General features: G+C 38.5%; 1 protein-coding gene and 1 non-coding gene across 3 annotated transcripts; both read left to right on the top strand.

Moving 5' to 3' along the window:
- The first annotated feature begins 6,078 nt into the window (after nucleotides 1-6,078).
- cth (cystathionase (cystathionine gamma-lyase)) lies at nucleotides 6,079-34,715 on the top strand. Of its 2 annotated transcripts, XR_003935254.1 has the most exons (13): nucleotides 6,145-6,333; nucleotides 13,831-13,912; nucleotides 15,623-15,718; nucleotides 15,846-15,955; nucleotides 19,630-19,764; nucleotides 19,872-19,929; nucleotides 20,056-20,133; nucleotides 20,478-20,630; nucleotides 26,699-26,820; nucleotides 26,925-26,977; nucleotides 29,369-29,507; nucleotides 33,446-34,208; nucleotides 34,562-34,715. XR_003935254.1 is itself a non-coding variant. In XM_030132400.1 (12 exons), exons 1-12 carry the CDS (start codon nucleotides 6,145-6,147, stop codon nucleotides 33,461-33,463), a joined length of 1,233 nt encoding a protein of 410 aa, XP_029988260.1. In that variant the 5' UTR covers nucleotides 6,079-6,144; the 3' UTR covers nucleotides 33,464-34,715. The 2 variants fall into 2 exon arrangements, 1 of the variants encoding a protein (XP_029988260.1); XM_030132400.1 differs by having other exon boundaries at nucleotides 6,079-6,333; nucleotides 33,446-34,715.
- On the top strand, nucleotides 17,259-17,330 carry trnaa-cgc (transfer RNA alanine (anticodon CGC)). The gene has a single exon. It is a non-coding gene; the product is annotated as a tRNA-Ala (tRNA).
- Nucleotides 34,716-60,948: the final 26,233 nt, after the last annotated feature.

Below are 60,948 nucleotides of genomic sequence, written 5' to 3'. Positions count from 1 at the left end.
CTTAAAGTAAAGTTCCATTTCTTTTTAAAAAATAACAAAGCACAGGGTTTTCTTTATAAACTGACTTTCATGAATACAAAATTTTGCTGAAACCAAAATCAAATTTATTTTAAAAAATTACATTTTCCTTCTATTTTGGTATAATTATGTAAACCAAAATCAACATTTTCCCAGAGTCAAATCAAATCTTTGGTAGATGAACCTGATGAGGTTTAACAGCAATGAAAAAAACAAATGAACTACTGTTTCTGGAGGCCAATTACAGAAAGAGCAGCTAATATTAATTAGAGCTGCAACCAATTAATCGATTAGGTGCTTAAAGCCAATGCAAAAATTCCCAATTCGATTAATCGACTCAAATTGATTTAAGGGAGAAATTCTGTTGCAGTTTTCCTGAAATGAAGCTTCTTTGTGCGTCACAATAAGCGTCCGTGTGAAACACAACAGTGGAACCAATGTTTAACAGCAGAGAAATGAAGGAAACTAAGCTTTGATTCAGGAGAATAGTGGTTGAATGATTTTTTTGGATCACTTTGAGTCGATTAATCGGTTGCAGCTCTAATATTAATGTCCTTTTTGAACTTTTGCATGTAATGATTAGCTGGGTAATATTTGGGTATGATTTTATAAGAGACTACCTTAACCATATTTGTGATTAAAAACTTGTGAAGGAACATCCACTATTGTTTCCAGTTGATTTTTATTGGTGAAGCGACTCCAATAAACAGTGATATAAGAGATAGGAACAAAGTTTTATTTTGTTTTTTTAATAAAGCATATATATATATATATATATATATATATATATATATATATATATATATATATATATATATATATATATATATATATATATATGTGTGTGTGTGTGTGTGTGTGTGTGTGTGTGTGTGTATATATATATACATAGATAGATATAGATATAGATATAGATATAGATATATATGTCTTATCATTATTCTTTGTGAATGATGACAAACCTATTTTTCCTTGTGGAGACTCAGTTGAATATAGGGCAGATACATGTGGAGCTGACGGAGGTGGTGTTAGTGGTGAGTGAACAGAAGGGGAAGCTGCTGTGCATTTATTTGGGGTTGACATTAACATTTGGATAAAACAACAGATCCCAGCATTCCCAAATTCAATATCAACCAATGACATAACATTTGGTTTGATCCTCCATAACGAAAACAACAAATTCTGCTGCAGTGTTATTTTGTGTCAAATTTTTTTATTCACAAATATAGAATTATAAAGTCATGCCCCAAGTTGATTGTTTTTATGAACAAATTCAAACTCTACTTAAAGTCCCTGAAATGAATTGAAGACCTCAAAGCTACAAAATTATAGGAAATGTTGAACAAATTTCCCATAGAAATCAATACTTGAATTTCAGCCTTGTGCAATGGTTTGCTTTTTTTTTTTTTCATTTGTATTATTCTTTTTTCTTTTCTTTCTTTTTTTTTTTTTTTTTTTACATTATTTTTATTTTTATTTTTTTTATTTCAAGACTTCTTTTCCCTGATTTGTTTCTTAATTTCATATTTATCAACTCTTACTGATATTCTGTTCCCTCTGTAAATGTACGCCACACTGACACAGAATGTGAGGTTGCTGTGTTTGTTACGTACAAAGCTGCTGGTTTGCTTGTTGCGTTCACTGTAACCGAAAACTCTGTCCTCAACAAGGCCTAAGGCTTATAATAAATCTAAATTATGACTTTTTATTGCACTATTGCAAATTTATTTCCAAAATATTACAACTTTAATCTAATAAAAATACTATATTATTTTCACTAAATGAGTTTTCTTTTCTAAACTACGACTTTATTCTCATAATATTTTGTCTTTATTGTCATAGACACGTGTTTTTATTTGTCTTATATGATCCTAAATACACCGTTGTACATTTTCATAAGACTGACCCCTGATTCAATTTTTTTTAATTATTTTTTTTTATCAAAATCTGGTCATACATTCAAATGAATTTTATAGAGAAAGACTTTTTTTTTCAGACTGAGCAACAACATTAAACTTGTCTGAATCTTAACTTATATATATATATATATATATATATATATATATATATATATATATATATATATATATATATATATATATATATATATATGTGTGTGTGTGTGTGTGTGTGTGTGTGTGCAAAAAAGTAACTTGAATTTCTTTCCCCATCTCGCCCTTGAACGTATAAAGACTCCTTTAGCTGCTTCTATGTACAAGTTATCTACTTCTCAGACCCTTGTTTTTTTTTTTATCTTTAGCATTTTTTTTTTCAACTTTACTGAGAACATTTGAGTATACAATACAAAAATTTTAATAAACAACAAGATGTCAAAAAGGAAAAAGCATTTGAACATATAAGTTTAAGAAAATAATGCATAGATTTAAAGACACAAAGCATAAAATACAAATAAGAGTATAAAAAAGTAAATAAATAAATAAAAATAACAAATCTAACAAAAATGAATAAATAAATACAACAGAGATTTCTGTCAATATTAAAGAATTGCTTATAAATAGCCAGGGCATTAGAGCTTTTTTTTTATTATTATTATTATTATAGATAAATTCTAAAGATTTAATATAATTTTCAAATTCCAATAGGAAGATCTTAAAATGTGGGTGTGTTTTAGTATATTTATTTTTATGTCTATGAAATTTTCCAAATAAAATGAACAAATTTACAACAAATTCTAAATTGTGCATGTCATGTTTAAAATATGTAATTACATTTTGGGAAGTCATAGTTATCTTTTCATTACTTTTAGATATGATAGATTTTTCAATTTTGGACAAGAAATTAGAAGAGTGTTCACATAAAAAGAATAAGGCCTTCTTAGAACCCTTTTTTAAATTATTTTTTTATCAATGTACATTGAACAGTATATATACATAATAGTATACAACAAACAAGGATAGAAAGTTTCATAATTCACAGAAAATTTTACATTTCAAATATGTATAGCAATACATGTAATTAAAAAAAAAAAATTTGCTCGAGGTATGAATAGAAATTATACAAATTAAATAAGATTATACACTTGACAAATTTATTTTTGTTTTATTTGCTTTAGAATTTATGATGTTCCTCAAATTGTCTACATAATCGGAAAAAAGGGCTTTAAAAACAGTAATGTTTGGACGGTGGTGTGCAAATCTGGAGCAATGAGTGTGAAATTTGGCAAAAACAATCAAAAGGTTGATAATATATCTTTTTTCTGGAGTTTTTTTTTTATCAATTTGTGAAAGGCCAAACAAAATGTGTTGAAAGTTCAATTTACATGAAGGGTCAATTTTTGTGTTTAAAAAATTATTCAAATCAATCCAAAATATATATGTGTGTAGGTGCAATCCCAAAATAAATGGCATATTGTTTCCTCTGCGTTGCTATCTTTTTTTTTTTTTTTTCATACTTTATTCACATAATACCATATACCAATAGAACAGAACATGGCATGGAGAAAACATAATGCTCGAGGTGAGGCAGGAAGAATTTAAATATAAATACACATATGGGTAAGTAAATTAAATAAATAAAAGTAAAGGAATAAACAAGAAGAGAAAATAATAATAATAATAATAATAATAATAATAATAATAATAATAATAATAATAATAATAATAATGGCAAAATTACTTATATCCATATATATTCATATATATTTTCATATATTTTATATATCATATAGGCTTCTAACTCTGTTTCAGAAATATTCATGTCACTGTGTATTATAGAGCAGTTTGGACCTCTTTTGTGTTGTGTCCACAGTAGAAGGCCAAACCAACATTTCTCGCAGGGGTCTTATCTCTAAGTTCCTGACACTAACCAAAACACTTTTCACACTTCATAATTTTCTCATGGAGGACAGAAGACTACAGTATGATTTGTATTTTTGGGCTGAGACCGTCTCAGTCTTTTGTCTGAGTGATATCTCTTTCTATGGAGCGCCAAATAAAGGGATTTCTTTGACACTGAACGTTTGAACTTATCCTTCTTTATTGAAGACGAATTAGTAGAGTAATATTTTTTCCATAAAATAATAATAATAATAATAATAATAATAATAATAATAATAATAAATAAATAAAAATATGTAATAAAAATAAAAATTGCTCGAGGAATAAATAGAAATTATACAAACTGAATAAGATGATACATTTGACATATTTTTTTGCTTTATTGAGGGGACTGCTTTTATCACTCCTTCTCAGAAGCTTTTTTTTTTTTAAGAACTTTATTAACAACATTTGAGTATACAGTACAAAATTTTAAACAAACATCAAGATGTCAAAAAAGAAAAAGCATTTGAACATATAATTTTAAGAATATAATGCATAGATTTAAAAATACAAGGCATAAAATACAAATAATAATAATAAAAAAGTAAACAAATAAATTATAAATCTGACAAATATAAATACATAAATGCAACAGAGAGTTCAGTCAGTCTTGAAAAATTGTTTATAAATAGCCAATGTGTGAGTGTTTTTTTGTTGTTGTTTTTTTTAATAAATGAATTCTAAAGATTTAATAAAATTTTCAAATTCTAATAGGAAGATTTTAAAATTTTGGTGTGTTTTATTATATTTGTTTTTATGTATATGAAATTTTCCAAATAATATGAATAAATTTACAATAAATTCTAGATTGTTCGTATCATGTTTAAAATAAGTAATTACAGTTTGGGATGTTATATTTATTTTATTGTTACTTTTAGATATGATATCATTTTCAATTTTGGACCAAAAATTAGAAGAATGTTCACGTAAAAAGAATAAGTGTAAAGTAGATTCAGATTCAGATTAACAAAAGTTACATACTTCTTCCACATCATAAAATCGACACAAAATAGCGTTGGAGGGATATATGTTATGTAAAATTTTGAGATGTAAAATTCTAATTTTGTTTGTAACACAGTATTTATATGGTAATGACCATGCTTTTGACCACTCAATTTTAGAAAAAGTTGAATTCCATACTGCTTTACCTCTGGGGGAGATTTTCTTCTTTTCATTCAGTGCATTATGTATATGTCTGTTATTACAACTCGAACTAAAAATAATAATGCCATCAATCAATAAACAAGGTTTATTTGTCTGTGATGTTAGATAACTAAGATGATTTTTCATAAGTCAGACAATACCATTAGGGATCGCTTTGAATACATAGTTATATTCTTTATTTGGAATTGGAAACAAATATATTGTCATGAATCTTAATAAGTTCCCATCTTTGTCAAAGAGGTCACTAATGAAAATAATGTCTTTGTCAATCCAGCTCTGTAAAAAAAAATTGATTTCTTTCTAACAATAATGTTTTCATTATTCCAAATAATAGCTTTGTGTGGAGAAAAATTGTGTGTATAGCAAAGTTTCCAAGAAAGTAGAGCTTGTTGATAGAATTTAGAAAGTTTCAAAGGGAGTCTGGTGATATTGTAATTACAAGACAATAAAAAATGTAAACCTCCAACATTTTTAAAAATGTAGTGTGGAATAAAAAAACAAATATATTGAGGAGCCATTCAGTCCTTCTTTTATTTATTTATTTATTTATTTATTTATTTGAACAATTAACATTGAACAGTAAATATACATAATAGTATACAACAACAAGGGTAGAAAGTTCCATAATTCACAAAATCTTTTACATTATATAGAGAAATACATGTAAGTAAAAGCATTAGGAAAGAATAATAAATAAATAAATAAATTAATTAATTAATTAATTAATAAAAATTAAAATATGTAATAGAAAATTTTTAAAAAAAAATTGCTCGAGGAATAAAAAGAAATTATACAAACTGAATAAGAGTATACATTTTCCATTCAGTCCTTCTCAGAAGCCCTGATTCAAATTAGCCGTGTCATTGCATCAGAGCCACATCCGCTCACAACAGGCGGAAAACGCAAACAATGTGGGCGGTCATGTGGCTTTGACGCCCCTATGTCTCAGCCAATCAGCGCGAGCCATCACGCGGAGGCTCACGCTGATTGGTCAACGTTGAGGCCCGCCCCGCCCAGCCCCGTTAAATGTCTCCTCCCCTTCACCGGAGAACGGGATGTCACAGAGCAGACTGCGGGTCCGTTCACTGGAGGTCCGAACGCACAGACGGAAGTAGAACCAACCATGGAACAAAAGACGCGCTCTGAGGCGGACCGCACTGACCTGTTCGCCGGTTTTCGGACCGTGTTCAAGTCGTTCGCCACGGACGCCATTCACGTGGGTCAGGAACCGGAACAGTGGAAGTCCATGGCCGTGGTTCCGCCGATCTCACTGTCCACCACATTCAAGCAGGACGGGCCCGGGAAGCATGCCGTAAGTAGCCCGATATGAGAGGGGTATTTAAAGGAGGGAGGGGGGGCGGGGGGCACGTGCGGGGAAAACAGACCCTAAATACACCAGTGACATGAGGACGGTGTGGATGTGGAAATATGAGATGGACACACATTTAAGAGAAGAAGAAGAAAAGAGGAGATTTAGTACACATGGACAGAAGAATGAGAGCACTGAGATTAACCCTTAAAGAACCACACATTAATATGTAACCCTTAAAGAAACACACATTAATATGTAACCCTTAAAGAACCACACATTAATATGTAACCCTTAAAGAACCACACATTAATATGTAACCCTTAAAGAACCACACATTAATATGTAACCCTTAAAGAACCACACATTAACATTTAACCCTTAAAGATCCAAACATCCACATTTAACCCTTAAGGAACTACATATTAACATTTAACCCTTAAAAAAACCACATATTAATATGTAACCCTTAAAGACCTTAACTTTCACATTTAACCCTTAAAGAACCACACATTAATATGTAACCCTTAAAGAACCACACATTAACATTTAACCCTTAAAGATCCAAACATTAACATTTAACCCTTAAGGAACTACATATTAACATTTAACCCTTAAAAAAACCACATATTAATATGTAACCCTTAAAGACCTTAACTTTCACATTTAACCCTTAAAGACCCACACGTTAATATTCAACCCTTAAAGAACCACATATTAATATTTAACCCTTAAAGATCCAGATCTCCACCTTTAACCCTTAAAGATCCAAACATCTACATCTAACCCTTAAAGACCCAAACGTCCACCTTTAACCCTTAAAGACCCACATATTAATATTTAACCCTTACAGACCCACATATTAATATTTAACCCTTACAGACCCAAGCGTCCACCTTTAACCTAAACCATCTCCTGATCTAAACTGTTTAATTCCTGTTGATCCACTAATCTTATCAATCCATGTCAATAATTGTTTTAAAATACAGTTCTTCATCTTTTCATGGTCATCAGTTAAGGACAGATTGGACTGATTTTTTTTTGATTTTTTTTTTTTATTAAATAACCTTTGACTTTAGTCTGAGTTTTCATGAACATCTGAATTAAATATGGAATTTAAATGTAGGAAAACACATGGTTTACAGTGAAAAATGTAAAATATAGAGGATAACAGTATAGAATAAATGGTCATAAATTGCTTAAAAAAGGTTAAATAGAGAGAAAACTTAACTTGGTATCTGCCACAAAAGTAGCACTGGGTCTTCATCAGGGTTCAGTCAGGGTTGGTACGGTGCTTGAAATCCTTGAAAATGCTTGAATTTTCAATGTTGTGTTTTCAAGGTCTGGAAAGTGCTTGAATTTAAGTGCTTGCAGTTCTCTTATGTGATCTTATTTATTTTTAATACTAACTGCTGCATTAGATGTCAAACTAAAGGTACTTACACAGAGGTAATACATGTAGAAAAATCGGACCAATGGCCCTGTAGCTGACCGGCCAAATTCAAAACTTTGGGAAATGTATCCAGATGTCATTTATTCTCACCCAGTTCTGTGTATTTATTCTATTACAGAAATAGCCCATGTTTTGGTCATATTCCAATCAGATCTGTAAAAAATTCAAATTCCAACTTGATATCATTGATACTGATTTATTGGATCAATCCACTTCCTATCTGTTATAATGGGAAAATTTTTCAAAGTCGCACCAAATCCAGAATCAGATCTGGATCGAAATAATTTCAATCCCTTGTGTTGACATCATCATACAGAAGCTGTATACCAAGTTTGAAGTCAATCAGAACTGGAGTTTGGGAGAAAAAGACGATTGAAATGTTTTCCCCATAACAGCCCATGTTAAATTTTCCATAAGTTCCTGGATCCAGAAGAAGATCCTGATCAGCATGTGGACATTATGTTTTGGTCATCTCCCCATCAGGTCTGGACTGGAGACATTTACACTGGATATCATTTATATTTACTGAGTTATTGCATCCATCCACTTCCTATCTCTTATAATGGAGAAATTCTTCAAAGTGGCACCAAATCCAGAATCAGATCCAGATCCAAATAATTTCAGTACCTTGTGTTGACATCATCATACAGAAGCTGTATACCAAGTTTGAAGTCAATCAGAATTGTAGTTTCGGAGAAGAAGACGATTGAAATTTTTGTAACGGATGACAGACGCCGACAGACGCTGCATGACGACAATAGCTAACAGCCTGTCGGCCGGTAAGCTAAGAATAAAACTTAACATTATATAGTAAATTCCAGGTGTTCTCAGGTGGACTTCAGGTACGTTTGTATCTTCATCTTTGTCTTGGTGTGAGTGTGTCTGAAGAACATCAAGTGGCTTCCCTTTATTGGATAAAACTCTTTGTTCTTCTTTAATTTCTAAACTTTTTGCTATTATGAAACATAATTTTACATTTTTATACGTAATACAATGTACGTCATTGGGATAAGAAATGGAAAAAAAACCAACAAAAAAAATCTGAGTATCTGTCTTCCTGTAGATGTATTTGACCCCAGTGCTAAGGTGAAGATAACCCTTAAAAGTGCTTGGATTTGACCTGGACCTTTGGCTCCTTCTTGAATGTCTCTTGAAATAGAACTGAGCCCTAGGCCATGTGTAGGAACCTCCAAACTAAAACCAGGCTGTGGACATGATAAAGTATACTATATTATTATTATTATTATTATTATTATTATTATTATTATATTTTCAAACTATGGTCTTTGTAATCTTTGAGGTTTTTGGCTGCACACATGCTGACTTTCTCTGGTGAATACTTTTGACAAGTTTTTAAAAAAATGTGAATAACACAAACAACCATGAGTGCAATTTGACCAACATAGAGGGTATGCGGAAGTCACGCCAACGTTACTTCTTAGTGCAGCTCTTGGTTTCCTGATCAGATCTTTCATGGTTTTTGTCTTCATTTTGTGATTCTGAACCTTGTGCTCCTACATGATTAGTAAACTAACTGAAACTGAGGCTAACCCAGTTTTTCAAATACAGGGAACTGGAGAATAAAGCTACGACGGAGTATTAGGACCACATAAGGAAATAAAAACACTTGTCACTATGAGAATAAAGTCATAAAATATCAATATAAAACCCGTAATTTTATGAGAAGAAAGTCGAATACAAAAAGAATCACAATGTTATGAGAATAAAGTCATAGTTATAAAAAAAACCTCATAAAAATTTCATTTGTTTATGAGGTTAAAGTCGTCATAATTCCACCAGTAAAACCATAATATTATAAGAATAATGTCATCATTTAAAAACAGGTGGAAAAATCTCCTAATTTCCCAGAATCCAGTGGTGCCCTGCTGGTCCACAGCAGTAGTATCTGTGTTGGATAAAGTACTGGATCTGAACTAGACTCAGTAAACCTCCTCAGTCCCAGTAGATCATGCACATATTCACTGGGGTCAGTCCACGGTCTACTGGAAATGCACTTTGGATCAGCTGGCTCTGGGCCCTAGTTTTGGACCCTGGTTGTCAGTGATGATGAAACCATGTATATTTGTTTCAGGTAAAACAGCGCTGAGCCCCTCCACCCTGGATGTCAGGATCCTCCATTTGTGTCCACATGTCAGTGTTCATGGACCACTTGTTCTTTGGTAGCTCGTACAGATCCATGTCCAGTCCAACTGTCCTTCATTTAATTTCATATTTCACATTTTCCTGCTCTGGCTGTGTTTACTGCTGTACTCCGTCATGTTACGCAGGTTGGTTTTTGACACTCAGTCTGACTTAGAGGGGCGTGGCCTGGGGAGGGAGTGACATACATGCATACCCTCTATTCTGCCACAGTTTATCATTTACACATGTTCATTACAGATCACAGTGGATCTACAAATACAACAAAACATTTAGTAACAGGCAGAATATTGGTAAAATTGCACTTAATTCTCTTTAGACATTTCAGGTTGTTAAAATTTGTTCAGGTTATTCACATTTTTTTGTGATAGGAGAGTTTGTAAATGTAAATATTTCCATGTAATTTACATTTTTTATACTAAAGCAAAGAGGGGAAAAAAATTGAGCTGTCATTATTTGTAGGTTATTATGAGGCCTCTGAACTAAAGTGATTGATTGTAAATACCTTCAGTGTAATTTTTGCATTTCTTAAATTCATCCTATTGGCCGGTTTTGGCCCCTGGGCCATATGTTTGACACCCCTGGTCAGGGTGTAAAATTAACTTTTTACCTCATCTGCCATTGGTTAGTGACCTCCAAAAATTTACCAGCCAAAAATATTTTTCACTGGCCAAAAAAAAATAAATCATGCCTTATTTGAGTTAAGTTAATTATCATATGTATTTGTTATGAAAATCTAACTTAAGCATAATTTAAAGAATACAGTTATGTGTAGGGGTGTGTATTGGCAAGAGGAGGGGTTTTCCTCACCCTTCCTCCACGTCTTTTCTGTGTCAGAACCGTCGTGAGTGAGACCAAGTCTTCTCCAGGGGTTCGCAAGATGGAGCCGCCCGCGGCTCCGCGTACTCCCGGTCCTGCTCTGAAAAATTGATCTCATCCACTATTAATCGATTCTGCAAAATTAAAATGAGATCGATCTAAGATTGATTAAATCGATTTTTTTTTTTTTTTTTTTACCCAGCCCTAATACTAATTGTTGGGAATTTTACCACGGTTTATCGTTACACTGGTAATCGTTACTTCCTTACTGCGCACACATAAATATAATCTCCCCGGCTGCCACTGGTGACATCATTCAATAAGGATCCGCCCCCTCTGATGGCAGAAGTCTGTCATGTCCTTCTGATGGTGCATGTTTGCAGATGGTGGTGTTCACACAGACAGTACACAAACGTCCTGTTCTAGATCACTCCAGCTCTGATCTTACCCTGGCAGTTAGCTGCATGTGGCCACATTCACACAGCGTACGTTAGATTAGATTAGCCTACATGTGGAAGAGAAAAAAACACCCTGAGACAATATTTTTCCAAATAAAAACAGGAAATGTCCAATTATCTCCAACTATGACAGTGAAGTTCCTTTTTTAGTCCAACAAACACATGTTGGTTCCACAGATGAACATGTGACCAGTATCAGTGGGTCAGTGAGCCTGTTTCCATTGGACATCTGAGAACATTCAAGTCCAAACTGGTCCAAAACACAAACCTGTGTGTCCATGTGTCTTTTCCAGTCCAGTCCTTGTCCACTGTCCAAAGCTAAACGTCCATAAAATGAGTCCAGGGTGCTCCAACCATCAAACACTAGTTCCACCTGATTCATGTTTGAACCTGAAGAACAAAAAAACATCCAGGACTGATCCCATGACTAGGGATGTAAGGATATGAAAATTTCATATCATGGTTATTGTGACCAAAATTATCACAGTATTGTTGAAATTGTGCTCAAAATGTTCACAAAGTACTTATACACACACTGAAATAATTTAACCAAGTTGTATTTAAAAAAAAAAAATAAATAAAATAAAATAAATAAATAAAATAATAGGCACAATGTCCCTTCTGTTGCAGAAACATTCAAATATTAACCCTTAGTGGTCTGAGCCTATTTTGTCTGTTTTTCAGTCCTTTTGATATTATCTTCATATACTATATAAACAAATGTTTACTATACCCATGTTTAGTATCTTTTTTTTTTTCAGCACAACTTCATCTATCTCATCTGTCTATTTTTTTCACTTTAACCTACTATATCAACATAAAAGGACAAAAAACACAAAAAATATCAAATCTGAGTTGAAAAATGTATATAATTTATTGCATAAATAACACAAAGATGCTTAACGAACCTTTTCAAAGACTTTAAAAGTGAATATTGGTTCCAAATATTAGGTATAGAAAATTTAATTGTAATAAATTAAAACTACAGGGTGGGGAAGCAAAATTTACAGTGAACATTTAATTGTTTTTTCTCAGCAGGCACTACGTCAGTTGTTTTGAAACCAAACATATATTGATGTCATAATCATACCTAACACTATTATCCATACCTTTTCAGAAACTTTTGCCCATATGAGTAATCAGGAAAGCAAACGTCAAAGAGTGTGTGATTTGCTGAATGCACTCGTCACACCAAAGGAGATTTCAAAAATAGTTGGAGTGTCCATAAAGACTGTTTATAATGGAAAGAAGAGAATGACTATGAGCAAAACTATTACGAGAAAGTCTGGAAGATACTATTAAAGAAGAATGGGAGAAGTTGTCACCTGAATATTTGAGGAACACTTGCGCAAGTTTCAGGAAGCGTGTGAAGGCAGTTATTGAGAAAGAAGGAGGACACATAGAATAAAAACATTTTCTATTATGTACATTTTCTTGTGGCAAATAAATTGTGGGCTGTATGTGGTCCCCGGGCCACATGTTTGACACCCCTGGTTTATAGCGTCAGAAGCCTGGCTAAGATGTAAACACACCACACCACCTTTGTCCAGGAATGAGTTTCTGTGTTCTGTACAAATCAGTTGTCAGCCTCAGTGGAATATTTGGCTGTAAAGCCAAACTGCATTGGGTGACTGTTCAGATGGTTTATTGTGCTGTTAGTTTCTCTGCATCTTTTGACCCTGTAGGTCAGAGGTTTGAGACCTCTGACCTACATGTGGCTCGCCAAAGGTTCCAATCCAGTCTGTGGTATGAATTTGCCAAGTGCAAAAATTCCACAGTCTTGAATTGAATTAAACAAAAAAAAAATTAGCTTGAATTAAGGAGAAAATTTTAAATTAAGCAAAAAAAAAAAAAAAAAAAAAATTAAGTGAAAAATATCTTGAATTAAGCCAAAAAAAAATTCAATTAAGTTAAAAATTTCGAATTAAGCCAAAAAAAAAAAAAATCTTCAATTAAGTAAAAAAAAAATCTTCAATTAAGCAAAAAAAAAAATCTTCAGTTAAGTAAAAAAAAATATTCAATTAAGCAAAAAAAATCTCAAATTTAGCAAAAAATTGTGCAACTTCAATTTTTTTTCTTTGTTTTAGTGCAAAAAATAGCATTAAATTATGAAAATATTTACATTTACAAACTATCCTGTAACAATTAAATATGAATAACCTGAACAAATATGAACAACCTGAAATGACTAAAGAAAATTCTGCCCAGTTTGAACTCTTTTCTTCCTGTTCCTCAGTGTTTAGTGTCTTTGTAGATCTGATCCATAATGCACATGTAGAAATGATAAGTTGAGGCAGAATATTATTAAAATTGCACTTATTTTTCTTAAGAAATTTCAGTTTTTTCAGGTTATTCACATCTTTTTTGTTTGGATAGTTTTATAAAAGTAAGTATTTTCATAATTTAATGGGGTTTTTTTGCACTAAAACAAAGACAAAAATTTGGAGTTGTCATTATTTATAGGTTGTTATGCTATGATTTTTCTGGTTCGGCCCACTGGAGCTCAAATCGGCCTGAATGTGGCCCCTGAAAGAAAATGAGTTTGAGAGCCCTGCTGTAGGTAAAATACTGATTGGCCTCTGTTGTTTTTTTTTTTTTTTTTATATGAAGGGGTTTGAGTACAGCCGGAGTGGAAACCCTACAAGAAACTGTTTAGAGAAAGCTGTGGCAGCTCTGGATGGAGCCAAGTACTGTAAGTACAACTGCATTTTATACATACTGTGTTCTACATTTACAGAAATATGGACATTAAATCTCCCTAGGTGTCAGTGCATTAGATGTGAAAACGTGTGTAAATGGTCTTCTATAGACTCTAAATAAAGACACTGTGTTCAATGTTTAGATCCTAGTGGTTTTTCTAATCCACACATGTGGGTTTTTCATCACTCTCAGTCTCATTCCAGGTTTGATGTGGAACCCATCGTGTCCACTGGTGTTACATACAGAACCTGAACATTTAAACACATATAAATTCCGCATGATTTTGCGACAGTGGTCATTTTTGTCAAACACTCTGCCTTGAATAATTAGTTCAAATCCCAAAATGTACCTGTGAGAGAATAAGGAGATATTAAAAAAAATAGTAATGCGTAATTTCCGTGTCCTTTTGACAGTGTTGCATATGGATTTTTATATACACGCGCCAAATAAAAATGTGTTGTATCTGGAAAAATAGTTTCTCTTTTATCTCAGTAAATATTTAGTTTTTAGAATAGACTCAAAGTGCTTCCAAACCTGCTTCGTAACATTCGTCTACATCTGGTTTGAATGATTAGCCCCATGTCCTGTTTTTAGGACCAGTTTCAGAGAAACACCCTTATGTATAAAATACTCTGACCAATTTGCACTACAATAATATACACATAAACATATTTTTAATAGACCGGATCCCTGTACACATCCACTCACTGTATAAAACTCCAATTTGCACTCTGTACATATTACAAATCCACTGTAAATCTCATCCTGTTGTTGTCCTTGTCTGTAGTCCAGTGTTTGTCTATATTAAGTCGATCTTCAAGTCTGACTGTTCATGTTGAAATGTGCACAGAAAAACCAAAGCCAAATTCCTTGTATGTGTTCACATTCTTGGCCAATAAAGCTGATTCTGATTGTATCGATAGTAGCGTAGACGTAGTAATTACTTGACAAGTTTGAATTTCAAACAAACTGATTGTGGTTGTAGGATTGTCATGTTGAATTTCTACATAAAAATCCCAGTCAATGGGCCGATCTCTAATGGACTGAACTAATGGAGGCTTTAAAATGGTCTGAGGTAGGGGTGTAAGAAAATATCGGTTCTGCAGTATATCGCAATATTTTATTCCACAATACTGTATCAATATTAAAAAGTACTGTATCGATATTTTTAGGTATTTATTCAATTGCAGATATTGTGGAGGTTCATTTTTGTTTTTGTTTTTGTTTTTTTTTTGTTTATATTTTATGTATTATTATTTAACACTCTTTTATTAAGTAATGTTAGTTCCTTTGTTGGGATTGCACAAAAATAATATGATGTTAGTTATAAACTAATAGAATACGAACATTTGAACAGGATTTTAAACTGTAATGCCTTTGAAACATAATTTCAGTTTGAACACAGGAACATTTTGTGATATAGCATTAGATCCTGTTGTGATCAAATAAAAATGTGTTTAGTATTTGTGCAGATTTCTGGTGTAATTCAATTCTTCAAGGAAATAATCAATTTACAAAAAAGAAACAAACAAAAAATTGCCTTTTTAACAGTATCATCATATATCGTGACATGTCGTATCGTGATCCTAGTATTGTGACTTGTATCGTATTGCCAGATTCTTGCCGATACACAGCCCTAGTCTGAGGTGGAGCCAGTGCAGGGTCCTCTTGTATTAATGTGTGTGTTGCTTTGGTCGTGCAGGCCTTGCTCTCGCCTCTGGACTGGCAGCCACAGTGACCATCACTCACATGCTTAAGGCCGGTGATGGAATCGTCTGCATGGATGACGTATACGGAGGTGAGACTCATTCTACTGACGTTTTCCATTACGAGCCGTTTCCATGTGTTGTAAGACCTGTTTGTGTGTGATGGTGTTTGAGTCAGCAGTGTTTTCGTCTGTAACGCCTGCACTGCGTTAATTACAGGAACAAACCGCTACTTCCAAAGAATTGCAGCTCAGGTTGGTCTGGAGGTGTCTTTTGCTGACTGCACAAAACCAGAGTGCCTTAAGGCTACGCTCAAGCCCAACACAAAAGTAAGTTGTAACAGTGTTCAGAGAACGCAAACCTCCGCCAAGCACCCCAAACAGTCTGCATGTGTGGCTCGACTATTTCTTTTTAAATTAAACAGTTTCCAGGTTGTTCCGTACAGCAGAAAAAGTTGAAGCTTGGTACCAGTCATGTGTATGTCAAATTATATTCAATTCCAATCAATATTTGTTTAGTTATAATGAAAAATGTGTGGTAAATGGGATTTTCAATGTTAAATGTAAATGTCCACAGAGTCCACATTCCACAGTGGATGTGGACAATTTTGTGCCAGATACAAGATATTGTTCTAAGCTACGGGTGGATCAAATTGGAGGCTAATCAGAGTCGTTTTGAATTTTTTATGAATTTTCAAAAATTGCTCAGTGATGACAGATAGGAAAATTGTAGATGTTGTGACCTTGCTGTGACCTTGAACTTTGGCCTAGTTGGCCCAAAACGTAATGGGTTGGTCCCAGGGCCTAGGCCTATCTGTGGGGAAGATTTGGTAAAGGTGGTTGGAATAGTTTTCCCGTAAAGTTGCAAACAAACAAACAAACAAACACACAAAGCAAAGTGATCCCAGTACCTCCTGGCAGAGGTAAAGATGGCCTCCCTGTGGACTGTTTACATACTTTTGATTATTATGGTGACGCACATCGATGTTAGGACACAACTTGTACACCTCGAGGTCAGACACGAGTTGCTAACTGTACAATATGCTGCTTTTGTTTTATGCGTTGGGACTCTCAAAACCCTTTTTCTTTTTCCACAACAAAAATGTGCTTTTGCAACATGTGAAGAATGTCTGAGCTTCCCTGCAAACATTAAATGTGCAGTGTGACGGTAACGAGCTGTTTCGAGTCAGTATTTTCATGTCTTATGACTCGTGAAGGCTTCCCTGACCACTACAAAGTCCCAGTGTTTTTGGGTTGTTTGGTCACAGTTCAGACCTAGGGTAGAGTTTAGATCCAGTCATGAATAGTTGGATGGGGTCTGATATGCCCCCCCAGTCTGTATGCAAATAAACAAGCTCAGTGACAGCCTGAAGCAAACCCCACAGGTCCATTCCCAGTTGAACCGTCTGCCTTCGGAATGTTTCTTTACAAACTGAATGAATTGTGCTGATCCAGTGGAACCGGTGGACTGTCTTGTGCATGTTACTCATACATGAAATTAAACTGTAAATCAGTCATTACACCTTTAAACTATGAGGACAACTGGGCCACATCCAGCGGTGCCACGGGGACACATGTCCTGTTCAATAGTCTTTGGTCGTTTCTCAATATCAAGAATGCATAGAACAATCAAGGGGATGTAGCTCAGTGGCAGAGCGCCTGCTTCGCATGTATGAGGTCCTGGGTTCCATCCCCAGCATCTCCATCTTAGCCCTCAATTTCCTGAGGGCTCTTTCCAAAGGATCAATGAAGTCCTATCTAATTTATTTTCACAAATTGTGTAAGAAATGCCTTAATGATGTCAATGATATGGAAAAATGATAAACTAGAAAAGCACTAGGAGAGCGCAGACCTCCGCCAAGGCAGATCAGTGCACCCCCCACCCCTGATCACCACCAAAATTTAATCATTTGTTCCTTGTGCCAGTATCAACATTTCTTGAAATTTTCATCCAAATCCATCCATAACTTTTTCAGTTATCTGACAGACAGACAGAGGCAGGCGGGCGGGCAGGCAGGAACATAACCTCCTTGGCGGTGGTAATAAAGTTGTTAAAAAATAAAATGCAGAGTACGGTCTTGGTCAGAACGGTCCCAGAGAAAGGACTTTCCAAGAACGCCAGTCTGTCTGTAATTGAACAGCTGGTTGTTGTGACCTTTAACCCTGTCTCTGCTGGATTTACTCCATCTGTCCCAGAACATATTCCCTCAAATCACCACAATGTCACTGATTCAATTTCAGTACATTTGTACTAGTATTTACATGTTATTTATACACTTTGTATATTTTTCAAAACTGTCATACATTCGGTCAGGCAGGCACAGCATCTTGGGAATTATTTGCCAGCCAAGTCTGCACGAGTCACCAACCAGTGCATCCTTAGTTTAAACTGGCTGACAGCAACAACATCTGGGTGTTCCATGCGTTCTTGGTTTATGTGAACTTGCAACTGGAACAGAACTTGGGACTGACGACGTTTCATGAGAACGGAAGAATAGACAAGAACGCACATTGAGAAACGGCCTCTGTGTTTAAAGTCAAAACTGATCTCCATGTTTAATACATGTATGAATAGGTCTCTTTTATCAGTTCATGACATTGGCTAGAGAAATGATTGAATCCTCCATTTCTGTTAATTCAGTTTTAGATCTGGATACTGTATATCCTCATGGGGCATCATTCAGACGCTCCAGTGACACAACATGTGAACCACTAGTAATACATGTTTGTGGGCTTTAGAAATTGAACATGACACCATTGTTCATGTTCAGTCCACCTGGAGAATGTGAACGTTTGTGTTTCTACCTCACACGATCCTTTGTTACCTTGTTTGCCCTCTGTTATGTAACTAGGTCTGCCCTTTCCAGTTGTGCAACATGAACTGATCCTGATAACTATATTATAGGGATGGGAAGATTATATGATACACATTGAAACACTGACACGCACATCCATGATCCCAGTGCACCGGTAGAGAAGCTGTGAGTGAATGAAAAGTTTGGAATGATATTGCGATGCATTGGTTATTGAATGTTTGTATCGATAAAATTCGATCCGTTCAATACAATATATTTTTACTGGCATTTAAAAGTGTTACTGTTTATTTGGGTAAAGTTCTTCTTTCCTTCAGACCCACGTTAACATGTGTCGTGGATGTGTACACTGTACACTAACAGTCTGAGCTCTGTGGATAGACTGTGGCACAAGCCCCGCCCATGAATACTGTAACGTCTGTATGTGAATCTGACAGACGTAGAAGGAGGTGATGACATGTGGTTTCTACACATGTACTTTTTACTATATGAACTGTACTGTATACTGCAGTACATACCACAGATTCTTCCTTAAACAGTGTCATACATATCCAACAGCACATCCCAGAATACCTTGCACAGGTGTCTCTTAAAGTGACAGAACTTTTTTCTGTTTTACCTTCATTACAAATACATTTCATTACAAATCGATTCAGTGAGGGAGCAAGAAGTTGAGTGTCAGAAACATGCAGAGACATGACTTTGGACACAAAGTCCAAACTTTTTCACCTGACTGAATGTGAGGCACGTGTTCTGAAACTGAACTAGAACCACCTGGTAAAAAGTCTTGGTCTTATTTGATCAATAATTATTCAAGCTCATTGAATTGCACTGCGTATTTTTTTTTAACCAGAATGAATGTGTTCAATCAGAATGTTCTTAATTGCTTTGTATTGTGATTTGGGTGTGAATCGCATCACATTGAGATGCCATACACGTATCTTTAATATATTGGGTCGGAGAAGCTGTATTAAGATGCGTATCGTATCAGCCTTACAACTAAGATTCCCAGCCCTAGTGTATTACTGTTTGGGGATCATATGAAACTACCTTTATTGTGGTGAAACAGTATAAACAGATTATGTCTCCTTGTATTTGCCCACATGCACTACTGTGTTATTATGAATCGGTTTAACTGGAACATTTAAATATTGACACTAAATCTAGCACCTGTTTGGTCTCCACTCGTAGCTGGTGTGGATTGAGACGCCTACCAACCCCACGATGAAGGTGGTTGACATCCGGGCCTGTTCGGACATAGTCCATGAACACAACAAAGACATCGTGGTGGTCGTGGACAACACCTTCATGTCTTCCTATTTCCAGGTGAAATTACAGAGGTTTTCACCCAGCCATTGAACCGTTTCCTTCAGTACCACCCATGGTGTTCCTGGTTGTTGATTTCCAAACCTGTTTGTCATGTGCTTTAACAGCGTCCCTTGGCCCTCGGAGCAGATATCTGTATGTACTCAGCCACGAAATACATGAACGGTACGTGCCTTTTTATTATGTCAATCAAACCTTTATCCTGAAATTTTAAGACTGAAAATTGTGAATGATTGTCCAGTTTTTCAAATATTAACTTCCCTTTATCGAACTCTGCTCGTTGATGTTCAGGTCACAGTGACGTGGTCATGGGTCTGGTCTCAGTCAACCGGGATGATCTGTATGAGCGACTCAAATTTCTGCAGAATGGTGAGTAAAAACACACCAACAATAGTCATCTCTCAGACACGGTGTGGGAATGCTCCATCTGTGTTGTGTTCTGTCTTCATAACACAGTTGTTCATACTGTAGTATCTGTTTCAGTCTTTGCAGGTGAAATTGGACAGATTCTGAAGGTTCTACCACCCTTCAGTATTTGGCTAACCTTCCCTGATTAAACGGCCAAAACATGCATGTGACGCCAGAGTTCTGAACCACTTTAAAGCCTTTTTAAACAGACTTGTTTGTTTGGACTTGTGCTGTTTCTCCTGATCTGGGTTTTGGGAAGCTTTGTAACCTCTTTGTTTCTTTCATGTGACCTCGCCTCGGTCCAGCCCTGGGCGGTGTGCCGTCTCCGTTTGACTGCTACCTGTGCAACCGTGGCCTGAAGACGCTGCACCTGCGAATGGAGAGACACTTCAAAAACGCTTTGGCCGCTGCCAAGTTTTTGGAGGCGGACCCTCGGGTGGAGCGTGTCATCTTCCCAGGTAATGTCCTAGTCCCACTTTAACATATCAGTCATGTTTAAAAAAGACCTGTTGATGCCAAATGGAACCAAAGGCTGTGTGTCCGTCCTGTCCCTACCTGTCCCACTGTCCTAGACTTCCTCGTACATAGCTGACTGTTTGATTTCTAGTTGGACCCATCTTCTGATTCCATATATTGATCTTGTCCAACTCTAAACCAGGGGTGTCAAACTCATTTTACTTCAGGGGTCCACATTCAGCTAAATTTGATCTGCAGTGGGCCGAACCAGTAAAATAATAACATAATAATATATAAATAATGTCAACTCCAAAAATTTCTCTATGTTTTAGAGTAATAAAAGTAGAATAAACAATGAAAATGTTTACATCTACAAACTCTCATTTCAAACAATGTGAATAACATGAACAAACTGAAACAATAAGTGTAATTTTAACACTATTCTGCTTCAGTTTATCGTTTCCACATGTTCATTATAACTTACAGATCACAGCGGGTCTACAAATACACAAAAACATTTACCATCAGGCAGAATATTGGTAACATTGTACTTACTTCTCTTTAAACATTTCAGGATGTTCATATTTGTTCAGGTTATTCACATTTTTTTTTGAAATTATATTTTGTTTTAGTGTAAGTACATGAAAATATTTACATTTACTAAAAGAAAAAATTTGGGTTTGTAAGTATTTATAGATTATTATGATAGTATTTTACTGGTCCTGCCCACTAGATATTGAATTGGTCTGAATGTGGAACCTGAACTAAAAGGATTGCTAATATCTTCAGTGTAATTTTTGCATTTCACAAATTCATCCGAAGGGCCGAACTGGACCCTTTGGATTTGGCCCCCGGGCCACATGTTTGGCACCTGTGGTCTCCAAACCTCCAGATGTTGAACTCAGCTCCATCTGACATCACCTTCAACCACCAATATTTCCTCCAAATCCCATCAAAGCTCTGATGCAGTTGGATCCACTTCTATATCATTCATACATATAATAGTGAAATAGTGCCTTTAATCCGTCTCCAGCTCCACAGAATGACCAAACATGACCTTTGACCTGAACTCATTTGAATATCATGGTGGAAAATCCAGTCCAATCATTAGGTTGGACTTTTCAAATCTAAAAGAACGTTCTTGTCCACCTTGGAGATTCTGTGGGTGTAAATCTGTTCAACACACTATATTTATCCATCAAATATATCAGCTGTAGAATCTACGAGGAGGGACAGATGTTCAATTTGATGGACAACTAAGAAGGTTGAACACTGATCCATTCCATGTAGAAGTGAATGAAACATCCAACTGATCACCTAAACATGTCTGATTTACTCATGTTTGTTGTTCTTCTGATCAGAAGGATTAGTTGGGAACCTTTTGTTCCCATCCATGATCATCCACCTATTTATAAAATAAATCTGATGTGGGTCAAACAGATAGGAGCCCAGAACATGTCCTATGTCCAAATAGAAAAGCATCTGAAACCAATGGGTTATTTTCATGGTTTTATGTGCATTTCACATGTTTCATATCAGAAAATATTTATAGAAAACAGCAAAAATTCAGCAACTTTCAATTTTGAAAAAGTTTTTCTACTCACCGTTAGTTATTTTTGTTCCTTTGGGAAAAGAGTGAGCATTTAACTTGTGTGATTGACCAGCTGTTTGTGGGATCTTCTCAGATATTCTGATGAAGGCAGTTTTAAATGGACAAGAGCAGCAGAATGCTTTCATAAACAGAAGTAGAAGTAGAACAATGTGCTTCAGACTGAAACCACTGGATGGATTTCCAGTGAATCTGGGACATTTGTGGCTCCTCGAGTCCTTCTGTTGTAATGTTGATCCTATGACTTTTCTTCTGGTGCCCTCTGGAGGTCAAACTGTGTAAAATGATGATTTTAAAACCAAACTACAAGCACTCGGAGAGCGCAGACCTCCGCCAAGGCAGATGAGTGCCCCCCCACTCCTGATCACCACCAAAATTTAATTATTTGTTCCTTGTGCCAGTATCAACATTTCCTGAAATTTTCATCCAAATCTGTCCCTAACTTTTTGAGTGATCTTGCACACAGACAAACAGACAAACCAACGCTGACGAAAACAGAACCTCCTTGGCGGAGGTAATAAATATGGCAGTAGGTCAACCTCAGCAGTACTCTGTAAACAAATGTGCGTACTAGAGGCTAAACTCAGTAAATAATAATAAATATGTAAATAATAGCTGTCGATTCCAACACCATTCGATGGGGGTGGGACCTTTCGGTGTGGAGTTTACATGTTCTCCCCGTGTCTGCGTGGGTTCTCTCTGGCTCCTCCCACCATCCAAACACATGCACTGATAGGTTAATTGGTTAATGTAAATCACCCATAGGTGTGAATGTGACAGTGGTGGTTTGTCTCTATATCAGTGGTTCCCAGCCTTTTATGGCTCATGACCCCATTTTAACATCACAAATTTCTGGTGACCCCAGACATTCAAAACAGAGACTTTTTTTTTGGCTAAAATTAATTTGTTTTTGATCATGTAATAGTTTGCTATACTATGTTGCAAATAAATGTTAATTTCAACATTTAGACTATTTAATGTAAATTTTTATTTGTAAGTTTTAATTTTTTAATTTCCTTTTTTTTTTTTTTATAAGTTATTACAAATTTCAGGTTACCCCAGACATTCAAAACAGAGCCTTTTTTTTTGGCTAAAATTAATTTGTTTTTGATCATTTACTATAATATGTTGCAAATAAACATTAATTTTAGATGATATTCGGGCTATATAATGTACATTTTTATTAGTAAGTTTTTATTTTTTAAATTTTTTATCAATTACTAGAAATTTCAGGCAACCCCATTTAAATTCCAGGTGACCCCACGTGAGGTCCCGACCCCAGGGTTGAAAAACACTGCATTAAAGCTCTACCTACCGATGTGGCATTTCTCACAGCACTTAGTAAAAGTTTGAACATGAACAACCCGCCTCCCTCCAAAGCCCCGCCCGCTCATCCCAAGTCGTCAGAAATGGACGCATGGTCAGAGCCCCGTTCGGCACTGTTTGACGCAGGGGGTACCCCTTCTGCGTCGGATTTGGACGCGGAGGGCAGCCTGATAGAACTGCATGTAAATCCCCCAGTGTCATTGAGCTCTGACGCTTTCCTCTTACCTGATGCGCGTGACGGAAGCGGAGGTGGAAGTGGAGGTTCGGTCCACTTCAGCGTGTCCGTAGACCCCTCCCTCAGTAATCAGATCCATCATCCACCTGCCGCGGCCCCTGTTCCATCAGTAGACCCTGAATTTAAGGGTCTGGTCTGTGCAGCGCTGGGTCAGTGTCTTCAGCTGATGAGGTGCCCAGCACGCGCACTGTGAACGCGCGGCCTCCGCGAATTTTCCGTGGACATTTGAGGTTTCATAGTCCATACATTTATCATCTTACATAATCGTACATTGTGTGACACCAAGTACATGTACCTGAATCAGTACTGCGGTCATAAAAGCTGAGCTTCCTGCAGACCTGTCTGTTTAGTCCAGTACATCCGACTTCCGGACTTTTATCTCCATCCTTCATTCATCAGACTCCTGTTTGTTCCCCTTAGTTGTTGTTTCTGTTCATAAATCCGTTTTTTTTCCTTCCACATGTGCATTTGAGTTTTATCCATACACATCATAGACAGTAGACTGTGGTCAGTGACAGGAGGAGCAGCGTGAGTGAAGCGTCAGATTCAGAGGGACACATATCAGATGCGGAGCGCAATAATGGATCAGATGCTGGACGGCCGTAATGGATGATTGACAGGAGGCTCAGCCAGGTTCGACCAATTATTTCATTCGGACCGACTAAAATGATTGGTCAGGCTTTTATCAGAACTATATGAGAATTAAACATTTTTGAGTTTCAAAACCTGGTGGAATTCTTTTATATTTTAGTTTGACACACATTTATTAGGAGCATTTTAAGATGACAAAAGAAAAGTGTAAAAATGCCACATCATACGGTATAGCTTTAACAGCTCCCAGTCCCCTTTTTAAGTTGGTTGGTACAGTCTGTTCTTTCTCAAACTGATAAAATCTTTTGCCACAAACATCTTAAACCAGTGTACACATCAGAATGAAAGGGTTAACCCAGTGGTTCCCAACCTTTTTTGGCTCACGACTCCATTTTAACATCACAAATTTCTGGTGACCCCAGACATTCAAAACGGAGACTTTTTTTTTTGTTTACTGGGGTCAGTCCACGGTCTACTGTAAATGCACTGTGGATCAGCTGGTTCTGGGCCCTAGTTTTGGACCCTGGTTGTCAGTGATGATGAAACCATGTGTATTTGTTTCAGGTAAAACAGCGCTGATCCCCTCCACCCTGGATGTCAGGATCCTCCATTTGTGTCCACATGTCAGTGTTCATGGACCACTTGTTCTTTGGTAGCTCGTACAGATCCATGTCCAGTCCAACTGTCCTTCATTTAATTTCATATTTCACATTTTCCTGCTCTGGCTGTGTTTACTGCTATACTCCGTCATGTTGAGCAGGTTGGTTTAAGACACTCAGTCTGACTTAAAGGGGCGTGGCCTGGGGGGAAGTGACATACATGCATACCCTCTGTTGGACACACTGATTAATCCAGGTGTGTCTACTACTTCTTGCTGTGACTACTGATTAATTAGGCACACCTGGATTAATCAGTGTGTCCAATAATGAAAGACAGGAAATAAAGGACCCACCTGAAGTTCAGGAAGTAGTGGGGCTGTGCATAGAACCCACTGCAGTGAATTCAGTTCCACTTCCTGTGGGGTGGAGTCAATTCAAATTAATTTATTGTTTTGAATTAAATTCAGAGTTTTATTCAACCCTGTTTCACAGAGCTCCCTCACCTGCCACCTGGCCCCACCCACAGAGGGCGGGGCTTTCTCCTTCCCACTCTCACATCTAGTTGACCTTTAGATGTGTTTTCACTTGTGTTGGTGTCCAGCTCTTTGGGTTTGTGACCTCCACCAGGAGGTATTGTGATCAGTTTGCTTTGTGTGTTTGCATGTGTGTTTGTTAGCAAGATAACTCAAAAAGTTATGGATGGATTTTCATGAAATTTTCAGGAAATGTTGATACTGGCACAAGGAAGAGATGATTACATTTTGGTGGTGATCGGGGGGGAACTGTCTTGGTGGAGGTCTGCGCTCTCCGAGTGCTTTTCTTGTTTTAAATGTGCTCTAGGCTTAAACCTGACCTTGGCCTTCAGTCTGTTTGGTTCATAGTCCTATGTTTGTAGGGTGGGTAAATGTTTGTTTTGTTTTTTTTATTTGAACAATGAGTAATCGAACAGTATATATACATAATAGTATACATCAATAAAGAATAGAAGAAATTTCACAATATATTTTCCATTTCAAATATACAGAAACACATGTAAGTAAAGAATAAATAAATAAATAAATAAAAATATATGTTTTTTTTTTTTTTTTTTAAATGCTTGAATAATTAAATAGAAATTAGATAAATTAAATAAGATTATACACTTGACGTAGTTTTTTGATTTTATTTGCTTTAGAATTTATAACTTTCTTTAAATTGTATAAATAATTGGAGAAAAGGGCTTTAAAAACAATGTTTGGATGCTGGTGTGCAAATTTAGTGCAATGAATGTGAAATCTGGCAAAAAGTAACTAAAAGGTTGATAATATATTTTTTTCTGGATTTATTTTTATCAATTTGTGAAGGGCCAAATAAAATATGTTGAAAGTTCAATTTACATGAAGGGTCAATTGTGGTGTTTTATCAAATTATTTAAATCAATCCAAAATACATGTGTGTAGGTGCAATCCCAAAAATAAATGACATAATTTTTTTCCTCTGCGTAGCTGCAAAAAGAACAAAGAGTATCAATATTTTTCTTATATTTTACCAGATAGGTCTTCACCGGATAACATCTATGGATCAATTTAAAAGTAACCTCTCGTACCTTATTAGTAATAATAAATCTCTTTGGCAACATCCAAGTGTTTTTGCAATGGATGGGTAAATGTTTGGAAGTTCCCTGTAGGTGCATCGACAGGTCATTATTGTGTTTTTTTTGTTCCAATGTAGGCCTGCCCTCTCACCCTCAACATGAGCTGATGAAGAGACAATGCACTGGATGTCCTGGAATGATCACCTTCTACATTAAAGGGAAGTTGGAGCACGCCTCCGCTTTCCTCAAAGGCCTCAAAGTAATTTGAAACAGCTGATACACTAATGGCCTTATTTTTCCATTTCTTTTGCTGCGGAAACTGAATTTCCATCTTTTTTTTTTTTTTTTCCGTTTGAATTTCAGATGTTTGCAGTAGCAGAGAGTCTGGGTGGTTATGAAAGTTTAGCAGAACATCCGTAAGTATCCCTGCAGAACTCGTCTGTAACTTCAACCCTCAAAGACCTGGACGGTAGTTCTAAAATACATGTTCAACCTCGGATCCTGTCGATATAGATAAATAAATCAGGGTGAATTCAGTTTATCTGTGAAAAACCAGATAGAACTTCAGTCACTGAAAAAGTCGATGTACTTTGACAAATGGCCGTGGTTTTAGTCACATGTTCTAAAGTTAAATTAATGATATATTTAAATGGGAAAGAGTCCGGTTTATATCTGTGTTCTCTGTTTGGAACCTTTGACTGAGCTTTGAACGTCCACATAGTAAAGTGAATGTAGGAATGTACCTCGAGTTTCCTTCAAAATTCAGATGATGAGATGATAAATGGGTGGAATTCAGTTAATGTAGATTCAATACAAGGTTCTAATAGTTTTAGATTTTTCATTCTAGTTTAGTTTTATTTAGTTTTGACTCTTTTTTTTTTTTCCTCTAATTCAGTTAGTTTTAATTCATTTTTAGAGCAGGTTTGCTAGTTTTTATTAGTTTAAATTTTTTTCTAAATGCTTAGTTTTAGTTTAGTTCTAGTATTAGTTTTAGTTTTGTCCTATCTTTTGTCTTCGTCTCCATCATATTCAAATAAATCCCAGACAGGACTCTGCTGCTTTCTCCCAACTTTAGTCTCCATGTTTCCAGGTAGAGTGGGGACCAGAAGACGACTGGAAACCACAAGTGACAGACTGTTAAATATCATATGGTGCCAGCAGATAAAATTGCTAGAGCAAAATAAATCACTTTCGTATCAGTCTGACGTTGACAAAGATGAAAGCGAAGGGAATTTTATCCATAATTTTTTTCAGTTTTAGTTAGTTTTGTAAACACACAATACAATTTCAGTTAGTCATCGTTTTTTTCTTTTATAGTTTTTATTTATTTCAGTTAACAAAAATGTTTTTTCAGTTCTAGTTTTCATCATTTCGTTAACGATAATAACCTTGATTCAATATAGAGGAAAATTCATTTGGACGTCAGAAACAGCAAAGTAATGTTTAACTGGTTAACACGTCATAGGTCAGTCACCGACCTGCTGTCTGAACGTAGCCGTAGATGTCTGCGAGGGTTAATGTACTACAGGGTGTATCAGAAAAAAGTAGACTCTCAGAACCAAACAACATAAAACCAAAATGCAAAGACATTTAGTAAATCTGCTCATATGTGTTTTTTTTCCATGGAATTGTCCTTTGACACCAGTGTCCTGGGTCCGTTTTCCTGCTTCAGTGAACAGCGCTCATTTGAATTGTGCAAAATAAAAGACTTCTGCGCATGGAAGTGGAAGGGTTTATAGGAGATCTGGACCATGGAGGACAAGTTCCATTGGTCTTAAAACAGGACAAAAATAGTGACATGAACCCCCTACCATCCATACAGATTTCTTTTTTTTTTTTTAAGTTTTTATTGAAATTTTATGAACACATAATTGACAAAAACAACAAAAATCAAACAAACAAACCTTGCTAGGGTTCACCATATGACACTACATTCACATTATTCAGTCCTTCCTCCATTCCGGGTTCTGTAATTAGTCCATTTATTCCATTTTTTTTGTCCATTTGTGCTTCTTGTAGTCGCAGTTTGAGTTATTTTTTCCATGGTATATATTCCTTCAATAATTGCGATCCACTGGTCCTGTGTTGGTGCTTCTGTCCTTCCCCAGTTCCTTGTAACAGCTTTTTTGCAGCCACTAAAAGTACCTTAACCAAGTATATGTGGTTTCCCACCACATTTCCATCAGATAAGTTACACAAAAGCAGAACATCAACGCACAGTGGAATCTCATCCCCCATTATTTGTTGTAACACTCCACACACCATTTCCCAAAACACAGTTATTTTATCACATTTTGAAAGACGTGTGTGAGCTACATCATATTCTCCACATTCCCTCTCTATATTATTATTATTATTATTATTATTATTATTATTATTATTAGAAGACCAGTGGGACTTGTCCTCCATGGTCCAGATCTCCTATAAACCCTTACACTTCCATGCACACAAGACTTTTATTTTGCACAATTCAAATAAGCGTTGTTCACTGAAGCATGGTAACTGACCCAGGACACTGGTGTCAATCAAAGGACAATTCCATGGAAAATAAACACATATGAGCAGATTTACTTAATGTTTTCATGTTTTGTTTTTTTGTTTTTTTTCTGAGAGTCTACTTTTTTTCTGATACACCCTGTATAAGTGAAGCTGTTCCATTAAATGACCACATGGGGTCAGCAGTTCTTAAGGAGACGTTCTTCATGTTCTCCCAGCATGCACCTTGTTTCCATCATGCCTCAGGTTTTCAAACACCAGGGTATTTTTCCTGATGTCTTCTTGTCCACTGGGCTGTGTCATGATCCTAGGGCGATAATGACCCATGCATCAGTGCCAGAGCAGGAGAGGAAGGCCCTGGGGATCAGCGACACACTGATCCGTCTGTCTGTGGGACTGGAGGACGAGGAGGACGTCATCCAGGACCTGGACCAGGCCCTGGCGGCTGCAGTGAGTATCAGCCCCAATGAAAAGACTGGGAGAAGCCATACAAGTGAATTTAGATCACTGGTGTTAAACATGCGGCTCACCAAAGGGTCCAATCTGGCCCGTAGGATGAATTTGTCAAATGCAAAAATTACACTGAAGCTGTTAACAATCATTAGTGTAAAAATCATGTTATTTCAGTTTAGAGATGAACAACCAGCCACTGTCACATTCACACCTATGGGCGATTTAACCCTTTCATGCACAGTGGTCACTCCAGTGGACAGCTATTCTACAGCTGTTCTCTTGTTACCTCCGCCAAGGAGGTTATGTTTTTGCCAGGGTTTGTTTGTTTGTTTGTCTGTTTGTTTGTCTGTCCGTTAGTGTGCAACATAACTCAAAAAGTTATGGACAGATTTGGATGAAATTTTCAGGGTTTGTTGGAAATGGGATAAGGAAGAAATTATTAAATTTTGGTGGTGATCGGGGGTGGGGGGGCCCACGGGGGGGCCCACTGATCAGCCTTGGCGGAGGTCTGCGCTCTCCGAGTGCTTCTAGTATATTCATGGATTTTTGTTGTTCTTTTCATTGTTGTTTTTTTTGTTTGTTTTTTTAGACGTATCTTTTCTAAAGTTTTAAGACACTCCATATCTTTTCTGACATGAATTGGTATCATTTTGTAGCTCTCCTGAGCATAAACCCCCAGAATCACAAATCCTCCCCATAGTTTTCACACAATTTATCAGTAAATACATGTTTCTGTGCATCAAAAATTAAATGTGTGGTGTCCAGCTGAGTGCACATTTTTGCCACTTTATAAAAAAATAGGTTCATAAGAAATTGTTTTCATTATTATTATTTTTTTAATGTATTTTTTTACATTTTTAAAATTATTTTTATTTTATTTATTTATCTTTTTTTTTTTTTTTTCAGAAGAAAATCTTTAATCGCATTGTTCTTTTCATGCCTAAAGAGGAATAAAAACACTCAGGAAAAAAAATTTGATTAAGGTTCTCATAATTCGTGCATGAAAGGCTTAAATTAACCAGTGAACCTATTAGTGCATGTGATACAAGAGAAACTATTTTTCAGATAAAACACATTTTATATCATTTTGCATTATATTTAATACATAAATCAACATGTAACACGATCAAAAGGACACAAAAATTACACACTATTTATTTATTTTTTTTAATATCTCTTTATTCTCTCACAGGTGCATTTTGGGAATTGAACTAATTATTGAAGGCAGAGTGTTTGACAAAAATGACCACTGTTGCAAAATCATTCATGATTTATATGTGTTTAACTGGGCAGGTTCTGTATGTAACACCAGTGGACACGATGGGTTCCACACCAAACCTGGAATGAGACTGAGATTGATGAAAAACCCACATGTGTGGATTAGAAAAACCACTAGGATCTAAACATTGAACACAGTGTCTTTATTTAGAGTCTATAGAAGACCATTTACACACGTTTTCACATCTAATGCACTGACACCTAGAGAGATTTAATGTCCATATTTGGGTCCTATTTTTGGACCCAATATTTGATTATAAATTCATTAATTATGAGATGGCTCAGAGCAAGAGGATAATTTTTGTGCATTTATGTGAGGTCCTCATTCGGTCCATCCTGGGGGGAAATATGTCTACATTTACCTTTTTATTATTGGGTCTAAAAAGATGGAAAAGTGACAGATACTAAAATAAACCCAGTTTCAGAGAAGAACCCACAGATAAATACAGCTCTGTGTCATCTGCTATGCTGTATATACTATACATTTGTATATAAAATTTAGTATATTTTGTAAAGTGTATATAAACCCGTGGGGAACCCTGGGTTCTAGATCCTCTAATCCAGTTCATTCCTTTCCTTTCTTGGTAAATTCCACTTGTATTTTCAGTTGAATAACCTCTCAGCTGACATGTCTGTTTCTGCACAGGAAATCTGACACCATGGCAACGTGGTCCTACTGTTGATCTGTTGCTAGGTAACCCACCTCTATGATTCTGGGCAAGGCTGTTGTATTACAAAATGACTAATATGTCCCAAAATACTGGTCCTATCAACTTACTGTTTTCACTAGTCTGTTTGTTGACCATAAATACATAAATATGCCAAAACTGCAGCAGTCAGCTCTGTACGGAGTTAGTGTGATACCTGAGAGACACACACACACACACACACACACACACACACACACACACACAGTCCACTTCCCTTTTCGAATATAGATTCCATTATTTTTGCTTCCCATTCCTTTATTAGACATTTGCGTATGTTGTTATTCCAGCCTTTGTCCAAACCTCCAGTCACAGAGGCGATTATTTACAGCCAGAGTCCAGAGAAAAGGGGAAAATTCCTGTTTCCTCATTTAATTCAAATATGTTAAAAGGTGATGAATGGAATCTGTGCCCTATAGTAAAAAACCCCATTGTGTTCTGCAGCTTTAATACGAATGCACCAGGCTTTGGTTTATCGCTCTAAGCCTTGGAGGGGGCGTTTGATGGGGTTCAGTGTGCATTAACCAAATACAGTGTTCTGCTTTTGGATGACTCACCACTAATTCCCCACCACTTGGAATTTGAGTTTCCAAAAAGCCTTTTAGGCCATCATACTGGGGCAGTATCCTGTCCACCACACCTCCACTCTAGGATTCATGTTTCTATGGAACCCTCTGCTGTCCATCTGGAGCAAATGGAAATGAAATGGAGACACATCTGTCTAATGAGTCCATGTGGTTCTGGGAAAAGGCCCGTCTGATCGCTGAGCTGTGGAAGTGTCTGGGACAGCAGGTTAAACTGGGGCAGGCGCTCCAGTCTTTACTGGAGTCCAGACCTGACTGAGGATGAAGCGGTGGAACCTGCATCTGTGTGTGGATGATGGGGTTGTGTCGTGTCATTGACCTGCGGGGAATATTTGTTTTAACAAAGACCTTTGGCTTTCTGCAAGTGAGAATGATAATGTGTATATGAGTGCTTCTCTGAAACTGGGTTTATTTTAGTATCTGTCACTGTTCCATCTTTTTAGACCCAATAATAAAAGGTAAATGTAGACATATTTCCCCTCATGATAGATCTAATGATGACCTCAGAGAAATGTAAAAAACATTGTTCTTGCTCTGATCCATCCCATAATTAATGAATTTTGAATCAAATACTGGGTCCAAAAATAGGACCTAAATATGGACATTAAATCTCCCTAGGTGTCAGTGCATTAGATGTGAAAACGTGTGTGAATGGTCTTCTATAGACTCTAAATAAAGACACTGTGTTAAATGTGTGGATCCTAGTGGTTTTTCTAATCCACACATGTGGGTTTTTCATCAATCTCAGTCTCATTCCAGGTTTGGTGTGGGACCCATCGTGTCCACTGGTGTTACATACAGAACCTGCCCAGTTAAACGCATTTAAATCGCGAATGATTTTGCAACAGTGGCCATTTTTGTCAAACAATATATTAGTCAAACAAATAATTAGTTCAATTCACAAAATGCACCTGTGAGAGAATAGATACTCAAAAAAACAGCGTGTCATTTTCGTGTCCTTTTGACCGTGTTACATGTGGATTTATGTATTAAATATAACGTAAAATGATATAAAAATGTGTTTTATCTGAAAAATAGTTTCTCTTTTATCTCAGCAAGTATTTATTTTTAAAATGGACCCAAAGTGCTTCCAAACCTGCTTCAGAACATCAGTCTACATCTGGTTTGAATTTTAGCCCCATGTCGTGTTTTTAGGACCAGTTTCAGAGAAGAACCTAATTGTCTGATTTGAAGCGCTTTGACGTTCCTCTGTTGTCTCCAAGCTGTAGGTTTGACAAAAAGCTGTCAATAAAACGATAATAGTAATGATTGTATTAAAAATATCAAATCACAAAGTATTTTTGTATCATATTGTGTCTTATATATATTTTTTTCTCCTTTTGCTTCTTTTTTTTCCTATCAATAGCATCCAAAGAAGAACTGAAATGTCTTCATGTCTCGTCCCGGAGGCTGAGGTCAGATCAGTGGAATTGGAAATGAAGAACGGAGACATTTGGTACCTCAGTTCAGTGAATGAACAGCAAAGAGTCACCTATCAGGGAACAAGTCTTCAATTAAAGAGTTTTGATAATCTTTTTTGCATATTTTACTAGAGCATCGGTTGTAATTTATCTTTTTTTTTTTTTTTTTTTTGATTTGTTTTTTATGTTTCTATGTTTTGTTTTAATTTAGTTTGGTTTGAAGGGCTTCAGTAAAGGCAAATGAAACACTGTCCTATTCACACAGCTGAAGTACTGCAGGAAAAAACAAAAATAATCACAACATCATCACTCAATGTTCTGTATTCTCGCTTTAAATACTTACGCCGCATTTTAGTTTAACGCACAGAATCTGCATTCCGGATCGGAAAAAAAGTACTGATCACTGAATCGACAAAAGGTTTCGTCTGGAAACTGTATCGACCATTTGCCCCATTGCCTTCTTCTAACATATGGATGTACTGAGTCATGCTCTTTCGAATATTCTGTAGACTACCGAAACTCAGGCTGAGTTTTTGGCGCCACCTGCTGTACAAAAGTCGGCAGTTTTCTGTCTCGGGGCCGTCGACATCTGATACTATTTTAAGAATATAATTATACCGCAAAGAACACATTGTACACTGTTCAAATCTCATGAACTGAAATGGTTTTATTTAGCTGCAAAAGCACAAGAAAAAAACCCCAAAATATGTGTAGAAGCCAATAATGTAATAACGGCCGATAACATAATGAATTTGCTAATTTTATAATGTAGTAAGCCAATAATGTAATATCTGGCCAACAATGTATTAAAAGTCCTGAACCGATAACGAAATAGTTTTTGGTCAATAATGTTATAACTTATTGACTGGTTGTTACGTTATTGGCCGGGTTAAAAAAATTCTTTGCAAATGTAATAACTGAGCCAATAATGTAATAAGTTAAAACGTTATCGGTTCAGGACTTTTATTACGTTATTGGCTTATTACATTTTAAAAATGGCAAATTAATTACGCTATCAGCTGTTATTACGTTATCAGTTATTTCATTATTGGCTTCTGCAGTATGGATTAAAGGATGGTCTGTTTGTCTGAGTCTGGAGATTTTAAAGCCCGAAAAAGAAAAAGTTTCAATGGTATTAAAAATGCAAATTAAAAAAAAGTTAACTGTGATATTAAAATATGTGTTGCAATTAAAAGTTCTTGTAAAAACTTGTTTAAAATGGATCAAGTTTGTCATATTTACACTGTTTAACCCTTAAAAACCCAAACATCCACTGTTGACCAAAAGCATCTGCTGACGTTGATCCTCTAATCCTATCAATCCATGTCAATAACTGGTGTAAAATACAGTTCTTCATCTTTTCATGGTCATCAGATACGACCATATTTGGACGTTCAGAGGCTCCGTAGTTACCGTAGAAACGCTGTCATCTTCTCCAACATTGATTCACCAGTAAAACCCATGGAGTTGGATCAGTGACAGTGGATGGACACACTGGGTTTATGTTCAGTTAATGATAGACTGGACTGAAAAAGACACTTTTTTTCTGTTTTGATATAACCTTTGACTTTTCTCTGAGCTTTAAGGACCGTTTACATGATCAGTAAAATAAACAGGAAAGTAAACAATTTTCACTGGGAAAAAATGGAAAATTCAGAGGATAAAATTATAATAAATTGTGATAAGTCACTTAGGAAAGGTTGAATATAGAGAAAAATTCATTTGGAAATTGCCACAAAAGTCACCCTGGGTCCTTATGAGTTAACTGAAAGTGCAGAAGTTAAATGGTGTATTATAATATTAAAAACTTGAGGTTCGTTTGATTTCAGTCATTTCAGGGTCAGATGAAGTCAAACCAGATGCACTTTTTTTTCCAACAGTTTTACTTATTTGGTACAAAGTTTGTACAGTTGTACTGACATCTTTGCAGTATTTCAGTTTTCTCAATAATAAATAAAACCACAGGATTTCCGAAGAAAAGAACATGAAAGTAATCTGTAAGTGGACTTAAATAACTATAAGGACACAGAAATATTAATGTCACACATCCATTCCTGACGTTCAACAACCATGTCACACAGAACCAAACATAAAATCATTCAATGTCAGACTTTCAAACCCTGTAATTTCAGTTTGTTTTCCAGCTGTGAAATGTCACAGTGAAGGTTCAAATGGAAGCACTGTCCATTTCTATGATTAGACAAAGACATTAAATCTACCTTGAACAACGCTTCAGTGTCTGACACAAACACAACTGGTGAAAAAAGGAAAATGTCTTTGGACTTCTTTATTAGAAATGATATTTCATATATTTTAGATTATATTTTGATTATTTACAGACACAGTTTTCAGAAAAGCAGAAAGAATTTTAAAATGACACTGATTAATAATCTGTGCATATGTGGACGAATGAACAAATGCACATTTTTGTTTCATTTTAGTAAAATATGCTTTAAAATGTTTTTTAATAAGTACAAAAATGGAGTTCATATATAGTTCCAAGTACTTGTTTTACTGGACGATAAAACATGAATTATCTTGATATACTTTTCTTTTGTTTTTAGAGTTTGAACAAATATTTTATTCACATTATAATAAAATGAAATGTTCGGCGCATAAATGGAGTTTAACCCTTATGTTCTCCTCTGGCATTTTTACACATTTTTCTCAACTTTTTCATTTTAGGGTGTTCCAACTTTTCCTTTTAGTTCTACTTTTGAAACCCAGTGTGTTTTACTCTTACATATCAGTTTTACTCACAGTGTGAATCATCCCTCCATAACTGGTGGTACTCCCTTCACTTCTTCTATGACCATCATGCTCCACCGCCACATCAATACGAAAAGTCGCACTCACCACCACGGTTAGTGTTAAAGTAAAGGATACATGTGTTCTCTGCCCTCATCATGTTCTATGGACCTGCAGAACGTCCTCCTGCTGAACGTCCTCTAGGGCGTCCAATTTTTGGGACTTCTTTTCGGATCAAACTCTTAATTTGACCAGTTAATCTCTTATATATTAGTTACTCCCCTAAAAAATTTTGGCCCAATTCATAAAGTTTTAGACCCCCCCCACCACCACCACCGCCATCTTTAGGGTGCCCGTCAGCTGAGTGCAGAAAACCCATTTTTCAATGGAAAATCATGCATTTGTGGGTTAGTTCTGCCAAATTTGCTCATGCAAATGTCATCTTAGAGGTTTTGGGGGATGCTACTGTCGTTTATGAAGGTCTCAAATCATGTACAGGTCAAGGTCATTTGACACTGAAAAATGGGTCAAATCCCATGTTTTTGCTGATTTCTTTATTGCCTAGTCTTATTTCACAGATCTGCACTCAGGGCTTTGACTGGAGAACATTAGATCCTAGAGTACCCATCTGGTACCCTCCCTTTTCTTCAGTTCAGCAGGTACCAGATTTCTTTTTCCACAGAAGGGTAACACATTTTCAGTGTAAATATGCCCAGTCATCCTAAAGGCGAAACACCCAAGAGTTGTGAAGAGAACACGGCCATGGCGTAGCCATGGCTCAGACAGTAGAGCAAGTCGTCCAATAACCGAAGGGTTGGCGGTTTGAATCCCGCTCTGTCCCAGTCATGTCAGGTCAAGACACTTCACCCTCCCTGCTGGTGTCACTCACACTGGTGTATGAATGTTCAGTGGTAGCGTGGGCGGGGAATGGCAGCCACACTTCCACCAGAGAAAAGGTGGTCCTGCAGATGAATGGGAGGAGGTGATTGGCCCTTCACTGAATGCTGTTCCTGCCACTCAGCTTCCTTTGGTAAGAACAGGCCTTCAAATGTACAGATCACTGCAAATAGAAAAGCCATTAGAAGACAGCAAAACCATAGCAAAAGAAATATCCCTAGAAGCTGAGACAATATGGAATAAAGCCAGAGTTCCACCAGAACTGTGTTCTAGCTGTGTGTGATGGGATCAGCCTCTGGAGAGACTGTCATAACCCTGGAGGTCTGACTGATATAAAATCTAAATTACACTCACTGTTAGATCTTAAACCCAAGCTCAGAGGGAGGAGTATTAGTGAGGATGACCATCTTCAGAACCTCAGGTCTTTGATGAGGAACATCTCAGAGGTGAAAATGAAGTCTGAGGCACAGAAGTACAACTGGGAGACTGATTATGAATTCTCTATTCAATTTCAAGTTGAAATTGATCAATATAGAATTCATAATCAGTCTCCCAGTTGTACTTCCTCCCATGCATCTGCAGGACCACCTTTTCTCTTTCCCTTCCCCAGGGTGCGTCACCCTCTTCTCTTCACTACTCTTGGGTGTTTCGCCTTTAGGATGATGGGGCATATTTACACTGAAAATGTGTTACCCTTCTGTGGAAAAAGAAATCTGGTACCTGCTGAACTGAAGAAAAGGGAGGGTACCAGATGGGTACTCTAGGATCAGATGTTCTCCAGTCAAAGCCCTGAGTGCAGATCTGTGAAATAAAACTAGGCAATAAAGAAATCAGCAAAAATGTGTGATTTTACCCATTTTTCAGTGTCAAATGACGTTGACCTTGTCTAAAATCATGTGACTTTTACCTGTACATGATTTGAGACCTTCATAAACGACAGTAGCATCCCCCAAAACCTCTAAAAATTCAAATTTAGAGCTTGATTGGAAAAGAAGTCCCAAAAATGGGACGCCCTATTGTCGTATTCAAATAAATCCCAGACAGGACTCTGCTGCTTTCTCCCAACTTTAGTCTCCATGTTTCCAGGTAGAGTGGGGACCAGAAGACGACTGGAAACCACAAGTGAACACAAGTGACGGACCATGAAGTGTTGTATGGTGCCGCTAGCTAAAATTGCTAGAGCGAAGTAAATTACCGTTGTATCAATCCAACATTGAAAAAGACGAAAACAAAGGAAATTTTATCCATAATTTTTATCCGTTTTAGTTAGTTTTGTAAGCACACAATACAGTTTCAGTTAGTTATTGTTTTTTTTCTTTTAATTTTAGTTTTTATTTATTTCAGTTAACGTAAATGTTTTTTCAATTCTAGTTTTCGTCATTTCATTAGTTTTCGTTAACGATAATAACCTTGCTCCACAGGTCCATCTTCAACCCTATTTCTGAGTAATGACACTAGAAAGGTGGTTTGGAGCGCTGGCCCTTTAAATGCACATGAGCCACTTCAGGCCCCGCCCCCTCCAGGTTGTTGGCTGTGCTGCTCTGTCCCGTTCATTTGACCTAATGGGCTCCAAGTTTGGACATATTTTCAGTCTGGACTACAACCGCTGCTGCTGACAAACAATTATGGAGAAATACTGGAGAAATGTTGGTCTGAAGTCTGGACCTGATGTGAGCAAATGTGGAGACGGAACGAGTTATAGACGGAACTAATTAAGAAGGAATTCAAACAGGTTGGAGAAATCCACTGGATTTAATATACAAATGAATGTAAAGATAGTTCTGCAGCAGCTGGAGGGTTCAAATTCAAACTGTCTGAACTATTAGGGTCCAAATACACAAAGAAATGAACCACAGACTAAGAAAAGTGGGTTTAGACAAATATGAACATTTAAACAACAGCAGAGATGTGAACATTAATGATCACAGCTCATTATCAAAATACACACCATTAGACCATGTTAAAATCTAATTAATTAGTGTTTTAATCTTTACATTGTGTTCAGCTGTCTGATATGAGTCACTGTATTTATTTATCACATTTATTCATTGTATACATTCTATTTTTACTGTACTTGATAGAAAAATTCTGTGATACACGCTGAGACAAAAGACGGAGTCACTGGATTCTGGAATCAGAAGATTTTACTTGCAAGGAGTCAAGTTCATACAGCGAGATGCAGCAGTGGACTGACTAACACCAGGAAGTTTAAGATCTTATAAAAGAACAAGAATATTACAACCACTGGTCCAAGTGTACAAACATGACGTTGATCAAGTTCACCACTGGCTTAGGTATTCAAAACACAGTGATGCATGGGTTCAGTGACCGCGTTTGTACTCGTCTCCCACCTACACTATGGCCTGATCTCCCCAAGGGCAGCAGCCCACTCTGGTCCCAAACTGGATGGAAACAAGCAGATAGCAAAGAAATGGTAGACATATCCTGAGTGGATACGTCTGGACATTCTTACAGAATATGTTATCATAACCCATCCATGACTCATGTTCTGGACACCTGGTGTTTACAGAATATAGTCTAATATTATATTTTTCTAACAGTATTAAGTATAATATTTACCTCCGCCAAGGAGGTTATGTTTTTGCCAGGGTTTGTTTGTTTGTCTGTTTGTTTGTTTGTCTGTCCGTTAGTGTGCAACATAACTCAAAAAGTTATGGACAGATTTGGATGAAATTTTCAGGGTTTGTTGGAAATGGGATAAGGAAGAAATGATTAAATTTTGGTGGTGATCGGGGGTGGGGGGGCCCACGGATCAGCCTTGGCGGAGGTCTGTGCTCTCCGAGTGCTTCGCAGACCTCCGCCAAGGCTGATCAGTGGCCCCCCCCGTGGGCCCCACAACGCCAAGGAGGTTATGTTTTTGCCAGGGTTTGTTTGTTTGTTTGTTTGTTTGTTTGTTTGTTTGTTTGTCTGTCTGTCTGTTTGTCTGTCCGTTAGTGTGCAACATAACTCAAAAAGTTATGGACAGATTTTGATGAAATTTTCAGGGTTTGTTGGAAATGGGCCCCCCCATGGGCCCCCCCATGCCCGATCACCACCAAAGTTTAATCATTTCTTCCTTATCCCATTTCCAACAAACCCTGAAAATTTCATCAAAATCTGTCCATAACTTTTTGAGTTATGTTGCACACTAACGGACAAACAAACAGACAGACAAACAAACAAACAAACAAACAAACAAACAAACAAACAAACAAACAAACCCTGGCAAAAACATAACCTCCTTGGCGGAGGTAATAAATAAATAAAAACATGAGACCCATTTGTGTAGATTCAGGCCATTGACTCAAAAACATGTTGAATATGAATCCAACAAAAAACCATCAAAGCTGCATTTGAACACCAACACCAACCAGACCAACACTGTTCAGGAATTTGGAAAAGAGGGTCCACGTTGACCTGGAGAACCACTGGGTCCCATTTGGAGCCTGGATCCACATTCAGAGGACTTTTGTGATGATGAGACACCGGTTTCATGTGGTTTTCTTGGTGGTGTTTGTGTTGGTATTTGAATAGGATTCATTGTCCTTCACTCACATTCACACACTTTTAACCCTTTCATGCATACTGGTCACTACAGTGGACAGCTATTCTACAGCTTTTCTCTTCTATATTCATGGATTTTGTTGTTTTCGTTTTGTTTTTTTTCACACATATGTTTATTAAAGTTTTAGGACACTACATATCTTTTCTGACATGAATTGGTAACATTTTGTAGATATCTCCTGAGCATAAACCCCCAGAATCACAAAGCCCTCCCCATAGTTTTCACACAATTTATCAGTAAATACATGTTTCTGTGCGTCAAAAATTAAACGTGTGGTGTTCGGCTGAGTGGACATTTTTGCAACTTCATGAAAAATAGGTTCATAAGAATTTTTTTTTTTCATTATTATTTTTTTTAATGTATTTTTTTTTTTTTTTTTTTTTTTTTTTAATTATTTTTATTTTATTTTATTTTTTTTAAATTTATTTTTCAGAAGAAAATTTTCAATCACATTGTTTTTTTCATGCCTGAAGAAGAATAAAAACACTCAGGAAAAAATTTTGATTAAGGTTCTCATAATTCGTGCATGAAAGGGTTAAACAGACTGAACAACATACTGAGGTCCTGGTTACCTCCGCCAAGGAGATTTTGTTTTTGCCAGGGTTTGTTTGTTTGTTTGTCTGTTTGTCTGTCCGTTAGTGTGCAACATAACTCAAAAAGTTATGGACAGATTTTGATGAAATTTTCAGGGTTTGTTGGAAATGGGATAAGGAAGAAATGATTAAATTTTGGTGGTGATCGGGGGTGGGGGGGCCCACAGGGGGGCCTATTTCCAACAAACCCTGAAAATTTCATCAAAATCTGTCCATAACTTTTTGAGTTATGTTGCACACTAACGGACAGACAAACAGACAGACAGACAAACAAACAAACAAACAAACCCTGGCAAAAACATAACCTCCTTGGCGTGGGGGGGGGGCCCACAGGGGGGGCCACTGATCAGCCTTGGCGGAGGTCTGCGCTCTCCGAGTGCTTCTAGTTCAGGATGAAATCTGTCTTTGTTTTGATGCTAAATAGAGTTGTTGGTGCTACTTTGATGTCAGTGTTGGATTATGGGAGATTATTTCTATGAAGGCATCATCACTGTGTTTTCATGCTGTTGATACTGTTTATGTCGATGTTCTGAGGTTTGATCCAAACCTTCAAACGTGACCTCATCATTGTGTTTTCTGCTGCAGTTGGATGGACAGACTGAAACACTGCTATTCTTTGATTCATACATGTATTTAAATAGTGCTTCCTTCATATTTACTGGTCTACGTCTGTTGGAATGACTAAGTTTGTGTAGTTGAACAGTTCCACATTGTGGTAAAAATCCTGCATGTAAACACTGATCAGCCTTTACACATGTTCATTTAATGAGTCATATATTTATGTTCATAGTTTATGGATCAGACCTGTCACAGACATATTTATAAATGCTGAAGCTGAGGCTTTAATTAGATTCAAATAATTGAATAATGACGTAAATGAGTTGTTTGGTCGGTTTGGACATACAGTTGTAGTTCCCACTCCAGACCAGGTGGTGGCAGTAAGGCTCACATTCACATTTATGAACGTTAAAACTAAAGGCTGTTTATGAAATGGGAGCAGTAGAAGGTCCAGATGTTTGTGTTAACATCTACACAACCACATGTCCATGAACACATATATTTATTACCTCTGCCAAGGAGGTTATGTTTTTGCCAGGGTTTGTTTGTTTGTTTGTCTGTTTGTCTGTCCGTTAGTGTGCAACATAACTCAAAAAGTTATGGACAGATTTGGATGAAATTTTCAGGGTTTGTTGGAAATGGGATAAGGAAGAAATGATTAAATTTTGGTGGTGATCGGGGGTGGGGGGGCCCACGGGGGGGGCCCATTTCCAACAAACCCTGAAAATTTCATCAAAATCTGTCCATAACTTTTTGAGTTATGTTGCACACTAACGGACAGACAAACAGACAGACAAACCCTGGCAAAAACATAACCTCCTTGGCGTGGGGGGGCCCACGGGGGGGGCCACTGATCAGCCTTGGTGGGGTCTGCGCTCTCCGAGTGCTTCTAGTTGATCATTGTATTTGAGTAAATATTTAAAGTGCATATAAATATTATAGTTTATATTAAAAACGGTTGTTTATGCAAATCTGATTGTGTATAAGGTGACTAAAAAAGTGTATATAAATGGTTTTTATGGATGTTTTGTGTTATTGTAAAAAATATACAGAGGTAAATGTGTGTTAACAAAGCAAAGTAAGCAGATCTAGTTTGATTATTAGTTTGTAAAAAGGGGGTGGAGTCAATAAGTAATACTTCTTACCACTCCTTTTCGAGCACAAAATTTTTTTTTAATTTATTTGTTTTGACCATGTAGTATGATTCTTTGTTATCTGATGATTCTATGTGCTCAAAATAAAACTACTACTTCTACTGCACAACTACACAACAGAACTACACATCACACAAAGACACTGAGGATCCAGAACCCAAACCAAATCCTCCAAACAGCGGTTCAGTGAATGTGGTTTTGATGGTGTGGAGGTGGATCAGTTTGTTAGAGGAGACTCTGTAGAAGGACACAGATCCAGCAGGACAGTCCACATACACTGAGACTGTACCAGAGGAGGAGGAGGACTGAGGGAGGGCTGTGTATTTGTCTTTATGACAGACCCTGTATCTACCTTTATGACACCACAGACTCCAGGACTGATCATTTCTTCCAAACACACAGTCTAAACTGTCTCCTTTCCTTCTGATTCCTCTGTAAGTCACTGATATATAAACCTCTCCACTCCACTGGACCTCCCAGTAACAACAACCAGTCAGACCAGTTGAACACATCAGCTGAGCATAGAACTCAAATCTGTCCTGATGATCAGGATATGACTGAACCTCCTCCACTCGTTCCACCTTCTTGTTGTTTTCAGACAGTTTGATGCGTTCGTTCGCTGTGTTTGGATCCAGGGTGAGTTCACAGAAATCTGATGGACAGAAGAAAACACAATCCAGCTGAAGTTATTGATCAGTGATCAGCTGATTGACTGACAGTCTGATCACATCACTGGGTTCAATTCAACTGTTATTGATGAATGGATCATGTGTGAGTCTGACTCTGTTCAATACTGATCAATAACAGATAAATCCGGTGTTTTATAGACGCATCGGTTGTTTCTGAGCACATTTTCACCAACAGACGTTCAATAAAAACAGAACAGATTTGATTTTCCTGATCAGAAACAGCAGATTCAACATTTCTAAAGGACTGGATTTTCCTTCTTTGTCAAACAGAAAATCAAATGGTATTGAACAGATTTTCAGTTATTGACAGAAACACAAAGAATGGGACAAATGACGGATTTGAGCCCCAGGTTTAGATCAACTCAATATGTGAACCATGAAAGGAAGTGTTGAAAAGAACAAGTGAGTGGAAGTGTCCAAATGTGTGCATGGATTTGATCAGAGCATCATCCAAACAGTCCAGAGAGAGGCTGGATGGAGCTGACAGCCAAAACCATTCTGAGGTTTATGAGCAGGAATCTTCATTGAAGACAACTAGAGGATGGAGCCAGTGTTCAACATGAAGGGTGAATGTTTGTGTCATGGTTTGGACTGGGCTCAGATGTCCCAACAGCTTCAGGGCTCCCATCAAATGTGTGTGTTTACAATCATGTTGACAGCAGGAAAAAAAACAACAATACAAATGGACCAGTGAAGGACGGCCCACTGGAACCAACTGGTTTAATGGATCCACCACAGGACTGAAATGTGGAAATGGACTAAAAACACAGATGGGACAAATGTTGGATTGAGTTGAAGAATCCAAATAGAAGAGACTGGACCAAACCACGGACCGAACCAAGGACTGAACAACAGACTTTATTTGGTTTGGTTTGGGAGTTGTAGTATTTTGTGTTTGGTTGAATTGTTGTTCTTTTTGTGGGTTTAATGGTTTTTGTGTTGATGCAGTGGTTCAGACAGACGTTCACAATGAAATCCATCCATGTTGAGATGTAGAATGGGCCCTGGATTATTGTTTGCACATTTAATTCTTTGTCAGACAGTGACAGTACAGACTGTAAATCTGCATAAAGACACTAGAGCTCTGATCTGCACTAAATAGTCTGGGACTGGACCTGAGGACTCACTGCTCAGGGTATGTGGGTCCATGTGGTACCAGTCCTGACCAATCAGCTATCAGCTCATCTTTCCACTAAACTGACTGTCTTCATGAACACTTTAGATGTTTATAATGTGGAACCAGGTCCCAGTTTGGGTTCAGGTTGGTTTGAATCAATGTAATGAAATCACACTTACGTCTCCACGGACCTCGTGTCAACATTTGGACTCCAGCAGGATGTAACCTGAAAGGAGGAGGAGGGTCAGAGCAGCTGGAAACATGGACATTCCATCACTCTGATCCACTGAAGCTTTTCTGTTCACATCCACTAAATGGTTCCTTCTGAATCACTGACTGAGTGTGTTTGTCTGTGAACATGGGCTGGACCTTCATACAGGATGGATCCCAGCTCTGACAGATGGTTCCTGTCAGCTCTACCTGTTCTACCTGCCATTATCTGTGGATGCATCAGCTCAGTCCATACCTGACAGTGTCCAGTCTCCAGTGTGGATCCTCCACTAGAGCAGACAGCACCTGTCCTGAGTCTCCTGGATAGTTGTAGCTCAGGTCTAGCAGTCTGAGATGCGACGGATTGGACTTCAGAGCTGAGACCAGAGAAAAACATCCTACCTTTGTGATCATACATCCTGACAATCTGCAACACAAAACATCACATCCATCAACTGAGGATGGAGATGAGTGGAGTTGGAGTCATTGAACAGAGTCTGTGAATGCATGGGACTTCACCAACATGATTTCAATGTGTAAAGTCTATGAGTTCCAGACTCTGAACACAGTTGAAGATCAGTAGAACTGGTCTGGAGCTCAACACAAACAACCACTGACAAGTTCAATCCATCCAACAACTGCAGACAAACATTGAAATAATGTGTTGTGTTCTTTGTTGAACCCTGACCTGAGAGTGTCCAGTCTGCATCCTGGACTCTTCAGTCCATCTGACAGGACCTTCACTCCTGAATCCTTCAGGCCATTGTTGCTTAGATCCAGATGTGTCAGACTACAGGACTGGGATCTGAGAACTGAGGACAGAGCTTCACAGCTTCTGTCTGACAGGTTACAGCCACTGAGTCTGGACAGAAATAAAGGGATGAGTATAAAGTTATTGATCTGGTTGAAATGATAGATCCATATTTGAGATGTTTGATCAAACTGTTTGTTCTCACAGAGCTTTGTTGGAGGCTTTGACCGCTGGCAGCAGCCTCAGAAGAACCTCCTCTGAACCAGAGTATTCCTTCAGGTCAAACACATCCAGGTCTTTTTCTGATGACAGTAAGATGAAGGCCAGAGCTGACCACTGAGCAGGAGACAGTTGTTCTGTGGACAGACGTCCTGATCTCAGGTTCTGTTGGATCTGATCCACCAGAGATCCATCCTCCAGTTCATTCAGACAGTGGAACAGGTTGATGCTTCTCTCTGCAGACACATTCTCAGCAATCTTCACCTTGATGTACTCAACAGTTTTCTGATTGGTCTTTGAGCTGCTTCCTGTTGGTTTCACCAGACTTTGTAGGAGACTCTGATTGGTCTGCAGTGAAAGACCCAGGAGGAAGCGGAGGAACAGGTCCAGGTGTCCATTTGGACTCTGTAAGGCCTGGTCCACAGCGGTCTGGTACAACTGGACAGGTTTGACCTTTGATAGTTTAGGCCAAACAGATGTTTGTTCTTCTGACAGCAGATTGACTCCAGTGTTGATGAAGGTCTGATGGACATGAAGAGCAGCCAGAAACTCCTGGACACTCAGATGGATGAAGCAGAACCTCTTGTCCTGGTACAGTCCTCTCTCCTCTTTGAAGACCTCTGTGAACACTCCTGAGTACACTGAGGCTGAGCTGATATCGATGCCACACTCTGTCAGGTCTGATTCATAGAAGATCATGTTTCCTTTCTTCAGCTGCTCAAAGGCCAGTTTTCCCAGAGACTCAATCATCTTCCTGGTCTCTGGACTCCAGGGTGGATCCTTCTCAGATCTTCCATCATACTTGACATTCTTCAGTTTGGCCTGAACCACCAGGAAGTGGATGTACATCTCAGTCAGGGTCTTGGGCAGTTGTCTTCTGTCTGTGGTCTTCAACACGTCCTCCAGAACTGTAGCAGTGATCCAGCAGAAGACTGGGATGTGACACATGATGTGGACGCTTCGTGACGTCTTGATGTGGGAGATGATTGTGTTGGTCTGTTTCTTTTTTCTGAACCTCTTCCTGAAGTACTCCTCCTTCTGTGGGTCAGTGAACCCTCTGACCTCTGTCACCATGTCGACACACTGAGCAGGGATCTGATTGGCTGCTGCAGGTCGTGTGGTTATCCAGAGGTGAGCAGAGGGAAGCAGGTTCCCCCTGATGAGGTTCATCAGCAGTACATCCACTGAGGTGGACTCTGTAACATCAGTCAGGATCTGAGTGTTGTTGAAGTCCAGAGGAGGTCGACACTCATCCAGACCGTCTAAGATGAACACCACCTGGTGGTCTTCAAAGATCCAGATTCCTGCTTCTTTGGTTTCAGTGAAGAAGTGATGAACCAGTTCCACCAAGCTGAACTTCTTCTGTTTCAGCACATTCAGCTCTCTGAAGGTGAATGGAAATATGAAGTGGATGTCCTGGTTGGCTTTGTCTTCAGCCCAGTCCAGACTGAACTTCTGTGTGGACACTGTTTTCCCGATGCCGGCCACGCCCTTTGTCAGCACTGTTCTGATTGGCTGATCTCTGTCAGCTGGTTTTTTAAAGATGTCTTTACATGTGATGGTTGTTGGTGGTCTGTGTGGGTTCCTGGATGCTGTTTCAATCTGTCTGACCTCATGGTCCTGGTTGACCTCTGTAGCCCCTCCCTCTGTGATGTAGAGCTCTGTGTAGATCTGGTTTAGGAGGGTTTTGGGGTTTCCTGCTTTAGCGATGCCCTCAAACACACACTCAAACTTCTGCTGCAGGTTACATTTCAGTTTCCGCTGAAGAACTCCAGACTGACTTCCTAAATGCAGACCCAGATAAAACCATCAGTCTCACAGTAAATCCAAGTATTTTCATCTGTTCAGTCTGTACTAGGGATATCATGAGAACCAATACCAACGAGACCATTCAATACTATGATGAAAAAAAGAAAAAAAAAACCATCAATGCTCATTTTTTTAATAAACTGAAAAACCGACACCTGCATAAGAATCAATACCATCGGTAGGGTACTACTGTTCCAGAACTGATGTGGTCAGTCCACTCCGACAGAACACATGGAACAAGTTCAGGAACTACTGAAAGAATGGACACAGCTGCAGCTAAAGCTCCGCCTCCTCTAATGGATAAAAAAGGACCAACAGTCATGTGTGGAAGTATTTCAAGTAGATGACCACGACATGGTCCTGGACACGCATAAGACACTGTGTAAATGCTGACACCACGGAATTCTAACGGGGGGGGGTGGGGGGGGGCATGAACCTATCGGAGTCCGTTGTAGACAGACCCCCAGATCTGTTTAATGAACCCAAGGTGAGCTCTGTTCTTCAACATTCTGACATGTGATACCATCAGGGCTCCACATTGGTACTGGTCTGATGGTCCCACACAGTTTTTACAGCCGGGCCCGTTCGGACTACCGCCCATACCAAATGTTGAAACTACTGACCCTTTGCACCGACGTCACAGTTATCACGTGACTAGGGGTTCAGCGCCATGGTGGACGGCAAAAGCAACACAACAAACAAACGAATGAGCAACGGATTATGGCTACCAGCACTGGAAATAAAGTTTTGGAGTTTTCCTGCAAAGTGACTCACCTTACTGGACAGCAGAAAGAACACTATTTGGAGAAGCTAGTGATAGCAGGGCTAACTACCGACCCTTCTCCCTCCTGATGTGTTTATGGATCTAGCAAAATCCTCCAGTCTACCGAAGTTTAAAGCACACGATCTGTTCCATTCTGTTCTAAATGGAGCGTCCCCATACACAGGTGCTGATCTAAAAGCAAACAAAAGTCTGGATGATCCCAGTTCTTAGTCTCAGGTTAGATTACAGAGTCGCTGTACTGCGCTCACGGCAGAAGAATGTATCTCATAATGGTGAAGGAAAGATACAGCTAACATTAGCTAGCTAGTTGTGTATGTTTTGAACATGTTTCCCCCAGCATGTCATCCAAACTCAAATAGACTGGAACCAAAAGCAGCTCTAATGAACTAACACTGAGTAATAATGTTAGTGTGTGTCCTCAGTATCCTACAGTACAGTCCTGTTGTTGAAGTGTCTGCCTTTCTACTATCTACACACAGTCATATGTACAGTTCCACCACTAGAACATATGGAACACCATAATGACAATAACAGTATTTCATATAACATAGTGTAGCTGGTTAAAAAAAAGTCAGCCACTACAACAGAGCTAATATTGTAGGCTACTTATGACAGCCACTGGAACATAGTGGCTCATAGTCTAAAAAAAAAAAAAAAAGTTAACCCAGTCTAGCCATCTAGCTAGGTGGAGCTAATGTGCTCTGGACACAAACAGAGCCTGTTCTATCTGTAATATCAGGTCCATCAGATCCAGGCTGTGTCTGGAACCAGCTGAAACCATGGGTGTCTGTGAAGAAGGATGGAACTGTTGTGTGCGACCACTGTACGTGTAAAGTAGGGTTAAAAATGAACAAAAACGAGAACATTCAGATCAAATTCTATATTAGCCGGTTTGCCGTCCAGTGTGCAGTCCGGCACTTCCGCCGTCCGTCATGGCGCTCGTTTGTGGCGCGAACAGAGCGTGACGTAATGTGCACAGGGTCAATACCAGCGGTCACTAACAGGGTCCAGACCAGAAGCCATCCCATACGGACCTGGACTTCCAGCCGGTGGTGGAGTGCTTCTATTTGAACCAGAGCAGCTTAAGGTGGAGCAGATGAGGAAACACACAGATCAATGACATGTATGTAGAACCATCCCACATGATCCCACTCAGCCAATCAAGTGTGTGCATTCAAAGCAGTAAACTGTGACTGACAGTGGAACAGATGAGAGAGTTAGAGGAAACAGCAAGATTCATTTATGTGGAAATACTGAAAGGAGGTCTGTTTAAGTTTATGGGTTCTGATGATTCTGTTTTGTTTTGTTTTTTTTATTGTGGTATCAATTTGGTATCGAGAATATTGTAATTTTAGTGGTATCAGTCTACTGGTATCAGAGTACTGAATTCTTTGTATCGTGACATCCCTAATCTGTACAGAATGGTCTTACTGCTGTGCAGACGCTCAGCCAGCTCCTCCTGCTTCATCCTCCTCAGGAAGTTCAGTGTGATCTTCAGAAAAGCCTCTGAGCTCCTCCTCTGCTCTTCATCCTCATCACTCAGACTCTCTAAGCATTCTGGGTAATCTGTACTCAGAACCTGGATGAACTTCTTCAGTTCGTTCTTGACAAAAGTGCAGATGTTCTCCTCCAGCAGCTGGAACACAAAACATGATGAAAGACCCAAAGTCCACCCATGGACCAAAGCTCAGGTCCATGTTGGACACAGTGATGTCCACTGGTCTGAAACCAGCAGCAGGAGATGATTGAACAGAACAGATGGACTAGTAGATGTTGGACATGTACACACCTTAAATATGGAGTCCAGCTGAGTCTGATCCTGTAGACCAGTGGGAACCTCTGAGCTCTGCTGCTCCACTCTGTGGACCAAACATCAACAATGAGCTCACATTATGTCTGTCCACACTGACACCAACAGGTGGACACACCTGGATGTCAACATGAGTCACATGACCCCCTGTAGTGGAAAACGTGTCCTGGTCCTGCTGATCCCACTGAGAATCAACATCTGAGTGAGTTTGGAGCTTCACACTCACTGTTTGAGTTGATCAGCATGTTTAGTTGAGTTCAGTTGGTCAGGATCCCCATCAGACACATCATGGCAGCAGGATTGAACTGAGTTTAGTCACAGAAATGTCATTTCAGACACTGAAGAACATTTACTCAACAGTCACTTTAAGACTAAACAAAGGGACACCTGTCAGCCAATCAGAATGCAGAATGGTCAGTAACCATGGAGATGCCTCTGCGTCAGGAGGGAACGTCAGTTTGGTTAGCAGTTCTTACGTCTATTTATTTTATACTCATGAAACCTTTAGACAATAAATAATGTGAAGAATCTGAAAATGAACCCGTTCTACACCTTCAAACTAAAGTCAATATTTAATATAGATTTAATAAACAGTCGACACATTGAACATTTACATCAAACTTAGGTCTCTGTGGAAAAGACTGGTGGTAAAATCATGGACCAGTCACTTCTGAAGGACACACAGCTGGGTCCAGGGTCAGGTCCAGAGGACTGTGGTCTCTGATGGATCCTGATCATCAGGAAAACAGAGACAATAAGAAAATGATCAATACACTGAAGATCAATAAAGTCTGAATCTGATCAGAAAACTCATAGATCAAAGATCTGTCAGATCAGGATCACTGAGCTCATTCTATGTCAATCTAGTGATGAATAATGATTGAGTCTAAATCACTAATGTAGTTCCTGTATTTGTTGGTCAGATGTTCTTGAGTCCAACCAGGTGAATCTAATGACAGACTGTTTGGACCTGTGTGTCCACAGACAAACCATCAGATTTCCACCCAGCTGATGGACAGACCTACTACTGTATGGAAACATGGCACTGAAAACTGAAGAACACACACACCTCTACATCACATGAGGGAACCCAAACCCAGTTTCCTGCTGAGTCCTGGAGGATCCGTTAATCGGATTGATAATATCAGGGGGTATAAACCTTTTTAAGGGTTTGTCCCATATTTGATCTATTCAATTTATCCACTTCATTCCACAAAATTTACCAGATGCGCACACACGCACGCACACCCACACACACACACACACACACACACACACACACACACACACACGTACAGATGAACGCATACACACACATACACACTTTTCTTTAAAAATGTTTATACCCCCTGATATTATCAAACTGTAATAGTTAATAATGATAATAACTAGCCAACAGTTAGCTAAGTATAGTCAGTTAACTTTGAATACACTCTCAATAATGTTATATCCTCTTGCCCTAAATATATAAGATTGTACGTGGTATATGCAAGAATTTCAACAAAATGAACTGTTCACCAAAGAAAACTGATCACTGATTACCTTTCAACATGTGTCCTAGAAAGGAAGAAAGGAAGTTTGGACAACTGAATAAAGTCAATGTCACACCACTGCCATGTAGTGGTCAATTATAGGAAATCAACAAATCTTAACAGTGAAAAAAATTACTATCTTCAAGAGTGAGTTACATGTCAAACATGTCATCCATATTTCATATCATACCATTGTCTATGTTTGCAAACATGTGCTTCCAGTTCCTTTGGAGATGGCTTGAAAGGCTAAGAAGCAACAGACAGGACTAGAGACCATTTTAACCATCAAAGTAAACAGACAAATACAAGGAGAGAGAGAGACGGGGAGGGGGGGGGGGGGGGGGGGGGGGGGGGTTCAGTTACATCTAATAAATGAAACTTAAATACAGTGATATTAATATATTATTACGTTATTGGCTCAGTTATTACATTTGCAAAGAATTTTTATTTTATCAGGCCAATAACATAATAACCAACCGATAACGTAACAAGTTATTATGTTATTGGCCAAAAGTTATTACGTTATCGGTTCAGGACTTTTATTACGTTATTGGTCAGTTATTACGTTATTGGCTTCTACAGGACCACCTACGCTGACTCTGATGAACGCTTCTGTTTGAAGTCAAGAAAAAAGTCCATGGAGTCAGTACTCTTCATGGACACACAGCTGGGTCCTTGTCCAGGTCCAGGTCCCGGTCCCGGTCCCGGTCCAGGTCTGTGAATAGTGATGTCAGTGGTTTTAGTGCTGAGCTCTGACATGGAGAACAGTGGAGGACAGATCCAGATGGTGGTCTCACCTCTGAGCTTTAGGGGGTCTGCCAAGTCTAGGTCCAGGTCCTGGGGGGGTCCTGCTGGTGGTCTTTGGGGGAGGGGCTCCCTCCTCTCTGTCCTCACACTGATCCATTCTGCTGAATCCACATCAGTCACACGACAAACACTGAAAACAGCAGAGTTTGAGATGTGGTTCTATGATGGAGAAGAGTCCGATGTGGACCAGCGGTTCAGAGATAAACCAGACTCAGGGTTTTGAACCAAGACCTGCGTCCCACATCTCATATGGTGTGTGATTAATGTAGATGGGACTTCATGAAGGTGTTTGTGGTGAGTGTGAGCTGAAGTGTAATGGCTGATCCATGTGTGTGTGTTGGTTCTGCTGTAGCTCTACTGTCAGACCACTAGATGGCCTCCTGGAGTGGCTGATGGGACCCGAAGAGCCGCTCAGGAAACAGGATGAGATGAGTGAGGAGTTGACTTTACTGACATCAGATGAAACAGCCTCAGCTTTTATTAGGGAAAGATTCACCTTCAGAGACTTTTATCTGGTCAACGACGGTGAAGAAACGACATAAATAAGATGATGGTTTTTTTTACTGAGAATAAACAGCTGCTGTTTATCGCCTGATCAGATTCAACTGGATCAATACATCACCAAACTGTCAATGAGTCCACAGGTCAACAGTTTTCTGCAGGATTATCAACATGGAAACATTTTCAACAGGAAACACTGAGGGTTAAACAACTGTAACGACCAACAAGTGCTTTAAACCACATGAACGATTAACTTTTATGAGACTAAATATGATGAGGACGATCAGCATCCAAAGTCCAACATAAACACTGTAGAATCTGACAGAACAACGTCATTGTATAGTTTTATAGATGTTCTCTGGGTCTGAGCAATTCTACAACCCCAGGACTTCTGCACAGAACACCTGGAATATTCCGTCCAGACAGTGTTCAACCACAGATGCATCTATTCAACTGCTTGGTTTCATGGTAGGAGAGTCCTGGTCCTGAACTGGACCAATGAAGTCCAGACCTTTGTCCAAAGACCAGGATTGTGGATCCACTAGAATCTACATCAGACCAGAATGGGACACTGTTACTCTAGTCCAGTCCATCATCTGGTCTCCTCAGGTCCATCAGTGGTAAACATGTCTCTACGTCTACAGACTCCACTCATCGGACAGTTTACGCCCACATTCTGAGCCCTGTTTCTGATTGGTCCACTCCACCTGTCATCTGCCAATCACATCAGTGCATGGTCTCTGATCAACCGGAGGCTGACATGACTGACTAATGTCGACCACAGCGAGAACGCCTTTCAAGGACCTTTCAAACCAAAACAGTACCACCTGAATTCAACAGATACGGAACTGAACAAACGTCGACAGTCGTCAAGTTTCAATGGATGAGTTTAGGACTTTTCAGCTTCATCGTCCACTTCCAGACTTTTGTTCCCTGTGACTTTACATTGATGGAGTTATAAAAGTAGTCGCATTAATACCAAGTGATGCCAGGCACAATAAACCCCGCCCCTCGCATGTATTTCACCCATTATGATTAAATGGGAAGACTTAAAAAAAAACATAAAAATTTGAACTTTGACCTACTTTTCCCAAAATGTAATGACGTCTACTCTGGGTAACTGATGATGTATAAACCTAATCTGGTATAAATTCAACCAATAGATTTGCTGCTAAAATGTAAACAAACAAACTGAACCAAAAATACCCCTTGCCTGTCCTACGGGGGGGTGGGGCAATGGCATTTGTCCAGAGGAACTGGATCAGGACTGAACAGGTCCATGTCAACGGTCCATTTTCCCACCCTGATAGTGACCCCTAAATGCCTCCTAAAACCAGCTCCCTAGGGAGGAGGTGATCATTACTCACCAGTCTGAGACCAAAACCAGCAGAGTCTGGTCCGGTCCAGTTTGTGTCAATCAAAGCCATGTCCAGACGTGCTGACGAAGCTCCACCTCCTGTTGCTGAGCGCTGTCTGAAGGCATCTGTTTGGAGACGAAGCTGTGTATCGGTCTGCACACACCAGTCCGTCCTGATGCTCAAAGCCTCTGCTCCTCCTCCTGTTTCTGTCTCAAGTGTCTGAGACCAAACCAGGACCAGTAAAACCATAAACCAGTCCCAACCTGCAGGACCAAGTCTAGGATCAGCTGAAGCAGCTTCATCTGACTTTATAATAACAGGTGTTTATTGGACCATAAACGTCCCTATCAGCTCTGTCCTCTATAGTCGACAGCACAGATACCGACTGTGAAGGAAACGGAGGAAATCTGACAGAGTTTAGTCCAAACTGTTCAGAGAACAGAGTTCAAGGTGAAAATGACTTTAATTTAGACCAAACCCAGAGTCAGCGGTAACAAATACCATCTGTATTCTGCTCAGACGATATTTTAGATCAGGTGGAAGATCTTCCTTTGTGGGCGTTTCTTCTCCATTTCAGACCAATCAAACCCCTTTTTACTGCAGGTGTCTGATTAGGCCCCTCCCATTATCACATTTTAATGACATCACTATCATCGAGGTCATTTCCTGTCTGTCAGCTCCGACTGCTGTTCAAACCTGTTCATACAATCAATCTCACAACAGCTCTTCCCCATTTTTTATTAAATCTTGTTCTTCAGTTTAGACAGTATTGAAGCCAACGCTGTCACTCATCTCCCTCTTTCTGCCACTCAGTGGGCGGAACCACGGTGACTTCTGCTAGCAATGACGTCACGTGCATACCCTCAATATGAAAAGTCGCACTCACCACCACGGTTAGTGTTAAAGTAAAGGATACGTGTGTTCTCTGCCCTCATCATGTTCTATGGACCTGCTGAACACCCTCCTCCTGCTGAATGTAGAATCAATTTTACCCCAAAAACTTTCATAAACTTGGTTTAAATACAGACTTAGCTTATCCTGCTAAGAAGTTAGCTAACGTTAACATGGACTGGACCAGCCTCAGTGGAACTGTTAAGTAATTAAACTGATAAAGACATCAGCTTGTATCTATAAACCAACAAAACAATTCAATGAGGTGGTAAAATAATACATGTTCAACAGGACAGACGTCTGTTAACTACTTACTTTTCCCAATCCACGACAGTATCATGACAGCTGAACTGAATTTTCCTGACAGTCTCTGTCACTCCGTGTGTTTACATGACAACTTTTATTCCTGGTTTAATCTGAATAAACGTTAGATCCTATTTAAGATGCCCATGTAAACACCTTATTCCAGTTGAAAAAGAATAGTTCGGATTAAATTTAAACCCGAATAAAGTCACTGGTTTAATCCCCTTTTAATTCCGAACTAAATTCTTCCTCGGACATGTAAACCCTTTATTCCGTTTGGACTTTATTCCTGACATTCTGCACATGCTCGTTGTCTTGTCCTGTTGCGATGACGCACACATTCTGCTAGTGATGGTGAGATGAAGCCTCATGAGGCATCGAACCACATGAGCCAACTGGTTCCAAAAAGGGTTCATTTCTTGAAGCTTCATGTGCACACGAAACCACCTACTGGCCATGTGTAGAATCACAGGCAGCAGGATCTGAACCACAGAATGTGTGATGTATTGAATTTTTGTGTCCGTTATGGCTCTTGGGAATGACTATGAATAACAAATAGTGTATGACCAAATAATTTCTCTACATAAATTATCACATATGTATATAATAAAATATTATTGAATGTATTCTGTGTGTGTAAATTTTCCCCAAATGGTAGTATCATATGTGGGAGGTTGTGTAATGTTTTTTTTTGTCACTTTAGGAAAATGTCATGGACGTAAACAGGCAGAGGACAGTGAAAGTACTTGTGGAACTAGGAAGAGGGCACTGAACATGTTTGTGGAACTTGGACAATGATGTACAGGACAGGGGAGATTTTATTCATTTTTATTCAGAAATAACAGTTTCTCAACAGTTTTTGGTTTGAAGTGATTCCTTTTTTTTTGACACAGCCTCTCTGGCGTTTGAAAACACCCTTTCACATGGTACAGAAGATGCACAAAAATGCAACAGCAAGATGATATAAATTGGGGTACAGTAATTTTTTGTCTCTCCCAGTACTCCAGATAAGCAAATCTTATGTGTCTGACATAATGTTAGATTTAGTTTACCTTATTGGAGTTATCAAATCCAAATGTTCCCACACAGGGGAAATCCTCCTCTTCTTCACTGGCTCCATCCTCTTACTCATCCTTCTCTTCTCCCTCTCCTAAATCTTCAAATGATCTCTCTCTCTAAACTCTTCAAACTATCTCCAAACTATAGAAACGCTATCCAAATTCTGGTATCCAAACTCTGTTCAAACTCTGCACTAACCCTGACTCTCAATCAAATAACAACATTTTGAACAGAGCCTGTGGGGTTTGTATTGCTGTCAAACCTGAATCACATAGAACCACCTCTGAACCACTTCACGTGGTACAGCTGGGCAGCGAGGCTTCGGACATCATCATTTTTGGCTCCTCCCCGAAATGAAACACGCCTCGACATGTGCTTCGCGGAAATGCCCCCTCCATTACTCGACACACGCTTCGAAGCCTCGGTACATCTCCAAACATCACTACATTCTGCGCTGGCGGAAGAATATGCACTGCAGTCTTGTCAACCCAAACTGTTCCAGTGGACTATTCTGATGGGATCTACCAGCCTCTAGAACCCTGAAGGAACAGTTCATCACCTTTTTTTTTTTTTTATTAATTCATTTGTCATGCACTAATGAGTTTGATAAGTGGGCAAATCAGTTTGCACTACAGTGCACCGACTGCCTTGTTCTCGCAGCCCTTCTGTTAGCTTAGCTTAGCCTAGTTTAGCATAATCGCTTCATTCCTATGGTCAGACGTAGCCAGGCTTTTACAGGTGATTTGCAGTATTTTATGAGTGATTTTGGTAAATTCAGTTCTCCCTAATCATTCCTTTAGTCCGCTGGGGTCAATATGATCACAAATTGAAGCTCAAATCATGGTCATGTGACTTACTGCAGTAAGAAAATCTTGGGAAATAAAAACTAATGCAAAGCTAAAACGGTAAAGCAAAGCTAATTTAGCGCATGCATCACTTCCAACAAAAAGATTTTCCAACTTCCATTAACACAACAGTCCCAAGATTGTATGAGTGCAGTAAGTCGCAGATCTAAAGAAATAATTAGGGAGAATCGGATTTCACAAAATCGCTAACAAAAGACAACAAATCACCTTTAAAAAACTGGCTATGTGTGACCATGGAAATGTAGTGACTATGCTAAGCTAAGCTAACAGAAGGGCTGTGAGAACAAGGCAACTTGAGCACTGCAGCACAAACCCTTTAGCTCACTTATCTACCTCATTAATACCTCATGTAAACCTTTACTCAGGTTTAACATTTCCATGTAAATAGAAGAGAAAATATTTTAGTTCCGAATTAATTTCTTCTAGAAAAATAAATCGGATTTAAAAAAACATCATGTAACCGTACCCACTGACGTCAGTTGGTTCAGCTGCTGTTGGCGCCGTCGTGGTTCAAATGGTACGGTCCACAATAGGGGTGTGTGAAATGGTTTTACATTCAACTGTTCCTACTCTAAGAACAGGAGTGGACTAGGACTGTATTATTATTTATCACAAATCAGAAGAATTACCCGACCCTCCCCAAAACTGATATTTGTGTCTCTTTAGGGGGTCTGGGTCTTCATCAGGGGGTACAGACCCCCCCAGTACCCCTGTAATTCAAACTATGGTGGAAGGCGGACATTTATGAACCTCTGTTACCAGCGTCAGGTCGCGCGCTAACTGCCTTTAACTGCAGAAAAAATCCAGAACAAAGAAACAGAATAAAGTGGATTTGACTTCGGTTTAAAGAGGACAGACTTCAGCTTCGGTGAGTTGGTTTATTGTTTCGTTTTGAGCCTCGTGTTTGTGTCGATAACGAACTTTTTTGGACTCTATGACGGACTGACTTTAGTACATTAGCGAAATAATGCTAATGAGCTAAGACGTTAATGCTAATGCTAAGTATAGCCTACAGTGTTTGATCCTGTTCTAAATGAAGCTCAGATCTCTGTTGGTTTATTTTAGAATGAGTTTATGGATCATACCCAAACTATTCTGTCATATTGGGGCTGGTGAGTTCATATTTCTGTCTTTAGGACGTTTATTTTCATCTTCTAACTGAAAAACTGTAATTTTTTTTATCCTGGGTTTCATCTACTAAATGACTTATGTTTCTTTCAGCTGTTTTCTTAACTGTATTTTTCTGATTCATCCTTTAGACCAGGGGTCACCAACACGGTGCCCGCGGGCACCAGGTCGCCCGCAGGGACCACGAGAGTCGCCCGCAGGCCTGTTCTAAAAATAGAACTAGTTCAGGGTTCTCCAACACTTTGCTCACGATCTTGGTTCCCCAAGGGTCACTAATATAAGAACACAAAGTTGATTCGTCATTTGGTAGAACAGGCCTAAATTTCCACCCAATCAAAATTACAAGTGTCCCCCTCCCGAGATGAAACGGTCAACTAGCTGTCAATCAAACTTTAGCGCTGGTTTGCTGCCTGTCATTGGAGAGGGGCGGGGCCCAGGATGAGCCAGATGCCAGGCAGGTAGTGGGTTTAGCCCCGCAACGATGTGGGCTGAATATAGTCAGGGAGTTATTTTCCACCAACGATGAGGCACGGACTTCTGTTTGATAAATGTGAAAGACGAGTGTGTGTGTTTGTGTGTGTGCGTGTGTGTGTCTGATCTGTGGCGCAAGTCTGGAAGTCAGTAAAAGATGCAACATGGAGCGGAACTTCACCAAAGTTCACAGCAACTTTTCTGGAGATTCTCCGGTGGGAATCAGCCTCCGTGAAGAGAAGGTAAAAGAGCTGAAAACTAAAGTCTAAAAACAACAGTCCATGTTCACTAAACTGACCAAGGCCAGCGCTTCAACAGAGGCATCAGTAAAGTGGTCCACATCCTGGACCAGCGCAAACACTATCTGCGCATGCGCTCAGACAGCTGCAGTCGGACTTGAACAGGTGCGTCTGCGCTTGACTCCAGTGTGATGACTCTGTAGAAGTGACAGGGATGGTGGATTTATGTGCACAAAGTTTTGTTTTTAATTAATATGTTTTGACAAAATATGTGAATTTAGAAAAGGTCATATCCTTCAGAAAAACAGCAGCACATGCTGGTGAAGTTTTATTGTGTGAGTGACAACGTTCCTTTTCACAATTTCAAAGTATTAAAAATGCACATACAGGTGTATGTTTTTAGTAATTCTATAAAAATATGCAGGATTGTTCCATTTCATAATTTTTGACATAGCATTAAAATATTTAGGAATACAGGATGCAAATGCTTGTATTTGTTTTTTTTCTACTTTTGATTTTCTTAATTAAAGTAAAATAATAGTTTCATATTAACACTTTTTAAGTATTGTAAATGTTAAAACAAAGATATATAAATAAATAAAATAAATGAAGAGCACAATGTTACAAACGTATGATACAAAATATGTGTATGTATGAAAAATAGCTATGTAAATAAATGTTGCTAAATTAGAATAGCCCTCCGGCAACTTCATTAGGTAAAAGTAGCCCACAGAAGAGAAAAGGTTGGTGACCCCTGCTTTAGACTGTAAAAGTAATAAACTGGTCAAAACATAAAAAATTAAAACCAATAAACAGTAATGTGGATTTTTACATACAAACTTTTAAGCTAAATACTTTATTCTCAACTTAGATAAAACACTCCTCAGTATCTGCCTTTATTCATAAATCTTTCTAAAATGTATTTAATTTCATTTGGTTAATATTCTGAAACTTTTAACTGTAGTGTTGAATGGAGCAAATCTAAATCCCTGTTGTCTCAGGGAGTTGAGATCGATATATTTTAAAGCTATACCTACCAATGTGGCATTTCTCACAGCACTTAGTAAAAGTTTGAACATGAACAACCCGCCTCCCTCCAAAGCCCCGCCCACTTCCCCTGCCTGAGCTCTGAGGCTCGCCTTCTCTCAGCTGATGCGCGCGGAGGAAGCAGAGGTGCAGGTCCGGTCCACTTCGGTGTGTCCGCGGACCCCTCCCTCAGTGATCAGATGCATCATCCACCTGCCGCGGGCCCGCGGCCCCTGTTCCATCAGTAGACCCTGTATTTAAGGGTGTGGTCTGTGCGGTACTGGGTCAGCGTCTTCACTGCACCACGGAGATGAGGTGCGACGGGCGCGCGCACTGTGAACGCGCGGCCTCCGCGAATTTTCC

The sequence above is a fragment of the Sphaeramia orbicularis genome, chromosome 4, assembly GCF_902148855.1.
Source record: "Sphaeramia orbicularis chromosome 4, fSphaOr1.1, whole genome shotgun sequence".
Taxonomy (NCBI): Eukaryota; Metazoa; Chordata; class Actinopteri; order Kurtiformes; family Apogonidae; genus Sphaeramia; species Sphaeramia orbicularis.
Note: the sequence above shows the minus strand (reverse complement) of the source record. Positions and strands in the feature narration are given on the sequence as shown.

Coding starts and splice junctions, on each gene's coding strand:
- cth (XM_030132400.1), top strand. CDS start 6,145: ATGGAACAAAAGACGCGCTCTGAGGCGGACCGCACTGACCTGTTCGCC. Junction 15,956..19,629: donor CGCTCAAGCCCAACACAAAA/GTAAGTTGTAAC, acceptor CTCCACTCGTAG/CTGGTGTGGATTGAGACGCC. Junction 19,930..20,055: donor AGCCACGAAATACATGAACG/GTACGTGCCTTT, acceptor GTTGATGTTCAG/GTCACAGTGACGTGGTCATG.